The sequence below is a fragment of the Strix aluco genome, chromosome 2 (genome assembly GCF_031877795.1).
Source record: "Strix aluco isolate bStrAlu1 chromosome 2, bStrAlu1.hap1, whole genome shotgun sequence".
Lineage (NCBI taxonomy): Eukaryota > Metazoa > Chordata > Aves > Strigiformes > Strigidae > Strix > Strix aluco.
Window position 1 is genome coordinate 106,327,353 of NC_133932.1, and position 68,382 is coordinate 106,395,734.

The 68,382-nt window shown below is 42.5% G+C and overlaps 1 protein-coding gene across 2 annotated transcripts; it reads right to left on the minus strand.

The window, feature by feature from the left end:
- Positions 1-20,092: 20,092 nt before the first annotated feature.
- Positions 20,093-43,935, minus strand: RUBCNL (rubicon like autophagy enhancer). 2 transcript variants are annotated; one of them, XM_074815669.1, is made up of 16 exons: positions 43,815-43,935; positions 43,131-43,240; positions 40,877-40,985; positions 37,897-38,559; positions 33,433-33,518; positions 30,015-30,222; positions 29,037-29,141; positions 26,733-26,775; positions 26,259-26,391; positions 25,692-25,837; positions 24,823-24,887; positions 23,484-23,722; positions 22,639-22,700; positions 21,306-21,459; positions 21,091-21,181; positions 20,093-20,580 (listed from the first exon to the last, which is right to left on the minus strand). In XM_074815669.1, exons 2-16 carry the CDS (start codon positions 43,200-43,202, stop codon positions 20,468-20,470), a joined length of 2,289 nt encoding a protein of 762 aa, XP_074671770.1. In that variant the 5' UTR covers positions 43,203-43,240; positions 43,815-43,935; the 3' UTR covers positions 20,093-20,467. The 2 variants fall into 2 exon arrangements, with proteins under 2 accessions (XP_074671770.1, XP_074671771.1); XM_074815670.1 differs by lacking the exon at positions 43,815-43,935 and adding an exon at positions 43,368-43,629.
- Positions 43,936-68,382: the final 24,447 nt, after the last annotated feature.

Genomic DNA, 68,382 nt, shown 5'->3' on the forward strand with positions numbered 1-68,382 from the left:
AAATAATAATTATGCATGAAAGCAGAGAGGATACCATAGCCCAGTGCTGTGCAGTATAGGTGCAGTCTGTTCTCAAGCAGGTAAGCACTCAGTGTGCACATATGCCACTCTGTACCTCATGACCTGTGGCCAGGGATTGCTCCTTGAGCAGACAAATTTAGCAGAAAGTCCAATTCTGAACTGTGTCCACCTGGAAAAAGAGAATAGGTTATTTGGATTTGATGGATGGGAGTAGGAATGACTGAAGGATTTTGTGGCAAGGGGCAAGGTGGGCTGGGCTTTGAGATGCTAATATGGGCTTCAGGCATATCTTTGACACTGCTTAACCTGACTCCATCCACAGGGGAATCAAACTGTGTGTTTCTGGCTTTGTTTCATGATAAATCTGTGAGCCCTGGGTAATTGTTCTTAAGGATATTACTTTTTTGCATTTAAATGAAAAGGCTGAAAGATTTTTTTATGCAGCTGATCCATTTTTAATGTATCTTTTAGGCCTACTTTTTGATTCACCTTCCAGACCTGACCCCTTTAATGGATACCTTGGTCTACCTTAACTTGTTATTCAATAATTTACTCTTCTTTCCTATAGAAATATCTGCCGCTTATTTTGCATGACTTCACTAAAATGACATAAGACATTTCACAGTTTAGATATAAAAAATAACTTTCAAAGAGTCATGATTTAATCAGTGAAGCAAATGACATAGCACAGATACTTAAAAGAAGCAAAAAATAATCATTTACAATATTCAACTTCTTTACATTCATGGTTATTTGGAATTTAGGAAGAATCACAGGAAGGATCACAGAAGTCTTCATGGCTACCCTCCCAGGCTCCTGTCTGCTCTCATGGGTCTTCCTGTCCCTTATCCACAATATTCCCCCAGAAATGAGTAACCTGAGCTACAATTCCCAGTGGTCTCAGTCAGGCCCGCTCACTTAAGGTATCTAGATGTGATCTGCAGCAGCTAAACATCTGCAGTGACTGGGAAAATCTAAATTAGAGCCAGGCATGAGTAGCCACTAAAAACTAGAAAAGCTTTAGTGAACACGGGCTGACTATATTTTGCAAACACTTGCAGTTTAAGCAAATTCCTGACAGATATGTCCATTTTAGGGGACTGTGGACATTTCCCTGCTTCTTCTCTTTAGAAGCCTGGTATACCACGCCCACTGCCATGCTACTTGATACAGTGGTACCTGCATGGTTACATGGTCTCCGTAGTTCAGGCTCAGGGCTGTGTCTGCCTTGGCAAAGACTGTCCTTGGACAACTGAGAGTTGTAGATGCAGGCTGGAAGAGAGCTCTGGAGATCATCTAACCCAAACTCCCACTCTGAGCAGCACCAGTTTAGACCTTCAAATGTCTCCCTCAGGGCTCTTGAGCTAAGGAGCTAAATCAGTATTTTTCAAACTTTTCTAAAATGTGATCCTCCCCCTTCCTGCCTTTCTGACTCACCATCTGTATGCAGCCAACTATGTAAGACCTTCAAAAGTCAGATGAGTAACTTAAATGAAGGTGCTTCTAATAGTTAAACCTCTCTCTTGAAAACTTTCACTGCTCCTGTTGTGGTTTTGATCCATGATTTGAAAAACACTGCCCTTTCAAAAGCAGGAAATATTATCAGGTTGCTTTTCAGGTCTTGTTTAAATGCTGACCAAACAAAATATTTTTCTGATATCCTTTCATATGGTTTTAGCAAAAACATGCTTCAAGCAGACATTATAGAAATGGAGAGTTTAATGTCAAAAAGTTAGGATGGACACCAGGAACAAACCCAAGGCTTATAAAGGGAAGTTCCGGGCAGTCTTTACACCCAGCAGCTCTGCTTTGCAATTCTCAATCACAGTGTTTTAAGTGATACAGTAAGTGACTGGCAATTGTATCTCACACTGTATCTGCAGTGCTGTTTACAGTAGTTAGCTGTATCTATGTATGCAGTACTTGTACTAGCTAATCTTACAATACTGATTTCCCAGTTCTTCCAGCATAGTTTACTGATACTAGAAATACAGAATACTTATAACAGAACTATGACATGCTTTGTGATGGGCAGCCATTGTTTTTTCCACTCACTGTCCCCTTCCCTCCTCAGGTGTGTAATATTAAAACCTTACAAGTCCTGGTGCTCCTGAACAACCCCATCAGAGAAATCCCTAATGTCATTCACACACCAAATTCACTGAAGAAATTTACAGCTTCCTTCAATTTGCTATCACATCATCCATCTAGGTAAGATATTTTTTAACTGCAGCATTTATAACCACAAACAAGGATTTCTATCTTGACCTACATTATAATAATTCACTAATTTCCATTCTAGCCATACAATTAACCCAAACAAAAAAGACTTTCTCATAGTAGTAGAAAGCAGAGGTACTGAAAGTTAATTGTAATTCTTGCTAAAATATCCTGCCATATTTAATTTTTACTACATAAATGTATTAGTCAGCTGTGGCTCATTTTCAGTAAATGGACATTCTAGCTGAAACATCTTGAGAAAGAATGGTCTTGTGGCTTCCATTCTTAGGTCTACTGTCTGCTTTTGTGTAGCAGTAAAAATAGGTAGCATTTTAAAACTTAATCAATACATTAAAATTTGATTGTCCTGTGGAGATTCTGGAGTACAGAAGCAAAAGTCCCTTTTTAGAGTATTTTGGAATGCTAAGAACTAGCTTCATCCTCCTGGCTTTAGATATTTAATTGAGGCAGCCATCTCAACATCCCCACTGAGTGGAGAGAAAACCTCTAGAGGTCATCCCAGCTCATGTAAGAGCTGAACCACAGTTTTGGATCCTGAAAATAGCCTAAGCCATCATACTTTTCCATACTAGGTAGAAAACATAGAGGCCTACACACTGTGTAGCAGTTAGAAATGGTTGGAGCTGCAGGGTTGGACTAGATGACCTCCAGAGGTCTCCTTCAGCCTAAATTGTTCTGGCTCCATGATTGTCTGTCATTCGTGTTTCTAATTCATTATTCTGTTTTCTTTCATTGTAGGTTGTTTTTATTAGAAGATCTCCAGTACCTGCACATTGCCTATAATGATATTAGCTTTATTCCTAGTGTCATCAAGAACCACAGGTATATAAGCAACACAAAATGAAACCAGATCTGTACATCATAATGCTGTGCACCATACTTGAATATTAATTGTGTCACTGAATACGTCGGGAAGATTCACAGCACCCTCTCTCGCCCTTCTTAATCATGTCCTATGTGAGAAGTTCATTTAAACAAAAACAGTAAATGATAATTGCATACCTGAAATAGCTGTGGATAGAGTAGAGCCAACCACTATTTACAAGCATCTTGATGATAGCTGTAAGTCAAATATCCCCATGCAAAGCGTGATCATTCTCACATTTGGACCATATATGTGCACAGACACTTGATTTGTATGATAAGGAAAGAGAAAATGTATTTCTAAGCCATGTGTGGTTGTTTTCAAGCAATGTGCAATGTTGGTGAGATAGGAATTGAAACGTAACTGGTGGTCCTTAAAATTACAGAAAGCTCAAATATTTGAACATTGAAGAGAATCAGCTCTCTGCTTTGCTATCTGGGATTTTGAATCTTCCACTAAAATTCCTCAGAATAGAAAATAGCTTGATACATCCCTTTTCGTGAAATGAAAAGATGCAGAACTAACCTCAGAAGCTCACTCATCTGGCTGCCCTTTGCTTCTCCAGAAATAACCTAAAAGAAAGATACAGAGAAATCATAGAAGATATTAAAAAAATATTGGATGAGTAAGTAATACAGAAATACATCCTGTTCCCTTGCCCCCCCTGAGGAATATTGTGAGCAAGAATATGCATAGATGGCCCCTAATCAGTAATTGTACAAGTCTTAGGAGAGTGGAAGTTCACACTTGGTCCAGTCTTTCACACGAAATTAATGTTGATCAAAGGTTGCTCTTACACAATGTGGGGTATATAATGGTTTCCATGCAGGTATGCTCAATTCAGATTTTGAGTGTATCTGAGTGAATGTGAAACTACTTTTAAGTTTTAAGATTTATCAGGCATGCAAATGCTTTCTTGTATTTAAGGTTTCTAGGATTTTACACTGCTACGTGTCCTCCAGACAAAATGTGTGTTGCAGCTTCATGTTGTGGCTGTATGTCAAGCTAGTCTGTTCAGAAGGGAGATGGACCTGAAGCTTACAGCTGAGTCAAAAATGATACCAGCTCCATCTCTGGGAATTGCAGAATCATTTTCTTTCATCCCACTCCACTGTACAGTACATCTTTCTATTTTTGATGTGTGTGTCTCCTTCTTCCCCATGGGAGCCATGCAGACTGTGCATTAAGGCTAGGGTAATTACTTCTTTGCAACAGTGTGGGCTTCTGCTAAAATGGAGCTGAGGAAGTTAAGCACCTTCTCCAGCAATGAACCATAGTCATTTTGAGGCCATGTAATTTCTTTAATTTGCATTTGTGAGTGAAGAAGTTGAACTGCTTTGGGTGCGTATATAGTCTTAGAAGGATGATGCAAATTTTTTGACCCGGTTTCTTCCCCATTGTAGCTTTATTGTCTGTGCTGCAGTGGACCTTGGTATGGCAAAGGACTTTGGCTCATCTGATGCTACAGGAACATAGATTTGGAAGGCTTCCCTTTTACTTCCATGCCTGCTCATCATCATGCCATAGAAACTTCATTTCTCAGACTGAGGCTTGACTCCAGCACTTTGGAAAGTGATCTGGATTACAGCAGAGGAACTGCAAATGGGATCAAATAGTTACAAAATAAAAGATCTTATGTTATGTTATTCTGTTGGACAACCTGGGACTCAAACGGAATGATGGGGCCACTTGTTGTGTACTGTTGCCAAATCTTTTTTAAAGTGCTTTCAGCTCTGAATGGTCAGTTTCATATCAATGAATATATAGTTGAATCAAAATGAAGGGCATCCTCGGCCCTATGTAATATCAATGAAGTTATATGCTGAACCTGTGTTTCCTCCAGTGATACCTGGCAAGGGATCAGATTCTTCCCCACTGCTAGCAATATGTCATTCCTTTCAAAAAAAGGATAAATTTATTCCTGGACTACAAATTACATCTAGGACTGATTTGTCAAAATTGCAACATTTTTGCAAGCTATAGAAGGTCTTGTAAATACATTTTGTTTACTATATTTTTTAATAAGTTCCAGTTCCCAAATCTGAAGTGCCTGATGCTTTCCTATACATAAAAACCACCCAAACAAAAAACCCTTGCCTAAGTGTAGGAGTCTGGGCTGCGCTGGAGGGAAGTTAGTGCAGGCAGAAGATAGCAAGGACAAAGACAAGGCCAGCAAAATAAGGCTGGCAAAAACACACAAGATAGCAGATAAGTGAGAAACACCTGTGGTCAGCAAAATCACACAAGTCTGAGCAAAACAGGGTATGAGACAGGGGAGTTTTTGGCAAGTTTTGGGCTTTACATACTAATTGCAATTAACCAATGCAAATGCTTGTAGAGGCACGTGAACAGCGCGTGTAGATGACCTGTAGCCTATTAGAAGATAGATGAGTGCGTGTACGGAACTTAGTAGAATATAAATGTAACAAGGATTGGGAAATAAAGGTGGACAATCTGATCATCATATTGGTGTTGTGTCGTTCCTGTTCCCGCATGGAGAAGTAAGGACCCCGGCACCTAAGTGACTTGATGATGAAGACAGCCTGCAACAGAACTGGGATGAGAGCTCCAACTTCTGAGTTGGTACTCCTTAACCACCATACTGTTCAGTAAGTACTGTTGATGCTTTGTATTGTTTCCCATATTGTATCAGTGCAAGTGATACAATATACAAAAACAGTGAAACTCAACGGCTATTTTAAAAAACAAAACTCAGAAACCTAACCTTCTGATTTTACTATCATTCACTTAACAAGACAGATGCAGAATTATTAAGTGCAACAGATTTTTGCATCTTCTGATTAAATGACAAAAATCCAACATTTTTTTTCATGACTACACTTCAAGAGTTTTGTTCTGATCTCTGTAACAACTGCTGTACTTGTGACTATTCCAAGGCAAGCATTTTTTTTGTTCAAGAATTTTTATCACAGGTCTGTAACGGACTCCTGACCCTGATCCACCGAAGTCAGTGCCTGCAACGCCCCTGACTGTGGAACACCCACAGCTACAGCCTGGGCTGAACAGGGGAAAGGGACTGTTGCCTTATTTTTCTGGTATGAGACTTGCCCCAAACCTCATGTTTCCACAATGTTCAGCTGCAAGTGCCCTGGATTTGTTGTGTGTCTTAAGAGCCCTTTAATATTGTGTGACTTGAGGTTGGAAAGACTGGTAATGGCTTTTCATAGAAGTTGTATACACAACACTATAAAGGCAGTCAGGACGCAGAGACAGAAGAGGGAAATGCTAAAGGAGAGATGAAAAACTGATTACACAGGACTTCTTTGTACCAAGCACTCCTATGAACAGATGGACACCTCTGCTCCAGTGATGAGAACATAGAATTTGTCCCAAAATAACTATTGGATAAATTGCACCAGTAACATCAAGGGCAGGGCCCAACACATGGGCCTCCTGCTCCTATGAGCACTGGTCCACAAAGGCAGGCTCCTTCTGCTGACTTCTTGCTCTGGCCCCATGAATCTTGCATGCCTGATGACTGCTATGCACCTGTAGTAGTCCCCCTTTCCCTCACCATCATGCCCTCTGCTTTCCACCGCACATCACATTATTCCTATTGACTTGTGGCTGGTGAGCTCTGCTGCGATGTGGTTACATGAGTTGAAACCACCTCAGCCAAAGAAGGCATGATTTTCACCTCCTGATAAGTGCTTCAACCTCTGTGCAGTTGTGCTGACAGTTTCCCTTCTTCCCTCCTCAGCAATTTCATGTGAACTCAGTGTTGTCTTTGTGTGGGTCCCACAGAAGGGTGACTTATCCAAGTGTGTGCAGCAATGAGTCTTCAAGTGCCTTGGGGATCTGCAAGGAGAATTTTGGTGCCTGTGGACAAAGGCTAGGCTTCACTCTGTTAGCTCAATGCACCTGAATATCTGTTTTTTGTGGAGCTGAAGGATGAAAGTAACTTTGTGACTCTTTCTCCACTTGCTATACTAATTATAGTAAAAACTCAAACTGCTTTGTCTCTGCTGGGATTTTCACTGGAGCCAGTTAATTCAGCTGAATGTTCTCCCAGTGCAAGTATCCAGCTACAGGCTGGCAGAAATGGGGATAGACAGCAGTGTGGACTGGGAGCGAAGTTAGAGAAATTTAAATGCAGAAGCAGAAATGGATGTAGCAGAAAGAGAACTGAAAGAGGGAATTCAGAGGTTTAGTAGAACTCGTGGGCATTACATGAGAAAACATCTGAAGGAGTTTATGAAAATGATAATAAGAATTATTCAAACACAGAAAACAGGGAAATGTGTCGCTTGCATGAAGGTTGCCATTTGCTAAGTGTTAAACCTTCAGATACAGAGTGGAAAACTGATTTAGATGCCACAGCAGTTTCCATGCCTACCATAGAGCGGGTAGTCTGAACAACTATCCCATGATTTTGAGAGGAGCAGGAAGGGAAAAACTCCATGGTACAGAAGGAAAGGAGATTTTTTTTTTTTCTTTAAAGTTGTTTGGGGCTGATGTAGTCCAGAGAATTTGTGCATGCTGTAGAGCCCATGGCTGAAATTCAAAATCATTTCAAAGCATCACCAAATCCAGGAACTAACAAGATCTCCAGTAAACCTACCAGCAGCCTTTGGCTTTCTTTCACCTGTTCCTGGCTGCTCACAGTGAGAAAAATTAACTCTGGCACTACCTGAGTACAGTAGGTGCTTCTGCAAGGGGGTTACAGGCACAGATAAACATGAACACATAAGTCCTCCTGTTCTCTGGGCTTGGACCTGGCTGGGAGAGGAGGAGTTGTGAGCTGCAGTTACATTGTCTTCCATGCAAATTGATGATGATGATGATGATGATTACCTCAGGTGCAGTTCTGCTCCACTCTCTGGCTTCCAAGTGAGAGCTAGACTGTGCCAGGTTGCCATGGAGGAGGTGGTATGTGTCATTCCTGCCTGAATAGATAGGCCTTTAAGGAACAGTAGTCCTGTGTCTTCCAGAGAAAAAACATTTGCTAACAGTGAGCAGCTCTAGGGATATCTTTAAGCACTTTCTTCCATTATTTTAGGAATGGCTGTAAAACTTCCCAGGACTAATTAATAGAAGGTGTCTTCAGACTGAAAGAGCTCCAAACGGTTTCAGGATTTCTGGACCAGACTCACAGACTCTCCACCAGGCTCCAGGGGCAGAAGGCTGTACTCTCTGCTTTGCTAACTTGGCAGCAGCAGAGAGAGTTGGCACTCTGTGTGTCTTTCACAAAACATGAATAGTAAAAGGAGTTAAGGGAATACAGGAATAGAGGTGGGCAAGCTTGGAGAAACAAGAATGAGGAGCCAGAGCTTGAAGCAAACACATGGTGCAGCTGTGTTCTGCAGACACTACAACTGCTGGGGCATGTGGGCATTGCTTCCTTGGGATGAACGTTTGCTCGTCTCCAGCTTGGGGTGGGTCTGCAGACACATCTTTGGAGTAGAGAGCAGCACGAACGCAGCAATGCAACATCGATGAGGTTAGTACTCTGGGTTCTGCCCCTGGTTCTGGGCAGGTGTTGTGTTTAAGGTGAGGCTAAATTTGGTAAGAGATGAATCCCCTTGCATTCTAGCCGATCCTCAGAGATTAGAGGGGCTAGGGATGGCTGGATTTATCTCTTAATAGGTATGCCAATTATGGCCATAACTATAGGCCTGACACCAGATGCATGAACAGGCCATGAGCTGTAGATCCAGTTGCATTCAAGAGAAGCAGTCAGATTCACGAATAGTATGGTTTATTTTTTACGCCATTATATTATTTAACATTTACAGATTCTTTAAGATTGCCTGCAATAAATGCACAAACTGCAGGCTGGCTATACAGCACTTCACACAAAAAGAAAAACTATTGCAATCCCACACACTTAATTCCCGGGTAGTCACTTGGCGTAGCCGACGGCTCAAATCTTACCAAAAGGTAAAATCTTACCAAAAGGCGTCCTTTCTGGGGGGGGCAAGGAGCACAAACCAGTCAATCTGTCCCTCCGATTTGGTGTTGGATTATCGTCCTCCCAAGTTAGGTACAAACTTGGGGTAGTATTTATCATAGTATGTATGTGTGAGTGGGTGGGACTGTGGTCAAGCCATTATCTCTTGAATAACGACACAGCACATTCCTTGGTGCGAGGGGTGCACTGGGAGAAGAGGAAGAGTGAGAGACAAGGTGGCAGACTACAGCAAAACAGTTCTTGAGAGGAGATAAGTGAAAGAATGGGACCGCACGGCCTCCACCTCACTTCGCATTCCTCCTTGGCGACACAGCAAGCACAAATCACTGGATCTTCACAGAATCACAGAATCGTCCAGGCTGGAAAAGAGCCTGAAGATCATCCAGCCCAATCATCAACCCAACATTAACAGTTCCCAACTGCACCGTATCTCTCAGTGATAAGTCGACCCGACTCTTAAACACCTCCCGTCCTGTGTTTGTTCTGTGTCAAAGAAATGTGTGTTTTGCAGATTTTTCACTGTTTTGCTTTTCCCCACACTTCCAACACCTAACAGCAGGTTTTGCAGTTTATGTGGCTACAGCTACACTGAGGCGTGTTTGCACAGGATGGTGGTGTCCGTTAGGGCTGCACTGGCCACATACCTGCAGTGGTACTGAGGCAGCGCTCACGGTACCTTATCCTGCAGCGCAGACACCTAAATCGAGTTGTGTACAACCAGCCCCCTCTAGTGGTACTTTTCCCCTGAAGTTGTAATGCTTTGTGAAACGGGGCTGGATTTTTTTATTTTACACATATAGCGTGGTGTGACGATAGTGACATGATCCAGGTTTAAACTGTGACTCGCTTAAAGTCTCTCTTGCCCTGCAGAGCAAGGCATACAGAGCAAGTCACCTTCTGAAGTTTCTTTGACGGAGTGAAATGAAAATTATGATCAAACTGTTCAAACGTGAACAAAGCTGCTGCTGCTTGGGAATACACAGCTTTTCAGTTCAACCTCTGTGAAAGACTTCAAGCCTTATTTGCCTCCCTCTTCACCCAGGGCACTTCCAAACACACCTTTAAAGTGTAAAACTAAAGGAGATCCACCCCCTAGAACTATACCTGAGCATTTTATTAGCAATATTTATTACAGTGTAACTTAAGGCATCTGACCCACATGCTGGAGTATAGGCATCATATTTTACATGTGACAGCCTACATACAGAACTCATGCTTACACAGTTCCTCAAAGAGAGGACTGATAAAGCTTAAAATTACAGCTTGTGCTGGGGGCCTCAGTTTTGTCTTTCACTGACACGAGATGTTGAAATTGTGTACCCTGGAGGCAAAGGACAAACTTCGGTGAGGTTAGAAGAAAAATTACTTTGTTTTATCAAAAGATCATTAAAAATATAACTCTGACTTTCACATCATGTTTAGATAGCGCAGCAATGGCTTAATACTGGGTGATCAATGCACAGCACAGCATTCCTGCTTCTCAGATGTGGCCTGATTTGGAGACAAGAGGTTGCAATTCAGCCAAAGTTACACTCAGCATTTCTTGACGGTTTTGCATTGGGCTCCTTTAAACACGTGTGTGTGTGTGTGTGTGTGTGTGTGTGTGTGTGTGCGCATGTGTGTACAAGGAGGTGTGTGTGGACATACCTGTACAGGCAGGCAGGGTTAGAGGGGAAGGAACCTTTTTATTGCAAGTCCTTTCTCCAGTCAGATGGGAGGTGGCTTAAGGGTGCAGGCAGTACAGATGCTGTAGCGAGACACTCGGAGAGCTTTTCCCTTTGCCAAGGAGATGGTAGCTGTGAGCAACATCATACACCTGTTTGCACAGCCAGTGGGGAGGATTTGGGCCACAGATAATAACTGACAGGCATGTCCTCTCCCATTGCCTAAGGAGGAAAAGCCAGTGATTGAGACTGTGTACTGCAGGCCTTGGTTGCATGGCTACACCCGTGGCATTTTGTACCTGTAAAATACAGACAGGTTTCTAGGCCAACATGCAGGGCTGTGTGTTGGGCCAGCTGGAGCGTGCGGTGTGGTCGCCTGGTGCGCTCTGGAGCGTGTCCTCTGCCCAGGAAGCAACCACTTGCCGCAGCCCAGTTGTGCGTTAGGCAAGCACAGGAAAGATGTGTGTGCAGGGGGAGTGAAGGGGAGCTTACAACAGGAAAAACTGCAACGAGCTGTGCTTAACAGCAACTACTGTTGCCCCATCAGATTTACAAAACTCCAAGCAGACTTGCTCCTGCTGTTCCAAGTTTTTGCTTTTCACTCTTTCTCTACTCCTCATTTTGTCTTCTCACTGAGCTCAGCACACTTAGACACTTTCTCAGCTATTCCTGTCGCCTGCAAGGGCCTCATCTCCTATGCGATCTGCACTGAGCCATCTCTTGGAGTCCAGCTGAGCAAGCATCTCACACCTCTCACAGTGAAAGGAAAACTGAGGTTTCTGCTTTATTGATTGAGGCTCGGGGGAAGGGAGGTGGTGAACAGATACAAGTCACTGCTCTCCTCCATCTTCCTGCCTGTGAACTGTGCCAAATCCCTTTGGAGGTCAAAGCACATCTTTCTGACCAACGTGTGATTCATTCCTTTCTTGCCCTGCATCTTGGCTTAGGGCAAAGTCCTCAGGCAGTGCAGAGGGCAAAATTTAAGTGATGTCTTATTTTCCAGTGTCCATTTGCCTGTGGCTGAGAAACCCAGGACCAGGCATGACGACATACCTACTTGTGCCAGTACATAGTGACCATTAAATACCAGACTGGCCACTTGGAGTTTCTACAAGCAGCTTACAACCATCACAATAACTAGAAGCTCGAGCTTAGGTATGAATTTCACAATTTCCTGCAGACCCAGCGCACGAACCGTCACAGGGTGGGTCATGTGCCATGCCAGAGCCTCTTGCTCGAGTGGCACCCTGGCACCCTCGCCGCTCACCCTCAGCATGACCCTGGGACCCCTTTCTCACTTGGTGATTCCCAGGTGCCAACTGCTGTAGTACTGCATGTCAGAGTGCAAACGCAGGGATCACACACACACCCACCCTGAATTCTGATGCTTGTTTGGCAGAGAGGAGGGAGAGGACAAAGATTTTTTTGCAAAAAGCAGGAAATCCCTGGGTCAGCTTTTATTTCACTGCAGTAGAAAGAGAAATGATTCAGTGTCAGCAACTTTCCTCTTGTTCCTCCTTCCCCTGACTCAAGCGGAACTCTGGAGAGAAGTCCTGTGTAGCCACAAATTGTCTGTTCATGAAACAGGCTTTTGTACAACATCCTTGGTCAGCCAAGACGAGTTAGTGGCAAACAGTAAACACCAGCTGCGCCCCCCCCATCCCTGCATGAGCAGTGCTTGAAATGATCTATGACACAGCAGAGTGGCAGGAGCAGCAGGTATGTTTTCTGCCATCTGCTGTCAAATTTGGATGATAGGTTTTGTTTGAGAAGTCTGCCCTTAGGCACTGGCATGGTTTCAGCATTTGTTTTCCTGGTAAGACACAGTGCACATAAAAGACTGGAAGTACCTATGGACTTACTGATGTGGCAAACAGTGCCCTAAGGTCAGATACTACAGTACATGCGGTCACAGCCCACCTTTGAAGACAAAGAAGTGTCATTTTTTTCATGACACATAGTAAATAGCATTTCTAGATCGAGAGCAGATGTGTATCCCTGGATTATAAAATCTGAGGATTTACAATCAATCATTTTTTTTTATTTCTTTTACCATTTGGTAAGAGAAAAAAGCATGTGCTTGTGTTCTGTCCTCAACAGGATGTGGGAAGCAAAAGTGTGAGCTAGCTCAGTCTTACACCATCAGAAAGAGTTCACTTCCTGTAGCCTTGACTGGAATTCTGAATTCCTTGGACTGGGAAGTTATGTGGGTGGACAAGGGTCAATGAGAAACAGAGTCATAGTTAAGTTGTTGAAAGGTGTTTCAGACTTCACTGGCAGGTCAAGTTGGAAGAAAGGATGAGTGGTGAAAAGGTACCTGGCAGAGAGCAGTGGGGATATCAGAGAAAGTCTTTTAGTAATAGTGAAAGGCTAATTCATGTGATATGCACTGGAAAATCAGAGTTCTTGGGGTTGCTCCTCTGGAGGAGGGACAGGGATGGAGAGCAGGGGAGTACTTTGGCCTGAGATGAGTGCCCAGGAGAAACAGTGGCCGGAGGCAATAAGCTGCAGGCACCAAGGTGCACCTTCTTGGCAGGTAAAGTGTGAAGGAAAGAATGCTCAAGGCTCCAGACAACCACTGGTGACAGATGCTAGAGGAAGAGGGGAGGAAATGCTAGAGGGAAAATCTAGGAACCTGTGGAAGCTAGGAACTCTTGGGAAAGCAGGAGTGAACAATGTGTTTGCAGGAACTCAGAGAGGAAAGGATGGGGTAGGAAGGGTTGAAGAGTTTCCCTGCTGAAAGGAAATCTGGGATGACAAAAATGTGAGGAAAATTGCTGGAAAAATATGAGAGTAAAGTCATCATATTCCTTTGGTGACTACTCAGCACACTGCAGGGCCAAGACCATCATGGAGACAGTCCCTGGACCCAGCATCAGAGGCTGGACCCAGAACCAGTAGATGGGTTTTTTGTGGATTTCCCCATCTACTGGCAGGAGCAACTGGAAGGTTGACTTGGGGAAATGTCGTGGCCATTTCCAGCCAGCATCTGCTGGAGCAGCAGTTGTGCACATTTGCTCTGTAAAAGGGGAAGTGCATGTGTTAACTAGCCAGAAAGCATTTTGAAATAGGAAGCGTGTAGGATATGTTGGTGGTTATTTCTGCTTTCCCATCAGTCTGTCAAATACAGAAATACTGAGGATTGGGATCAGGGGAGTCCAGCCTGTCTAACTCTGGTACAAGCCTTGTGCCTGACCACTGGAACCTACTGAAGGAGCCCTGCTACAGCAAACACAGTGCTGCTATTCAACAAGGAGTGAGAACTAGGTGTCTTCAAAGGCATTTAGAGGGGAGTCTGGGGCAAACATATCCTCCATGTTAAGCAGAGTCTGAGAGGGAATGTTGATGAGTGGTGCTGTTAACATGTTGACTAATAAATTGATGAAACATAAGAGAATCAAATTTTTCTTCATTAGGGAGGACAGTGCCTCTTCACACTTCTGTGCATTTCATCTTTCCTGAGAAAGTCTGTCTCCATCACTGTTTTGTCTTTCAAGATTAAAGAAGAAAGATGCTCCTCTGCTCAGGATGCTGGTCTAGATCTGGAGTGTACTTCCATCTGTACCATCAACCTCCTCAGGGCTGTTTCAGCCTCACTCAACTGCATTTTGCTATCCACAAAACAACGCAAACGCTTTTCTCCAATTGCTCATCATCTCATCATATTTTCCTACTTCAGTGACTCCTCAGTCTTTTGTTACACTTCTGAGGAGCCCTGGCGCTCTGCCTCAGTCATAGACCCACAAACTTTTTCTAGCCTGACACAGCACAACATGCTGGCACAGGAAAATGCTGTGAGAGGAACGTTGCTATTGCAGCCAGATGTTACTAGGGTCTGAGTTAGCTCAGGAAATCCTCTGTTACAGGAGAAGCATGGATATATCCTCTGTGCTGTGCTGGCACATAAACTACTACTCACATTCTTTTGTCTCATCCATGAAATGTGTAGGAGGAGTAAAAACATACCCTATTCCAGTAAAACCATTCTTGCTTTGATTTAGTTTCACCTTCTGAGAACTCAGGGAGGTGGAACTTGATTTACAGTAACTGTTGGACCAAGATGAGAGCACAGTAAAATGGCTCCAAGTTCCAGGTGAGGCAAATAAATTCTCCTTTCCCACACCACACTCCTTGATGCGCAATAACAGCATTTCAGCAGAGTCACTGTCTTGCTTTGAAGTGACCACAACACCACGTTCTTTCTGCTTTATGCAAGGCACTGTGATTTCTTCCAGGGAATGCTTCTTGGTGTTGTCTCCTAAGGCAGCAGGCGGGTCTTTCTGGGGACCTGTCTGTGCTACTCTACAGCACTTTTCTTTTCTTAAGGCTGAAGACACCTCAATGAATTTGCTTTTTTTTTTTCTTTCTAGTATCTTCCGCAGTGTCATCCTTAGGTTATGGAATAGCAAAAGTATTTTATTATATTACCTCTTTTATCATAAGGAGCCCCTCTCAAAGAAATTCATCTGGGCTGTAAAGACATAAAAATGGGTTGGAAAGTGAATAAACAGACGTAGGAGAAGAGGGGCTGGTAACACTGGAGGTTTACCTCTCGGTTTCATTTTGCCTTTATGGACAACTGGAAAGGCCTTGACTAAAATAGTAGAGGAAGGAATCCAAGAGGAACTGCTGCTGCTGCTTGAGGAAGTAAGGCAAGTCAGATCATTTCAGAGAAGTGACACAGGGACAGTGGGAACAGCTGTCAAAAATGAGTCCAGCTCAGCTCCTGCAAATGTCCATTGTCCAAAGAGCTCTGGGTGCATCCAGATCCTGCATCATTCACAGCATCAGTGGTGGGGGACAAGACAGGCATTTGAATAAAATTATGTTTCCAGCTAAGAGCTGACACTGAAAGATGCTCCACAAGCATTCCTTCCTGTTCCCTGAGCTCTCTTGTATAGTGAGCATATATCCATCATTCAGGCAAAATTCCACATTTCCAAATCCCAGGGAGGGGCAGGCAGGAAACTAGAATCAAGCTGCTCAGACTAGGCCAATTCTGGGCCTGAGGAAGAGACCTCCAGGTAACAGAAAAATTGTTACTGAAAAGGACCATTGAATTAAGGCCTCCATAAGACTGCAATTTTTTACTCAGTTCCTCCTTAATCCCTATTTCAGCACTTTTTACGGGATCCAGGCCATTGGTGAACAAAGGCATGGAGTGCATGGAACTTGGCCCATTTTGCACCATCTGCCCTCAATACCAGAGACCCATCCTGGGCAAGTTTAACTTACTGATAAAAGATTTAACCTGCATTTTTAATCTAGTCAATTGTAAAATATCATCATCCTTTGTAGACATGATGGATGATTTATTTGGTGCAGAGCTTCTTTTACTGCTGTCAGTTTTGCTCAGCTCTCTCCACGCTCCACTGAAGTGTACGCTACCCAAGCCTTTCTTGTAAATCTATTCCCTACCTCTCCTTTCCCTCGTTTACTGGTTAGATTTCCCTTAGTACCTCCTGGCTTTACAATCTTCAGAAGACTTTTCAGTCTGTGGTCAGACAGATATGCAATGTGTGAACATGGCACTTACATGTACAGAATGGAAGGGTTGTGTAGCTTTGTTCAGAATTGTGAGGGAGGGCATATACTCTAGTACAACCTATATCTTAGAAGACTTCATGTGTTTTTCGCAGTATTCAGATTGCTGGCCTAGAAGAAAACTATATCATGCTGCAGTCACAGAGCAAATGTGAGGAAACAGTAGTAAATTTCCTTTAAAAAATTAAAAACATGGAAATGGGCCCATCAAGAGGTGAAACACTCCTGCTTAAGAAGTTTGTGTACTCTGTGTGCAAAACCAGACAAAAGTATAATTTCTCATAGAACATGTAAATATTTGCTTCTCTTAAAATGAATGGGTGTGACAAACATCCCCAGAATTATATGGACCCATAAAACTACTTAATTACTTGACATACTTGCTTACAGTTGCAACAAGACCTGTATTTGTGAGTCCATACTACGCCTGGCAATTAGTATTATTCTATTATTTACAGTAACAGCTGTATGATGTATCATGAAACATTCTGGCTGCAACGTGCTGTACAAAGTCTTCACAAAGCACTTCCACCTCCATACAACTCACAACTGAAGCTAAGAGGAAAAATACAACAAATCAGTATAAAGAAATACCTAGCAGAAAAGCAGATAAAATTGTTAGCAGCAAGAGTGAGATATCGGTATTGTGTTCCTTTGAAAATCTGCTCCTACAGAAAGTACACATAAAACTGTCTTGACCTGAATTCTGCCTGTGGGGTGAGGCAGGCTCACTAGGAAGTGAGGTTTCTCTGAGGAAACTAGGAACAGGTTTCTCTGCCTCTCATGTCCCCAAGAGTGCTCCTTCAGTGGAGTGGTCCTCAGAGGTGCTCCTGTTGCATCCACATGGCAACATGGAAACCCACTGTTAAGAATAAGCATCAGTACTCATTGCTCAGGCAAACAGAAAGGCGCAACAATTCCCCTTCTTTCCCTAGCTGAAGAATCATGTCTCTTGTCACTGTCCTCTCCGAAACATCTTCAGCTTTCTAGCTAGCAGGCAGCTTATTTTTAACTAGCTCAGCCCCTTGGTAAGACAGCCTAACCCTTCTATGTCTTCTCCTCTCAAAGAATTCAGAGCTTCCACATGTATGATTTTACTTCCTGCAAAGATGTTCACTGTAGCCATATAGCTTTTGTTTCTTAAAAAGTTCTTACCTTGGATCTGCCTTATCATCTGGTTAAGCTCAGAAATTATCAAACTCAGTATTTATCCATAGAGATATGCTCAGGAAGAGCATAGTATTGATCTAAGAAGCTTAGTGAGTCTCAACTTGTTTCAAAGAACACAGCTACACCCCAGAAGACACCTAGAGGGTTTGTAGCACAGAAGTCACTCCTTCCTGTCCAAGCCGCTTTAACACAAAATACAGAAAGATACTGTGTATACTTTCTGTTTTATCATGGTTGCTTTATGCTATCCCAGGATAGCAGATGATAAGAACAAACTCTCACCTCAGCAACACTGAGAACAGCTTGTGGCTACCAGTCTAGTCACCCACACCTTGCTTCTCACCAAAGAGGTTCAGGGTGATGTGATATCTTGTGCTGACACCAGCACAGAAGACCAAAGGTTTTGGTATGATCCTCCTCCAGACCTAACAGTCAAGAGTGCTCCCCCTCAAAAGCAGCCTGTTATTCCTTCTAACTTGTGATCAACCTGTTGGCACTTCACACCTTGGTCATCCTTACTTCAGCTTCAGCAGCAGAATGTGTTAACTAGTTTTACTTGGATTAGAGGCATGCTGACCCTCTTGGGTCTTCTGCTTTCTGTCAGCTAGTCAAACTCATCAAGGATGTTCTATTGCCGTGATATACATTGTGGTACATAACTAGTTAGGATAACCTGTATAGGCTCTATGGAGACCTGGACTGAGCTGAGTGGATGTAAAGTATGAACACTTGATGCATGAAACTTACTGACACTTCCCCTCCTGCATACCACTACTGTTTAATGAGACTTGAAGATATGTGAAAAGCACAGCCAGAAACAAGATCAGCTCTTCTAAATTCATGAATAATGAAAAAGGTGTATTCAGTTGCCCTGGAGGTTACCCCACAGAAGGATTTTCAAGTGAGCTCCTTCGTAAGCAGAAAATCCCTACAGCAAGGCCTTTCATGTGATTCAGTTAGTCGTGCACCCATCTTAAATGAAAATTTACTCTTGCATAACATTAAATACAATCAGCTGCATAAGCAGGCTCTTTCTCACCACGTCTTACCCTACGTCAGTATCCGTTGGTGATGTTGAGTAAGAGAAGATAATCTTGCTCCTGAGCAGTAAGTAGGTAAGCTGTTTTCAGTCACAGAAAAAATAGCTAAGTGGAATAGTTAGTGAGCATTAGCGTGGAGGTGAACTTACACAGACCCTGGTAACAGACAGCTGATTCTGTCCTTGCTACAAGCTGGAGCTAGCAGGTGAGGGGAGGAAGAACAAAGCACAAAATGAGAACAAATTCAAAATATTAAGAGCATCCCATTGGAGAGATCAGAACTTTGGTACATGCTTTCAAGTTCTGGGGTTTCTCTGTTGATTGGCACTTGGTATGTGCTACAAACAGAAAAATGGTTTTAGAGGTTCAAGCAGCTGCTCTAGGTTTCTGAAGGCAGAGCCTGCTTCCTCAAGCCAATTTCATCAGAAGTAACCAACCAGGCTGGGAAAGAAAGCTGCTTTCAACTTCCAGTACTTCACCTTTAGGCAAGAACTCAGTCTGCAAGCATGAGGGTGGATCTAAATAGGAACATCTCTCCTGCTCACTCACTGCCTCTCCTCACATTTCTAAGTGCTCTGGAAAGAAACTTTCAGAGCAGTGTACTGGAAGTAGGTGGCAAGGTGTTGGCAGTGGGGGGCTGCAGGGAGGCCTCTGTGTGAGGAGGCTGGGACTGCCCCACGCCAGACAGAACTACTTCCAGCCAGCTCCCAGGGACCCACTGCAGGACACAGCTGAGCACCTCAGCCAAGATGGTGGTACCTCTGAGAAGATTTATTTAAGGGCAAAACACCACACAGGCAGAGGAAGGGGTGGGCAGGAAGTTAGAAACAGCAGTACAAACACCAAGGTGAGTGAAGGAGGAGGCAGAAGAGGTGCTCCAGGCACCAGAGCAGAGATTCCCCTGAAGCCCGTGGAAAGCAGCCCACTGGAGCATGTGGATATTTCCTGAAGGAACAATGACTCCTGGACAGCCCATGCAGGAGCAGGATGCAGCCCACAGGAAGGACCCACACTGGAGCAGGGGAACAGTTTGAAGAGGAAGGAGCAGCAGAGAGGAACTGTTATGGACTGACTGCAACCCCCACTCCCCATCCCCCTGCACCCCTTGGGGCAGGGGAAAAGGTAGAAGACTGGGAATGAAGAAGTGAAGTTGAGCCAAGGCGAAAGGGTAGGTGAGGTAGGGGAAGTTGTTGTTTTAGTTTTTGTCTCTGTTTCTCACCACCCTACTCAATGTCTAATTGGCGATAAATTTAATTCTCCCCAATTTAAGTGTTTTGCCCATGACAGTAGCTGGTAAGCGATCTCCCTGTCTTTACCTTGACCTACAAGCTCTTCCATCTTATTTTCTCCCCCTGTCCTGTTGAGGAGGGGGAGTGAGAGAACAGCTGGGTGGGCATCTAGCAGCAGGCCAAGGTCCACCCACAAGCTGTTGCCTACATCTGTTTAAAAAAAAAAAACTTAAAATACAGTGCTTCACATTAAGCATTTGCCAGAACAGAATTTCAAAGATCAGCATCTGCCTAAAGCTTGCAGACAAGCTTTTTCTATTGTAGAGCTTTTGAGAGAATGATTTTGTACTTTACCACTTTCTCCTATTTCCAAAATCTGACACAGGTAAGGATTTCCAAACACTCATTTACTATCTATACGTTATTTGCAGAATTACAGAGAATAATAATCTTTATATGGAAAAATATTGAAAATCTTACATACAAGGACAAAACATAGCAACAAAAGGCTGCTCATAGAATTAACATCCAGTCGTTCTGTCACCAGTTACGATGAAATTCCTCTAGGGTGAGTTTTCAACGAAGATATTAAAGTCTTCTGATCCTTTTTTTGTTTTTCCTTTTTTTTTTTTTAACCCCCCATAAAGGAGACACGCATTAAAAATAGTAATGTCTAAAACAACATTATTTAATTCTTAGTCAGGCACCTGAAGATTTGGCTTTGAGCATCTTCTGAAATCAGCAGTCAGAGGAATCCAGTGTCACGGAGGCACCAATGATGGAGTTTCTAAAAACGTCCTCCGAGCTGCAATCCGCAGACATTTGGGGCAGCCTCCAGACTTGAAGCATGCTTTGTGGAAGCACGTTTTGCACTCTGTTTATACATACAAGTAATTTAACATTCAGGAAAAAACAAATTAAAAAAACGTATCAATAGCTGTGTTCCTTGAAGGATGTTCACCCAAGTATAAAAGTAAACAGAAGCAGCGCAAGGGCAGAACAACCACCCCTGCAATAACCGTGACTAAACATTCTGGTAAGATTCGCAGGACCGACAATGAATGTCAGCAAGACCTGCTATAGCAGCAGCATAGCACTGTCCCAGGTGCTCTCTCATGAGTAGACCTAAAAAATAGCCTCCCCCTGCAGACATAATTATGTTCAGGCAAGTCCCCAGTTTTGCTCTCCAAATTCACTGCAGCAAGACAGTTGCCACAGGCTGGTTTTCAAAGATACGTGGTTTTCAAATACACACGCAGGTTTTCAAATATATGTATTTTCAGAGAAGCAAGTTCTCAGTGTTTTCCTAAAATAAGCCTGAACGGTTTTACACACCAACATTACCCCCCAAGGAAGAAAGAAAAATATTTGGTCTGGAACATACCTGTGCACCTTTTGCATTTGGCAATCTGATGTGGAAAGAGCAGATCTGCGCTCTGACAGAATTCACAGATAAACCCCTTCGCCTGACAGAGCTGCAGGGACAGCAAAAGAGTTGATATACTTTTAATCCAAGAAAAAAATTATTAGGGAATGTCAGCAGGGATATTCCTCACACTAGCAGCTGCAAGGACATGAAGAGCCCTGGCTTTTCCTTACCTCACAACCATCCACATGGGAGGTGGAGCTCTTCAGAATATCTTTAAGAAGGGGAAGTAACTGCCCTCGTTTGATCTTCACCAGATCATCCAGTGAGAAGAGATGCAGCTCCTCTGTCAGATGGCTGGGGACTTGTTCAAATTCTTTCATTACACTTCAAAGAGAAAGAAAAACCAAGTTACAAAAAGTTGTTTTTCAAGCATATTTGAAGAATAGGTCCCTTTCACTTCTCTAGTCACCCAGGGATCATACAAGGCAAGTTCAAGCTAAATCCTACTTCCCCTCCCAATTTGAGATCACATTAACAAAAAACAGAGTGTTTGGGATTTAGAATAAAAGGTCTGTTTTAAATGTGCATTCCTTGGGCATTGGAGTTGCCATCAGTTCTTAAATAATGTGTAAAGGGCACTCTCCTACCTAAGCTAGGGTTATTTACCTTTTTTTTTTGTAAAGAGAACTTTGAGGGTTTTTATCCTGCATAGGTCACTATTAGGTGAAACTCTGCTTGTACTAAGCGATATTGAAAATATAACTATTACTTTTAAAATATCACTGAAGTAGAAGGTACAGTAAGGATCCTATATTCCTTATTTCTATAATGGTATCACAGGTGATTGTCCAGCAGAGACATTAAAATACATTTCTATTTAATTTTGGTGAACACATAATTGATGCATAAAAGAGGTTCATGTCAAAGAAAGAATGGAACCTACTTTTAAAGCTTATTTTGCTCATGTCTGTTTTTTAAAAGGTCAGCAATTCTGCAGTGAAGGTTTTATCATTCACGTGTCTACCTATTAGTTTTGCCCACAGTTTGGGAAAGTGAATACCAAAAATCTTTAATTTGCAGCAACAAGCAAGGTCACATTTCAGTATTTATCACTTTTGGTTACTACTTTCATCTGAATATGTTTGTAAAATAAACTGAATTGAACATTATGAGAGATTTCTGGAAGAAATCTTTAAACCTTCAAGGAACACATTTGTTATTTTTAATTTTTTTTTTAAAGACAAATAATCTCAGAGATTACATTAGTATCTTTGACCTTTTAAGAATGAGTGATAACCTTGGAGAGACAGAGTAGGAAAAAATACACACCTAACAAAAAAATCATTCAACATTTAAAACTTAATGTGTAAGTCTGTTACAAGAAACAGAAAGCCACCACATAAAACCTGTTCTTCACTCAACATTTTCACTGAAATAGAAGGAAGTTTTTTTATCAGAATTTTCTCTAATGATCATATTAACTTATTTAAAACTGCACTCAAATGTCTCTAGAAAAGAAGACTCTTAGGTACTTTTTAACAAGCTATTTTTCATGGTCCATACCTTTCACCAAACCTGCAGGTTTTCAAAAGCTTTTTTAAATGAAAAAGCTGTTCTTGCACCTCCTAAAAGATGGAAGGGGAAAAACAATTTTTAAATGAAAAACAATTGTATTTATATATTCGTGAGGAACACCATATTCGAGTCAGCAACCCCTGTCAGTACATCAAGCCACACCTAAAAATAGGAACTTCACACTCAGCACAGAATTAAACAAATGGGTTTTCTGATGCATGAAAGGCCAAGGAAGGCAAAGGCTACTTTTATTCACTGACAAGGGAAGCAATTCCTAATGCTCCAAATGGCTCCAGGTCAGCACACCAAGATGCCTGACCCAAACCTGTGTAAGAACAGGTAAGTGTCTCCTCAGCCAAGAAGGGAGCTGAGCCCATGGCAACTTGTAATCTTCAGTGGAGCACCCTTCCTCAAGCTGTAGGAGGTACAGCCCTTAGATGAGCCAAGGGTGTTTTCTCTAATGGCCCACACAATTAAGGAGTCATTCATAACTTCCAGAGCTCTCCAACAGCCAATTGCCAAGTGGAGGTAAATATTTATTGCAGGAGCCCAGCTCCCCTCCGTGAACTAAAATTGGAAACCAATAAGGAAGCACCTACCAAAGACAAAGGGGGAAATGAGATATCTAGCATAGGTTGGAGACTTCTCCCTCTTCCCTATTCATCTGAGGAGAGAGACAGTAAGTCCCAGAAGAGGTGGTGGGACAAGTCTAAGTGCAGAGAAACAAACTCTGCCTCCTTCCCACATACACACACAAAGGACAACCCGCCCTAAGAAGTTCTTCCCAAAAGTCTCAGACCCACAAATTCCCAATAGAAAAAGCCCACACTTACCCTCACTCTGTCCATTTCTTTACTTTTCGTGTAGAGGGCTTTGTTAATACATGACACATTGAAAATTGGCTGCTGCCATATGCTGTCCAATAGGTGTTTGGAGAAGTTGCATACATAGTATTTTTTGAAGTCCCACTTCGAAAGTATTCGGGCAGGAATTGAAGACTGAGCATAGCTGTGGCAGCAGTCACAGAAGTATTTCCCCAGGTAGTCACAATAGCGGAGTCTCCCAATATATTCTGCAGGTAGACAGCAATGAAATTGTGAATATTTCTAATACTTATGGGATGTACCTCTTGTCTGTATGCCTGTTCTAAGTAACTCAGATCTATTGGAGTGAGGGGCAAAGGATTTTTTTTTTTTTAAAGTAGGGGATTTTATTGTTGTGCTAAACACATGCACAAGGTCTGTACTTTGCATTAGAAGAGAAAGCTTTCCTCATTTCCACATCTGTCAAACTCAACTGATAATATTTATCACCATGAGACCTTAGGGAAACCATCGTTGCTTTACCCACAAGAGACACACAAGGTAAGACACACAACAAAATACCTCCACCAAATGGAAAGACAAACTGATCTCGGGGTCACATTTGTATAATACTTTTTCATATAAAGAGGTTTGTGGATTTTTCCAGCTATCTCAGCACCTCAGGTTTGCTCAAGTTAATGTGCCATCACAAATTGTTCAATACTTTACAGGCCATCACAAATGCTGCTCTTTCGTGAGCAGACACGGAACAAGTCTTGAAAGCCACTTCAAAGATTTCTTGGGTAAGGTCTGGTTGTCAGATCTGTAAATCATTATGCTTTCAAGCAGTTCTCACAAAGTATCACAAATAAAACACAAGCAGGATTTTGTGTATCAAAATGTAAAGAAAGAAAAAGTTTTAAAAAGACACGCCAGAAGATCAAAAATGCACATTCCAGAAGCTTGCATAAAGCTTCCATAAAGTCTCTAAAAAGAGACTTTTGAAAAATGTGTAAATTGGCACAGAAAAAGAATTACTGGAAGAAACCATTGGAAGATGTAAAACCAGCATTTTCCCGCCTGGAAGCTTGGTTTTTTTAATTGCTTTTTTTGTTTTGTTGTTGACTGCCATGAATTTTTACTGTATATAAGGACATCTGTCAAGTACTGTATTCTGTCTGCAGTGAGAAATTCCAGGCAGTGGTAAGATCTCACTGCCTGTTTTATTATTGCAGGCACATCCAATAATGAGATTTGCCTTCTAGCTCAGATAATTTTAAAACTGTGATACATCTATGTTGGTGAAGATTATAGCCTGATTACTAGTAATGGTTTTAATAAGGTTTTTTTCCCTTTTAGCAATACTTACTGCTTTCTATTGGGGTTCCACAACCAACACATGTAAAGTTTTGGGCAGCCACCACTGCATCTCTCCTGCATACAGAGGCAAATAGTTACACCTTTCAGCATCCAAAACCCAGTTTAGTTATCATTCTCCCAAAGCGCAAGAGAGCTACGCTGGCACCAGTGAAAATGTCCAAATTAGGACCTGACTCCTATTCCTCCACATGGGTTCCAGAAGGAGGCACAGATTATTATTTTAGTGGGAATCTCTAAGCTATTATGTGGAGAATATACCATCAATTACTGCTTCTAAATACGGCTTGTTGCAAGAGTTAAGTTCTTTTCCATTTCTTAAGGTGGCATCAATTTCAAGGGGGAGGTGGAAATCCACATCTGCAACTGAAAAAACAACTTACCTGCAGCACCACAGGGAATTAGCCAGTTTGCCTACTGTGTGCATTTAACAGCACTTTACACAGAGTAAGACAGTAGTTTCCCCAAACATTACATGTTCTCTTCTCCCTTTCTGAAAACGTTACTACCCATAAACATCAGCAGGGAAAATGGGAAATTCTTAAGAATATTCTCCAGGTAGTCTCACAAAATGAAATTTTTAGGAGTCCAGCTAACTGCGTTGTCACCGTAACACAAAACAGTATGGGTATTATCACATGTAAAAGTGCACGTCATGTTAATCAGGACGTGCCAAACAGAGGGAAAGAGATGCCATCTGCTTTCTAGCAAAGCTGGTGACAGACACTGCATAAGGCTGCATCATGCACTACCTCTAACTTTAGGTTCTGTGAAATCACCCAGGCTCTTTCCATCAACTTTAGGTTTTAGACAAATCCCCATGCTGTACTGAATGACAGTGCTCAGATCCCTTACACTTACTTGACCGAAGGGTGAATATTAAATATAATCTGTGATCTTGGTGGGGCCCAGCCAGAAGATCCTCTTAATTTGGATATGATCTTTATTTCTTCAGTCAGATTCAAACTGGACTCAAGCTCTCTTGGAATGTCTTCTTTCAGTACAGACTGTTGGGAAAGACAGAATCACGAAGATGAACAGCCCATCAGATGGACATATGTTAAATGCTATGAAACTTCTCCCTTTATACTCCAGGATTTTGAAGTTCAGTTTTCACGTGCATGTAGTCCCCCTCAGTTAAACTCCCTCAAATCAGTCCCAGAAGAAAGTACATCACCATTGTTCACAACTGCACATCTTAAATGTGCTGAAAGTTGCTAAAGAAGAAATCTTCTTCTAAAAATTTATCTAAAGTGAACTAATAAACTGTAAGTACTCATCTGTATTTATTTTCTCTCTCTTTTTTTTTTTTTTTTTTTTTTTTTAAAATGCAGCTTCCTCTTTTCCCTAACAGTGAAGCAGCTGCAGTGAGACAATGATTATTTGGGGAACCAAATAAAGAGCGCGCTGTTTTCGGCTCAGACTCACTCTCTGCTTAGATGAGCTCAGGCAACCAGACAGCTGAACTGCAGAGTCTGTCTGCAACCAGTGTTTTCTGAAAGCTCTGCACAACTCCTGGGCTGTCGCTTCAGCAGAATTGCTGCCTGGTTCATACGATGATCTGAAAGTTAAGCAATACAGACAGTGAAAAATAGCAGCATGTCATCAGCAACTCTGCTGCCTCTTCTGCATCCCTGAAAAGTTTTCCTCTATCCCTTGCTTTGATACACCCAGGCCCTTGCAGAGCCGCAGCCACCACCCTCCAGCAAGACTCCAGGACCAGAGAAATATTCTGCTAAGCCAAGTACCACAGACATTTGCTGTCAAGCAGCATTCCTTCCCTTTCCTTGGGAGGACCAAATTTACCACTCCCACAGCTTTCCCCGCCCTGGCCAGAAGAGTCACCAGAAAGCTGGTCCAGCAGAAAAGGTAGTGCCAACGGGCTAAGATACACAGCGTTACCTTTCATCTGGAGCGACAGACAGATTTTCAAGGTCTTCAAGTTCTGTGGTAAAAGAGAAAATTTTACCAAGCCATCTAAGAAACAAAGCTTCTGTTACTAAGCACTGTTTTAAACCTACCTTCTGTGTTACCACAGTGTTAGTTTCAAATACATTAATCTTTACAACACCCTTGCTGGATGTGGGAAATAACCTCAGACATGGTTGTGAACCAGGCATAAGGAGTCTTATCTCCTCTGCAGATCTCTGGCATCCACAGACAAAGAGTACTCCCTAACAGGTATGCATCATATCATCACCATCAGCCTCCCTTCAAAAGCAGGAGAATTGGTAAGGAGAGACTAAATGCCTGCTAGTCCAGGTCCAGCCAGAAGTCACTAGACATAAATAATAATATACAGAACCAACAGAGTGCACCTGAATTTTTTTGGACACTGACAGATATTTGGAGACACCGATCACAAACATGTCAGCTAACACCATAAACAAATTAGTAACGGGTGAGCTGAATGGAATTAAAGCACACACTTCTTCATTATGTTTATATAGACAAAATATGCTTATGCAGACAATGTGTTCACAGTGGTAACATTAGTTTTGGCCATGCATATTGTTTTCAAGACAAATGCTTCCCCATTCATACATGTCAAAATAAGTCTTGCTACTAGAAATGCAGTTTTGAAAGCTAGTTGTTTATTCTTAGATTAGGGAAAGAGGAGGTGAAAAAATAAGTGAATCTCTAAAACCAAAGGGAACAATAAAAAAGCCTTTGTTAACAGGAAAATGATGGAGGTTAAGAGGCTACTTTTAAGGGTTTCTACTTCTGTGTATGTGAAAACGAGAAGCTAACGAAAGAAACTCAGGATGTTCTGAAGAGAAGCAGAGCACTGGTGACTGTAAGTGGACAGACACATTCTGCTCTAGTCCTGAAGCAGAGGGAGGACTGCCTAAAAACTAATCAACCTCTTTAATTAGGAAATGATCATGTCCTAAATTCTCTCAAGCAATGCTTCTTCCCCCATCTCCAACAGAACCAATGCCAGCTGGCTCCAAGATGGACCCACTGCTGGCCAAGGCCAAGACCATCAGCGACAGTGGTAGCACCTCTGTGATAACGTATTTAAGAAGGGGGGAAAAAAACCTGCTGCACAACTGCAGGCAAGAGAGAGGAGTGAGAACATGTGAGAGAAGCAACTCTGCAGACACCAAGGTCAGTGAAGAAGGAGGGGCAGGAGGTGCTCCAGGCACCAGAGCAGAGATTCCCCTGCAGCCCCTGGTGCAGCCCATGGTGAGGCAGGCTGTGCCCCTGCAGCCCACGGAGGTTAACGGGGGAGCAGATCTCCACCTGCAGCCCGGGGAGGAGCCCACACTGGAGCAGGTGGATGCACCTGAAGGAGGCTGTGAGCCTGTGGGAAGCCCACGCTGGAGCAGGCTCCTGGCAGGAGCTGTGGACCCGTGGAGAGAGGAGCCCACGCTGGAGCAGGTTTGCTGGCAGGACTTGTGACCCTGTGGGGGACCCACGCTGGAGCAGCCTGTTCCTGAAGGACTGAACCCTGTGGGAGGGTCCCACATTGAAGCAGTTCGTGAAGAGCTGCAGCCCGTGGGAAGGACTCACTTTGGAGAAGTTCATGGAGGACTGTCTCCAGTAGGAGGGACCCCACACTGGAGCAGGGGAAGAGTGTGAGGAGTCCTCCCCCTGAGGCGGAAGGAGCAGGAGAGACAACCTATGATGAACTGACCGGAGCCCCCATCCTCTGCCCCTCAGTGCCACTGCGGGGAGGAAGTAGAGAAAATCAGGAGTGAAGTTGAGCCTGAGAAGAAAGGAGGGGTGGAGGGAAGGTGTTTTCAAGATTTGGTTTTATTTCTCAATACCCTTCTCTGATTTCATTGGCAATAGATTAAATTAATTTCCCCAAGTCAAGTCTGTTTTGTCCATGCCAGTAATTAGTGAATGATCTCTCCCTGTCCTTATCTCAACCCATGAGCCTTTCATTATATTTTCTCTCCCCTGTCCAGCTGAGAAGGGAAGTGATAGAGTGGCTTGGTGGGCACCTGGTGTGCAGCCAGGGTCACCCACCACACTCTCAAACCATCAAAGATACTCTTTTGTAAAAAGGAAGTCCTGCACCAGGTCTGGTATTTCTGCATGCATTCTAATAAGGAGTCATGCATACATTGTTCTTTCCATTTTCTCATTTTACTTCTCCTGCAATAACATCTAATAAGTCAACAGATTTTCCAAACGATGCAATAGATTCAGCTGAACAGTGGAGCTGTTTCTGCAGTTATAATTTTAAAGTCTTACCAATAATTACATATTCATCCTCTGAGTCACTGTGGCAACGAAATCTGGTAACCTCATGACGTGATGGTAGATGCACTGGGGAGCTGACAGGCAGCAGAGCACAGCCTGTCCAGAACAAAGACAACATCAGTTAAACTTTTCCAGCATTGATAGAGTAGCTGCAGTTATATTTATATTTTTTTTCGCTTACCAAAACTTTAGCACACAGCCTGTATTTACGGAGCAATTTATTTATTTTCATACACATGCACAGAAATTAAGTTCTTGTGAGTCTGTCATACAGCGGGTCCCTCAGTTTCTTAGGAAAAAGCTTCTAGAGACTAAACCAAAAGCTTTTATATTATTAATGGTCTCTCCCTTTCTCACATGCAAGCACACCATTCCTATTTCCCCAGAAGTTATGTCATTTACTTTAGACTTAAGCTCCATCACTAAGGTCCGTATTACTCAAGACACTAAAATCTACTTAAAAATGCATGTGCTGACTCACACATTATAGTTCCAGGACCATTTATTATCTTGCCTCAAACTATATGTGAATGAATAATCTGGGCAGTTTCACTCAAATCAATTGCGTGGCCTGATCTGCATACCGCAGAAGTAAGCACAGAAGGAAAGAGCCAAGCTTCAAATCCTGCAAAAAAGGATTTAAGCAGAGAGAAAACCAGCCAACTACAGGCACTCTCTATGGTGAGTTGTGCTTGGCATGTGGCACTTCAATCTTACTTTTTTTTAATGTAAAAAAAAAATAATAATAATAAATAAAACACAGATGTAAGCATTCAAAAGGAAGAATTGGACCCACAGGAAAAACACTTGTGGCATAATGATCCTCAGGGAAATACAGCTCTCGAGACTCAAAGAAGTTAACAGAGGATTTAGTTCCAAGCAATGCCCAAATTCATTTAGTATTTTCTTGCACAAAAATAAATGGCAATGGCTGTCAGACAAGGTTGCCATATAGACTAAGTAACTTGCCTTCATAACCACTGTCTGAAGAGGCAGCAGAAGAATCAGACTTCTTCACTCCAGGGTAAGAAGATAACTCCAAATCAGTGTGATAGCTGCCATCTGATCCGCTTGTTTCCTCCACACCCCAGGACTCTGCTTGTTGGCTTAGGATATTACATTTCATTTTTTCTAGCGATGCTATAATCATATCTGCAACGAAGAAGTGCGCGTTTTCCTGGACACAAGATTGGAACGCTCATTAGTACACAACATATTTGATATTTACTTAAGTGAAATATGTAATTTTTCCCCGTACTTTTTCAACTCAAGAAATGAAAAGGTAAGGCTATCTCACCTTTCACTTAAACAACAAAAAAAACACCCCAAGGGCAATTCAGAGACAACAGGCAAAAAGCAACTGCCCAGATAATTGTCTCATCCTTGATTAAAACATGCAATTTACTTTTATCTTACTCATCTATTAGATAAAAAGAAACTTGATTACATGCCTAATTCATGAATATGTATGCATTTTAGGGACATAGTCTTCTAGTTACACTACATTATTTAGTATGCAAGCGTGAATCCATGTAACCTATTTAATAGGATTTAATTTCAAGTCTGTGTGTACAAGCAGTTTCACACACATACTAACTTGGATGGGGCCAGAAGTGGCAAGTTTTGAAGGGACTGTAGATCTTCAGGTGGTGGGTAGTACAGAAGCTAGTAAAATGCTTTCATGTGTTAAGGCAGTGAAGTAGGGAATATGCAGTGAGATAGCTCACATGCTCAACCCAAGGCTGCAAGTGGGAACCTAGCTCCTCTGGGGCTCACACTGCCTTTAATAAAAGGCAGCCATTTCAAAACTTCGCAGTAGCATTTCCCTGACAGACAACCCCCCCCCATGGTGTCCCTTAACATCTTGCCTGCCTGGGTCACCTGTTCTCTGGGAAAAGTGAATTTGTAATGCCACCTCCAGCACCACTGAGACATCCAGACAAACCTGGGGCTCCCTGCCCCAACGTCACTGCTGTATCCCTTGCTTCCTGTGGTCTAACAGAGCATCCCACTAGCCCCCCACCTGCACTACTGGTGCTGGTCTGGGCACAGCTTCCCAGCCCAGGCTCAGCTCAAAAGTGGATGCACCATGGAGGTGCACTCAGGTGCATGGATGGAAACCCAGAGATGTTCAGACACTCTCCCCCTCTCCCCTCTCAGTTGCATGTGTTTGCATTGTACAAAGCTAAACCTCTGTCTAAAAAACCATGGCAGTATCTAAGGCTAAAGATCCTGAGTGCAGAATAACGAAAGCTTTATAAAAGTGGCTTATGCTCAGAAAACCATACCACTCAACGTCAGCATTCATGGCATCCCCTACAATCTGTATGGGTAGCATGAAGACAGACATCAGTGTTTAGAAATAGATAAAACTTAAGGAGCACAACAGACATGGCTGCTTTATTATTGTCTACAGCCAAATGCGTTTAGAAGAGATTAATCTCAACATTACAGAGAGCCCACAAGTCCCTGTGGGCATTTGAAGAGACTTTTATCTTTTCCCTAACACTGATTAACATCACAGTGCAGAGTTTCTCCAGAGACAGCTTTCAGTGAACTTCAGGACACACCATTAGCAAAGATAAGAATTAAACAGCCTTTTTCCTTTTAGGAGATAAAGACTGACATCTCCTATTCTGAAGATTCAAAAAGCCTGTGTGGCACTGGTTAACCCTAAGTTAGTGGCAGAACACAGCGTATCAGCAGGTCCTGCTGATAAAAGCAACTATGAGCATATCCGAGAGCTGTGTTGCAAAAAGATGGAACAGGATACAGGCACTCCTGTACTCAGCATGACTATCAGCTTTCAGCTCTGCCTCCTGATAGGTCCATCACCCTAGGAAGCAGCCCCGACTCAGCTGTGACACACCAACCTTCTCATTGCTCTTCCCTCCCACTCACATCAAGTGGAAAGTCCCACTAGATTATCTGGCCAATCTCCTTCCTGGCACACAACTACAACTCTCAGACTTGCTGACACTACATGTATACCTTAGTTTTCAGTCTCCTAAATTTCAAGGAGATTATTTCACAACCTAAAAGTGTTTTGGGTTTTATTTTTTTGTTTATTGTGTTTTGGTTTTTTTTTAAAGGAAGCCTCTTTCATAATGGACTAAGCTCTTGATATCTTTTAACACCTGTAATCACATCAGCCCCCAATCATTGACAAAGGAGAAGTAGCTGATGCAATCTTGCCTCACTTAACAGTTCTCAGACTATCATTTCTAATCCAGATCTACTCACTGGTCTCCCGGTGACTGAAAGCAAATTACTTTGGTTTTGGTTCCCACATTACAGATGGAGAAACATCATCTCCTTTCTGAAACACCTTTCATAAAAAGCAACATAAAAAGCTAGTTCACAAGTTTGTTGGGTTTTGGTGTGTGATCTATTGAGTGCTTTGGGGTTTGTTTGTTTGTTTGTTTTTGGGTTTTTTTGTTGTTGTTGTTTTGGGTTTTTTTGTTTTTTTTTTTTTTTAAACGCACCTTAGGGACACCAGGAGCTTCAAATCCAAGAATTTACCACTCCAGTAAAGCCAGTGAACCAGTGCTGTGCACAAGACGATTACCTCCTGGGCTTGGGACATGGGACCACATGCACATCCACAGTCCACCAAAAAATCTTTTGCAGGCACATTTTTAAAGCTCTTGTGTATTAAATCCTACTCATTGCAATAACTAATTATAACATTAACCCTTCTTTTCCAATTGTTAGAAAAGATTATCATTTAGGAGGATTATGTATGACAGCATTATCTTCTGATCTTTACCTCTGTTTATAAACTCAAATGGGCTGCCTACCTAGCAACACACCTAAGACCATTTGAGCCCCCTATGCAAATTAGAAACCATGAGAAACTGCTTAAATTACGCAAATGTTAGTTACTATGCTTGTTATTCATATTGTAATTCTTTTACAGCAATCTTGCATGCTCATCATAAGCACCCACAAAAAAACCCCCAACCTCTCCCTATCTCCTGATAGTAAAAGCATGAGGTAAATCCCCTCCATATGCATGTAGCTGCAACAAATTCTACATAACATATTCTACTGTAAAGTGACTATAAATAATCTTAAAGTTTGGTCTCAAGGAATGTGTGGGAAAATGATTAAATGATAAGTGGAAATGTATAGTGTTCTAAAATATGCCCATTATTTAAAAACAATCAAAATATTTAATGGATGGATTAAGAGTGCAAATAAATTAAGAAATAGGCATTTCACGTTTGTAGGTTCACCCACAGAGGGGAAGAAGAGGGAAAATACAGTATTTGTAAAGATTAGTCCATCTATCATAATGTTCTGTTATTAAGAAACACCTCTTGTCATTTGGTTTTGCCACTATAAAATGAAAAAAATATTATACCATAGCCTTTGTTGTGCTCACCTTCTCCACATCTTCTGGAAGCATGCAGATGTCCTGCAACGAACGATTCAAGGGTATAGCATTTATGTTCAAAGGAGAAGTAGAATCTGTGGGTGTAACAAGAACTTTTATTAATTTTTTTCTCTGCAGCAACCAGGATATGTGCAGGCTGATTTCCAGAAAGCAAAGCAAACTTTCCTTCCCAAAACGGAACACTGTTGGGGCTGGAGGTTGTGGTGGAAGTTAAGGAGAAGCAGAGAGAAGTGTAAGGAACACACTGGTGTTTGAACTACCGGGGCAACCTGAAGCACCAGTATCAAATACCAGGGAAACACAGTTTAAATGCCATGCAGTGACAGCACCACAGTACTCCCAACACTAGCCTTCTCTCAGCTATGCCCTGAGCTGCTGGGGACAACCACAGCCAGAACCTTGGGCTGGGATTACAGCGATGCTCTTCAGTTTGCAATATGGCCTGCTACGCTGCTCTCTGCTCATTCACAATAGTTGGAAGAAAAAGAAATCTCACTGCTGTCTGGGCGTGCAGGGAGACGCATCAGCCTTAAAAGATTCCCTGAATCACTCGCTACTGGTATTGTGCGACTACAGCAAGTTCGGAAAAAACTTTGCCGTTATGTTTCCATACCTTGAGGAAATCTCCCTCCTGTTTTCAAATGCAACCCCATAGTGCGTGGCAGTATGTACAGCTGGAGCAGACACACTAGCCACAGTACTCTGCTTCCCAGAACATCCATTTTGTTTTCCTGGCATTCACTGCTGAGTATGATGAGCATGTGAAACAAAATTAACCTCTTTTTCCCATTAAGAACTTTTCACTATGCAGCAAAGCATGCATCTGGTTTTCTATAGAAGTACCATCTATTGCTTTTTATATACAAATATATATATATAGTCACAATCTTCTTCCCCAGAGAATTGAAGGTGTGAGGTCACACCCTCATGTTCTGTTTTCAGCGCTCACCACTGCTACAAGAAGTCTGCAGGAAGGATGGTGAAGATTATATATAACGTCTATGGATGTACACACTTATGAAATATTAAAGGAAACGACTCCTGGTTTGTTTGTTGCTTTTTGTTTGGTGTTTCTTATTTTTTTTTAACTGACTGGCATTTGTTTATTACCTCTTCTTTGACCTTATAACCAAGCAATTTGTTTCACTATGGTGATGTTTACAGGATAAAACAGACCACATCTAAACACTACCACCATACAAGCCATTTAAAGCTGCTGTAGATAACACTGCTTAATCAAAGGCTTTTTGTAAAAACAAAAATAAAAAAAAAATGCCACTCCTAAATTTGTTTAAAAGTCACAGAAAGGATAAAGAGGGCCCACAAAATATGAGAATAATTCATGAAAATTTTTTCTCCAACCAAAGGTCACTAGACTCTGAGGCCTACTTTAGGTTATTTATATTGCCCGATTTATAGAATCCATGTTATGCTGCCCTGAGCATCGGTGACATCTGGCTGGAAAGTAAATACTGTGCTTGAGCATAGCAACACAGACATAGTGTTTTTGTACAGAATTATGAATACGTCCATTGTGTATACCATGGAGGAAAAATGGAAAGGCTGACAATCTGACTTTTCAAAACAGATTTAACCACCTAATTAGGTTACTTTCATGCCTATTTGATGATTCATCTTACTGGATAAGCAGCGTGTGGGGAGTACAGGTAAGTATTAAAGGCTCTATAGCTTGATAAAAGCCTACATTCTCATCAGTTAAGACAACAAATATTACTCCTGAACTAAAAATATTAAGCAGAAATAAGGAAATGGGAAAATTATTCCTTTATCTTTAAAACATAAGATGCAATTCATCTCAAATAAAATTTTGAAATCCAATGGGATCTTTCTCTTTTGCTTACCTCCTGCATTCCACTTGCATCTTTAAGTGAAAAGAATGTAAAGTGGGAAGAAGCACAAGGAAGAAGCACGAAGCCCGGTGCATGCAGCAATTGAACGCAACTCTGGCTCTGATGCAAAAAATAATCTGGTTGCCCTTCTGCTCCTGAGCACTGTTGCCTGGAGGCTGCTGGGGCTCAAGAGCCACAGAAGGAAGTAACCTTGATGCAGGCAGAGGTTAAAAGCAAGAACAAGCACTGTGAACTGCCAGTGGCACACCAGCCACAACAAAGCCCCCAGAAAACACCAAATTCAGTCACAGGCTCTTCATTAAAAATGACAGAGTCTTTCCAGAAGGTTGCATAAGGCCACCAGAGAATAGTCCTTAAAAGTCTGAACAAGGCCTAACAGGAGTCTCACAGAACCAGCAGAAAATCCCACTGAAAAAAAAAAAAAATTCTGACTTATGTAATTTTCTTAAGTCTTGTACATCCCTCACAAATTCTCCTGTGAGAAACAGAAGTGAGAAACCACTACCTCTGAGATAGCAATGGAAAGGATAGCAAGTCAGGAGATGCTCTTGCGTAATTCCTGCCTTCAAATTAGGCATTTTATTTCTTTTACAGTTCACCATTTGCTTTTCCCATCCTCACAGTCCTGCACAATGCAGGGGAGAATGTGACCTCACTCCTTCAACCCCAGGCTACCCAGTGGCAAGTTAAACGGCTGGAAGCAACAAGGAACAATGAAATACAGAAATTTTCACTTTGTACAGAACAGACCGAAGTCTAATGCAGACAGCCCACCACACTGCGCAATGTCTAACAGGATCCTGGCTCCTGTGAGCAGTATTTGTTAGTAAAATCAAGGACGCTACTTCTCCAGTCACCTGGCTGCTGCATTCCTCCATTTGCTTTCTGGAAAGCCAGCAGCGTTACTGACCCAACACAAGCTTGTGACATCTCCTACTCGTGCCAGAAGATTGAGTCACACACAATTTATTTGTTCTTACACACGTGCCTCGCGGTCGCCACTGACAGAGTGCCTGGGCCATGTTTTCCAGACACGGCTACCCAAACCTGCACAACTGGCCCCAGCCAGCTCCAACCACCGGGTGCGGTTTCCTTCTCCCTGGCAGGCACCTCTCAAATGCACCGGGCCAACAAAACACCCAGCAGAAGGAAACAACCATAATTGCCACCATTACTGTTGACGACAGCCTACCCCAGATGACAAAAGTTATTATTATTAAGAGCCCCCAGTCCTGCAATGGCACGTGCCTATTTGAGATCTTCCTGCCAACTTGAGTCCTTGGAGAAGCTCTGAGTAAATAGCTATGAAGGATCAGAGCTTGGAAGTGGAGCTCAATGAAGCGTCACCACTAGGACTACTATTGACCACAGGGAGAAGAAAAAAAAAAAACAAAACCAAAAACAAACACAGAAACAAAACCAAAACCAAACCAAACCAACCAGTCAGCCTTTGTCATTTTTATTTATAATACAAAGGCAGGCTGAGAGGTCCCTGCTGTTTGCCTCCTTTCCAGTAGAAAATCAGGCCTCAGTTGCACGATTTTTCCAAGGCTCCATATCTAGTAAGAATAAGCCCTTAGATACCGCTAACACTCTTTATAAATAAAATAAAAATGCTTCCTCTCGCTGTACCAAAGGCTGTTCATATCAACGTTAGGTATTAAACACAAGGGGATTGTTCTGCTGTGCTAGCAGAGGGGCAGGGGCTCTGGCTTGCTGCCCAGGAAGGCCAGCACGCCTCATGGAGGTGCACACAGCCCCGAGGCCAGGCCAGCCACTCTACCAGTCTTGGGGACACTGCTCTGAACGTCCCCACTGAACAGGTCCTTGCCTGCAGGTCTGCACGCCCTGAGCCCCCTGCCATGGCAGGAATGCCCTGCTCAGGAAGCACCCTCTCTTCTGCTAACAGCCCTCAGTCTACACCTCTTCACAGACAACATGTGGGATATCCATACCGTCAGAAACTGGTGAGGGGTAAAAAGATCCTGATCTGCATCGGATGGGACTATGTGGCTCTGAGATGGCAGGTGCACTTGAAAAGGGGAAGAGGAAAAACAGTCCTGCTCTGACAAAAGCCAAAATTTAGTCATAACGAGCATGGATGTTAATGCCCTGCCTCCAAAACCCCAGAATCAAAGGACTCCCTCTCCTCCAGCTCACATAAAACACAAGATGTCCCAGGGAGCCCGCACACACCGATGAATCACTACCAAATGCCCAGATCCAAGCTATCTGCTTTTGCAAGAAGGGTAATGGTGAAGACAAGACCTAGGTAGTAGAAGCCTCATCCAGTGGATGTTCTACGTTGATCACAGTTCCACTATTTCTACATTTAACTAAAGGTTGCGTATTACAGAAGAATTTCTGCATCACGAGACAGATGACTACTGCAATGAGTGTCTCCCGTTTCAACAAGTCCAACCCTCTGGTTCTCCATTTTTAAGCTTTCTTTCTCCCCTCTCTCCTATTTTGAATGACAGCATTTGTCTAATTTGCAATCACCATAAACAAGGCCCATTTTAATTACAGCTGGCTTTTCTAGCACAGAAATCTTAAAACAAAAATGGACCTGTAAAGTTACCTGTTGGATTGAGTGGTTCTGACTGGGAAAGTCCACCAGGAGAACTGCTGTCACTGTTGCTGACAGTCGTAGGCTCCAAAGCATCATGGTATTTCAACAGATCTACTGGCTTATCAACAGTTGAATCGGATAGAAACCTTGGGAAAGCCAAGTCTCGTTCAGGGGAGGTATAACGCTCTTTTCCAGAATGCACAACAGCCGATGTCACCGTGCCTCCTGTTAACGTCACCTGGGTAAAGCAGTCCCGCTTCAGAGGGGATGTGTCCGAAAGAGTGAAACCATTTAAGGAGCAAGCAGCAGAAGCCCCGTCAGAGTAACGGGGACAGAAAAAAGTATCCAGCGAAGGTTCAGAGGAATCACAGCATGTGTTGTCCCAACACGCCCGGTGCCTTGTAAACCTAATGTCTGTTTGTGTACAGGCAGAGTTGTGATGTGCAGAATCACTGTCGTCATGGCTATCCCCATCACTGCTTTCTTCCCACTGTTCCACATCACTGTCCAGATGCTCAGCTCCCTGCATTGTGGTCTGCTCCAGTGCCAAAGAGGGCTTCAAACCAGATGCATTTAAAACAGACATGAGAATGTCTTTGATAGCTTCAGCACTGTCTGGGTATGATCCAAAACTTCCAGCATGTCCAATCACCGCTGGCCTTGAGTATTCATCTGTTCAGAAAATGGAAGAAACCAAGAGGTTAGGAAACAATCAGGGAAAAAAAATAAATTTACAACATGAATAAAATGCACACTATTTTTAACATGGGTGAGAAGAAAGGTAAGAACTGAATTCACACACAGCTCTGCTGCCTCTTCCTGACAGAAAGCTCTTGCTTTCTGCAGTCAGGAAGCAATTCTGTCGTTGATAAGGCTAGGTAAGAAACCAACAGTAAAGTATGCTGCTAGCCAAACACAATTAGTTAGGACTTCAATGGTGACTGTCAGCATGCTCGAAAACATCATTGTTCTACGAAACTGGATGAGGTATTGGTACAGGTACTGGTTCTATTGACAATAAAAGAGAGGTCACATTATAGCAAGACATATGGAGCATCAATACAGCAGGAAGAAAAAAAAATACACACTTAGTAAAAAAAAGGTCATCAGCTTACATGTTTCAGTTCAGTCAGACACTCCTCCTCACATGGAAAAGGCTAAGTAACCTTTAGTCCATTATTCATAAGGGTGGCAACATTTATGTGAACTCATAAAGAAAATTAGCTGTCATAGTAAGCTCTATCAATGCCTCTGAAGGAATCAGTACTGACTGCCACAGTCCTACGTGATCTACTGCAAAACTGGAGTTCAACAGAAAATGGGAAAACTACTTTTAGTGGCAAACACGGCAACATCAGTGTGATGTAAAAGAGCTCACTGCAAACAGTAGCTATTCAAGAATAAATTGAAGTCTTATACCTTGAACAAAAAGCCTCACCAGAACCACCATCATCCAAGCAATGGAGAGATTAGACACAAAGTCTATGTTCAAGAAGAACCTATTGACCGCATCACAACAATGAAGTTAACAACTGTCTCCTTTGGGGAAGATAAGTCAGTTGTAAAATTCTAAGAATAGCTACAATCAAGAAGATTCATTTCCAGGGCAAAGAACTCTTAGTTAGGACCACAAGGAATGTTAAACACTGAAAAAAGCAGCAAGTTTTTCAGACTGCAAACTTTGCCCAAAGGTTGCTCTCCTTGAACATATATCAATGGAAAACAGTAAACCTCTCCATGAGTCACTCACCTGGAAGCCAACATGCACTCAGACTGCATGATAAGAAAGTTTTCTAATGAAGGGATCAAAACCAAAACAAAAGCCCCCATGTACTTTTGAAAAGTAAATCTATATAAATAACAGTCCTCATCAAGAGAAAGCTGAAAAAATTAAGAACATCGTGTATAAGCTATACTGCAAGAGCTGCTAGTAATGCTGTCCTAGTAAAGCCAGGTCAACGTTAGCTGAAGAGTTCATCAGTGATTGGGACCAGCCACCTGTCACTTACCAGGGCAAAGCTCTTGCAGAAATAGCAGCAAAATCGCACATCTTACTGGCTGCACTTGCAAAGAAACACCTTGCCAACGTAGCCAGCCATGGCAGTGTAAGGGCAGGAATGGGAAAATAAAAGCTAGCTGACTTTCAAAGAAACATATTTGAATTTTTTCAGGAAAAGCAAGCAATTTTGGTAACTATTGACATTTCAGTTGCACATGAATACTTTAATCTGGGCTAAAACCAGCATCTTTTCTGTGCAAGACAAAACATTTAGTCTTACTGTCTTCAACTCTTCTGTTCTGCTCTCCTATTGCAAAGCCCATCCCGACAGCCTTTCCATCCCCTCTCATCCTTTCTCATCTCCACTACTCCAGCATCATGGTGCATCTCTAGCACTAATCATATAACTATGCTGACTTACTCTGCTAAATACTTGTTCTTAGTGGATTGTAAGAGAAAAAAAGAACAAGTTTTAAAAATTTAACTCATGCTTCTGCTCTGCCAAGCTTAAAAAAAACCCACAACAACAAGAAACAACCCCAAACAAACCAAAGCCCACATTTTAAGCTACTACCAGAAACAGGTTTGTTCCAATTAAAAAAAAAAATAAATCTCAAATTCAGTTTTGCAACTGATACTCATGTGAGTAGTTACTGTAATCTGTTAAACTCTGAGAAACTATTTCTTGAATGAACAAGGAATTAACCTGTCAAGAATCATCTGAACAGTTCAAGTATTTTACTCTTGAGCACTCAAAATGCCATCATAACTAAAATGGCCAAACTGCCATTTAAAAGGGGAAAGAACCCCATACTTTCAAATTGTATAATATACTTTGATGCTGTCCCATCTCCAAAGCCAATAAGCAAGGTTCCCTCTCCAACCAGACTATACTTGTTTAGTACACACAAACATTGATAGGCTTTTGCTAGCACTACAAGCACCAGCAAAGCTCCCCAGAGGGAGGCATTTTAGGACAAAGTGGCATACCTGAGAGGACGGAGATTTGAGGTGTTGGAGCAAGGCAGCTAATCCTCGCTGAGGGATTTGAAGAATATGCTGACTCGGTGAAAGCCACCTTTAGGCTTTCGTGGTTTAACTAGAACAAGAACACACAGGCAGACAATTTGGTTATAAGACAACAATACTCTGGTAATGATACCCCCAGTCTCACAGTCATCCCAGCAGGAAGAACACCGTGCTAAGGCCTGCTGACAGTCACCTAACCACTGCCTATACTTCTGGTTGCCTGAAAATCTCCCCAGAAGCATGCACCATCTGAAGAGCACTGGCAACTCAATGCTGCATCTCGCATTGCACTCCAGAAGACAGGTGACCAAAATTCTCCACAGTAGGAGAATTAAACATGTGCATAAGGCATAGACAAAATGCTGAATCAGATATCTATGTACCTGTCAAAACAACAGCAATGAAGTAAAAAATAATTCAAGGAACCACCAATCTACAGCTGGAAGCACGGACCTGTTTAGATGTATACAATCTATGAACTAAACCTGAGGCCCCGACTCCACAAGCACCTGATGCACGTGCTACTCAATCTCCCAGCTGTATTGACAGGGAGCAAGCGTGGTCACATAATCACAACTGCCTAATTTGACAGAGCATAGCACATGTGGTTCACGTCAGCAACGTGACTGCCCAGCACAAAGTGAGAAGCGACACAGATAGATAATACTCGACCTGGCATACAGCCTGCCAGTATAAACTGACGACAATTTTGAATGCATTTGAGCTGACTGAGCAGGTTTATACCAGATCAGCATTTCACTTTGTGCAGTCATGACGCTTCCGATTCGGTATTTCTAATCCTAAAGCTGGATTTACCATATTGTCAAACCAGCGTAAGCTGAATCAGGGCAGACAGTTTAGCACAGATACTGAGGGGCTAATTCCAACAAGGCAGTAAGATACACTCAGACAGCAAAGCAACAGATCTTCCCTCACAAGCTCACAAATTCCACACATCTGTCTCCCCCTCCCTCTACACTGTATGTCATGGATGTGGGGAGCACATCACAGAAACCTGGGAAAACAAAGGGGTGCCCTGCCCCGAGGGGTGCATCATTAAAAAACACTTAACCAAGGTGTACCTCCTGCCTTCTCCCCGCTCACAGACATCAGCAAGATGTCTCCACACAGCAGCATCTCCAGGATGCCTCTTGCCCTTGCCTGCACCCTGTGATCCCATACAAAAGAGAAGGACGTTAAAAGGTATGCTGTCCTCTGCCACCCTGTGTTGACCTCCATATTCCCTATGTGGTCCCATGGGAGAGTGAGATGACTCAGAGAACAGATCTAGTCCAGATACCCTTTAGACTCACGGAAAGCAGAAGAAATTAAAACCCACAAAGAATTTCCCTTTTAACTGAAGAACAACATTTCAGGCTAAAAATAGTATGCTGAATTTCAAATATTTAGTGTTTGATTATGCCAGTGCTTAGAAAAATACCCTTTTCAGTATCTGATAGTGCTTTTTTTTTTTTCCCCTCTGCACTAACTTAGAAAAATGGTCACGTAGGCAGGCTAATACATATAAATACCATATTGTCATTATTACTGGATAAATTAGTTCTTACAGGAACTTATTTATTTAGTAATTCCTTTTATTAAAAAAAATGTTTTTAGTATCAGCAGTTAACAGACTCTACCTCTTAGGATGCAAGTATCACAACTGCCTTACACCAGGGTGAATGCAAGTACTTTATCAGTAAGTGTAAACATTAAGAGTTCTCAGATTTTAATTTTTTAAACAATCCTCCCATCTCTTAGATCATATCAGAAGCAACCAGCATTCTGAGAATTCAGATAAAAGATTTCCATTTGCTTTCAAGATGTTACAATTTCAACTATACCACCCGTTGGGAAAGAGCTCCTTCAGTATTTAACTACCAATCTAAAAACAAACCAACAAATAATAAAAAAAAGCAATTAAAGAGCACTTAGGGGTAAATATGGCAACAGAAGCATATGAAAAGTACCACAACATGCTGCCATAACCAATAAAAACCACTGACAGCTTGACATCTCTCATAGCAGAAATGAGTCAGCCTTCCCCCCCCCCCCCCAATATTGGGACTGCATTTCCAAAATTAACTCCGTAATGAAACCGCCAGAATTTAAAACTATTTACCACAACCACTGACAACTAAAAACTATTTTCTGAAAAAAGTCCCCCAGTTAACGAAAACACCGAGCCAAAATTTAGACACCCTCCTTGCCTTACCTTTTCAGAGCAGGGATGCTTGAAGACTTGTGTCTGGCTGTAGCTGGCTACAGCTACTGCGTGGAGAGACATGATGGGAAAACATTCATTTTTTTGTTGTTGGTAAGTACCTGGAAGCAGAAAGGAAAGAATTACAATCGCCGCAACGTTAACCGCGACTCTCCATGTGTTTTGCAGACTCTACATTTAATGTTCTGAACTGTTTTCGGTCTTGACTTCGCACGTTCGTGAGCTTACCGAAAAGCAGAGCTCAGCAACAATGGAAATCTGTGTTAGAGCCTAATTTAGATTTAAAAAATAAACCAGCGCAACGGGAATGCCTACAGCAGACATAAGAGGGATGTATTGATCTGTTGCACCCCGCAGTTTGCCGTAAAAGCAGGAAGAGACGGAGCGGACTCGGCGGCACCGAAGCCAACGAAGCCCCGGTGCCGCGGCTCCGCAGCAGAGGGGCTGCTCTCCCGCCGGCGCCAGGCAGGGCAAGGCACTGGCGATGACTAAAACCCGGCTCTGCCCTCCCGGCACGGCGCTGGAAAGCCGCGTAGCCCTCCAGACGGCAGCGCTCAGCCTGCCGGGCAGCTTTGCAAAGCGCTTAATCCGCAGAGAGGCACCGAAACATCCCAGCGCGTCCCGCAAGGCGCCCGCCCGCCCGGGCCCGGCTCCGGCGCCGGCTCCCATCCCCACCTGCAGCCGCGGCGCCGGGCCCCTCCGGTCGGCCAGCAACGCTCCTGCCCGCCAGGACACAACACGGCTCCCGCCTTCGCTGCGGCAGCACCGACCGCCCGCGCTCCCGCTGCGGAGGAGCGGAGCACCGCCCCGGGGCGGGGCCTGACGGAAAGGCGGGGCCTGACGGGGGCGGGGCCGCCCGGCGGCGCGGGGCGCGGGGCGGGTCCGTGAGGCGGGGTGTAGGCACCCCGCTCTCTGGTAACTGAAGGGCGGCCCTCGGTGCCGCAGCACGACTTGGAGAAAACAGAACCCAACAAAACCAACCCAAACAAACCCAAACAACAACAAAAAACACCTGTGAGGAGCGGCTCCGGACTCGGGAGAAAAGGAGGCTGAGGGGCGACCTCATTGCTCTCTGCAGCTTCCTGAGGAGGGGACCTGGAGAGGGAGGTGCTGAGCTCTTCTGCCTGGGATCCAGTGACAGGACACGTGAAAAAGGTTCAGAGCTGTGCCAGGGGAGGCTTAGACTGTACATTAGGCAACATTTCTTTACCGAGGGGCTGGTCAAACACTGGAACGGCTTCCTAGAGACGTGGTCGATCCCCAAGCCTGTCTGTGTTTAAGAGGCATTTGGACAATGCACTTAACGAAAAGCTTTAACTTTTGATCAGCCCTGGTTAGGCAGTTGGGCTAGCTTGTTGCTGTAGGTCCCTTCCAACTGAACTTATTCTATTCAAAAACCAAACGAAGATAAGTCAATTGGGAGTGAATGGAGGGTGTTTACTCAGTTGGGGTGGGGTGGGGATGCTGAGGCCTGCGGGCAACAAGTACAGACAGACCTTGGGCATCAGCTGTATTTCAGAATTTGCAACCAGCTGGTGTATTAGAAATGACAAAGATCCATTCTTGCTTAGCTTTAGAAAGGGATTGAGCCATCTGCCAGGCTGTTCTCTGAGTCAGCTGCCTTAGCGGGCGCAAAGCTAGGAAACTGCCGTTCTCTAGTAGCCAGTTTGGGCTAAAAATAAAATGAAGGAATGCTGAGCTGTAGTCATGGAGCTAAAAAATTGCTGATTGTCCATAAAACTCAAAAAATATGTGCAGGAACTTAGGAAATTGCAAACCATGAGGAAGTAGAAAGGAAGTAGAATCCAGATGGTACCATGCAGAATTAAGTGGAAGCAGTAAACAGAATGCAAAACAGAGCTGCAGTTGAAAATGTGGCTTTGAGATGCCCTGGAGTAATTGCCTCCCTTTTTAAGCACAGATGATGACTTGGCCAGTAAGTAGGGCAGTGGATTTGGGCTGTGGAAACTTAAGGGTAGCCGCTGGCCAAGCTGCACATTTGTCTGAACTTGATCTGGATGTTATCCTATGGTGTGTGTTTCAAATCCCCAGCTATAAAATGGTAATTTCACATGGCTGTGTGTAAAAATAAATTCTACTTTTGAGAAACATCTTCAGGTGGGGAAGAACAAATAGTAAGGTCAGAAAGGCTATAGATTTATTCATAGTTCTGCTGGATTTCTTACTAAAGTCTGGCAAAAATCAGCTGGGGAATTTGTGTTTCATTCCCATAAAGTTTTCCAAAATTCTTATGTGAAAAGCAGTATACAAGTGCAAAATACTAAATATGTCTGAAAGCAATACTGCACAAGAAGAGTGTGGTAGCATTTCAAAGATTTTCATATCCATTTGTTGCTTTTTTTTTCTCTCTATGCTGCTCTCTTTATGTGTATATGTATTGTCAGGAACCCTTGTATTGTGTCAGACCCTTTGCCTGGGATATGATTAAAAGCCTCTCTACTTTTTGCAGATGTCACCAACAGAAATATTAGAAAACTGGACAGATGCAGAATCACAAGGAAAAATAGGAAGGAAAAGCCCACCTATTTGTAAAGTTAACAAGGTGGAAACTCAACAAGACCAGAGTGTACCAAACTGGCATCTTGCCCTAGTACCAGAATGACCTACATTGGTTTAGGGAGAGGGGAAAAAAGAAGCTATTTTGTCTAGTGTATATGCAAAAATGAAAAGCATCAGCAAAACCCTGCCTAAAACCTTGCAGCTGAATGTCAAAAACCAGAAGAATGAGGTTGGGAGCAGAGATGGTGGATTAAGAGCTCACATCAGTGGGCTTCTGTAGAGAAATCTTTCTACTTTCCACATCTCGGGCATGGAAGTAAATGGATTATAAACTTCAGCAGTAGCCAAGATATATACCACAGTGAAATCTTTGAGCTACAAAAGGGTACACTGGGGAGAACTGAAAGCAGATATCTCTGGTGTCTCTAATATAGTTTATTTAAACACATTCAAGGCATTTTTCCTGACAGGGGCCCAAGATAGTGCTAACTCTGTAATGTTTACACCAAATTGTGTGAAAGAAACAGGCTCACTTTTTAAATCAGGGAAAGGAGTATTTTTAATCACACAACTGAAATAGCTCAACTTTGGCAGTTATTTGGAGGACTTCTACAGAGAAGCCCCAAAGGCTTTTTTTTTTTTTTTTTTAAGTTGTAAGGCTAATGTTGCAGAATGACTGGATTCTACCTTTTGTAAAAAATCATTATTCCTAATTCTCCAGTAAAGAACTACCTGGAATAGGCTTAAAGTTAAAAATATCAGCAATATGCTAAAAAAAGGAACTATAAAAAGAATTGCATGTAAAACCAAAATAATTACAAGAATAGGATAACTATCCCAAGCCAAACATACATCCAGGAAATTGGTGGTCAGCTGACCCTCTAAAGAATTCAAGACATGCTGATTTACAGGCATCCAGTCAAAACACAAAACACGTCTGAGGCTGCTGTTACCCTGGCAGAGGCTGACAGCACGCGAAGGTGTCCTCAGCTTTCCACCCGGCTGCTGGGTGACCAGCCACGCTGCTCCTGAGCGAGCTACCATACCCTCGGCTTGCTGGTGGCACATCTCCATCAGATCAATGCACGTCCTGCTTTGTTCTGGTGGATATTTCTTTACAAATATGTAGTAAATGCTAATACAGCAACATTTCTGTGACATCATTTCATCCTAGTAGTTTGACAGCTTTATGAGTGGCTCAGCCACCCAAATTGGAACAGCAAGGAGACTGAAGGCACCTTAGGCATTCCTGCTCAGGAACTCTGATGCTGTGCATTACTGGTACTATGCAAGTGCCATAATTAACACACATTCATGTTTTAGATTAGATTAAGTCCTTTTTAAAGACCCTGTAGTGAGTGAAATGATTGTCGTTAGAAGACAGAATCAAGTGCGTGCCCACACATCCTTTTAACCAGTAGAAATCATGGAGCGGAGAAAAGGACAGAGCGGAACTGATCTCAGGAGCAGTAGAGCTGGGCTCAGGAGGTCAAGGAAAGAAAAATGAAAAGACCTTGCAGTTTTCTATTAAAATCAGGCTATAAAGGCTTTCCAGTATTGTCCATTTCAAGGCAGATGGGAAAACTTGACATCTTGGGAAAAGGTTAATCCTTGTAGCTATGAGCTGAACATCAGAAAGTTGAAAAAACATCACTTTGGGATGTTTTTAATAGTAAACTCTCTACCAATACAACCTGCTGAGGCAAGGATTATACAGTGTCTTTAAAGTCAGTAAAATACCATATGTACATGCATATTTCAGTAACTTCTGGTTTTAACCTGTTGCGTAGCTCAGGATGCAACTATTCCTTATGAGTACAACTTAAAAAACCCCAGTAATTTAGAAACATGATTTGCATAGCAATTTCTGAAGTGAAGCATGGCTGGGGGGTGGGGGGGGGGCAGGGTTTATGGATTAAGTAGAAAAAGTGAGAAGGGTGAATCACACAGGAGGTTAAAGACACAGGAAATGGAGACATTTAAGAACTCACTCTCGACTGAGTTAAGTCCTCTTTATGTGAGGTAAAGGGTTGAGCTCACACACAGCTTGCCCATGACAGTGGAGTTTCTTGGCACAAATGTGTGACAGAGAGAGAACACATACTGTTAACGTGGACCAAACTTCTCCATATCCCATCTGGGTAGATACATCATATATTTTCCCAGATGGCAAAACTGGCTAAAGAAGTTCTTGTCCTAGTTGCCACCTATCTTGTCTCATAGCTATGTGTTCCCACATCTACTCTGCAGTTTATTGCTCCTTTAGTTGCCAGTGCCACTGTAATTCAGACTATACATTAAACAGAAAAAATTAAAGAGGTGTTATAGCTTATTATCAAAATTTCGTTATTTGGCAACCCGGCGTACAGCACAGCTGCACAAGACTGATACAGATGAGAAAGTGTGTGTGTATGTAAGAAGAAGAAGCAGATGGGTGCAAAATGTGGGGCTGGTTGCTTGTTAAACCAGCTTTGTCACAAAAGAAAATGGATCAAGGAGCTACAGCTGTATCACTAGACTAGTCACTTGTAGAAAGATGGGTTTTCCATCTTCGTTTTGCCCATCACAGATGCCAAATAACTTACTACTAGGAAAGAATTTGTTCTTCCAACAAAACTTCAGTAGCAAATCAAATTATTTCACCTGCATTAAATAATGCAGGAAACACACAGGATAAAAATGCTGAGAACGCTAGTTGCAAATAGAGAAAGTAAAAGATAAGCAGGATTACTCACTGCAAGTCATTAAAGTAGGTGAGGCTGAGAGACATAGCTTCTTTTCCTCCAGTCTTTGCTGGGACATTCGGGAAAAATATGTGAGTCAAATGAAAATGTAAAGTTGGTGCACCAAATATACATTAAGGTCTCTCCTTCATTTAAACAGAACAAAAGGGCTCTTTTCTATTCAAGTGTTCAGCACCCAACTGACAAGTGATAAATATTTTAATCCCAGAATCACAAGTCTGACTTCTGACGTCTGAACTGTGTAACTGCTGCACTGGATTGCTGCATGATGAGGAAGTGATGCTTCATCTTTTCTAGCGAGAAACAATTCCCAGGCAACGTGATGGAAGAACTGAGTATCTTCACAGGATGTCTTGCCCTGCAAAATGTTATAGTGGCTGCTGAGAGAGGTCCTCTTGTCAGAGGCAGACCTTCGAAAGCTTCCGTATCATAATGCTGGAGAGCATTCTGTAGTGTCTTCTCATGCCATTTCCTAAGCCTACAAGACCGCTGCTTAAAAGATCAATTTCTAAGATAAGTCCTGGTGACATCTGCTGTTTGTTATAAGAAAAAATAAAATATATGAAAGCATGAAAATAATGAAAAAAAAAATTACTGCTCAATGATTGAGCAGCAGAATTGAGAAAAGTGACATCGGATTGCAAAATGTAGAATCATAGACTCATAGAACACCAGGTTGGAAAGGTCCTCCAGGATCGTCTGGTCCAACCTTTCTTGGCAAAAGAGAAACTTTGAGAAAATATTTTCAGCTGCTTCAAGATACTTGCTGTTGCCTCTGTCATCAAGATTCTAGGTTATTGTCCACATGGAAAAGTGCACAAAACCTGTACCAGTTGAACAAAACAGTTCTTTTTTCCTCCAAGCATTTTGTCTTCACAGTAGATGGTAATTACAGTCAGTACATTTCATTACGGTTAACAATGTTGATGGAAATGCAGATGTTCGCAGTTCAGCATCTTTGAAACAGATGACTAGTCATTCGTTTACTTCTGCCTTCCATTTTTAAACAGGAGTTCTGCTATTTAGACATCCACCGTCCTTTCAACTGTAACATGAACCAATCCATGTGCTGAGGTTGTTTTATTAACTTCTGCTTTTCAGTATTTGCAACACTAAATTGTTTAACTAAACAAATCTTGAAAAAACAGTTGAACATTGTCCCCAGGACAGTCTTGCATTTGTTTAACTAGACTGACATATGAAGTGCTGTGGTGTTTGTATTGCAGGCAGAGCCAAAAGTCTCATTTTTGGGATAGTGTTCATGCACACAGAGTCCCCGGGAAATCGTGAGGAGTGTATGGAGGCACAGCTATCCACCCAGGAAAACCCAGTCAGAGCAATCCAGCTGAAAGCTTCTTCCTGGATAAGTTTTCTTGTTGTGATGAAACAGTCTTATTCATATAATAGACATATTCTGCTCACACATTATTCTGGTGATAGAGAACATAGAAATGTCAAGATGCTCTTTCACAGAGGAAAACTTTTGGATTGTCAAGTGCTTAAAAGAGGCAATGCCTACAGTGAGGGGTAATATCCTTTATTAGACCAGATGATGCAGTAGTGAAGAACAGGCTGGCTTTCATGAAGACAAGAAGCCCTTCATCTTATCGAGGGTGGTGGCCCAGTTCATGGAGCCTGAATTCCATCCAAGGCCACAGTTCCACAAGATGAGAAACTGGGTCCTAGAGCACAAAGCACTGGATCAAAACCACTGCAGTTACTTGACACAAAGTGGTACAAACTGGTAAAGCCAACTGAAGTGTAATGCATATTTATTTTGCAGACAATTTTGTCCAAGCAGATTTTGCAGTGGATCAGATATCATCTGCCAGCACCCAGGGACCACAACACTAGCATAAACACCATCTCCTATGCTCTAACATGACAGAAGTGGTATTGTGTGCTCACACTTCATATGGATTAAATTTATACTCTTAGGTCATGGTGTTGCACAAATCTGGTACCAATGAATGAGCAAACACAGTCTAAACCAAAAGTGCTTGTTTTAAATTACCTGGTATTTATGAAGGGTTTTCCATTGTAAACACAGGTAAAATGTGTACACACACACACACTGAAATCCTATGATACTTCTCAGTGAAGTGCTGGTTTAAAAAAAAATGTCAGTAATATGCTGAAACTTTGTAGTTCTAACTCAAAATGGAAAGACAGCCTTGTGACCATGATTGGCTTTTTAGTAAGGATGGAGAAAGCCTGTCTTTGGCATGAAACAAAAGAAACACATTTAGTGAAATTCGTGTCTGGTATTGATACTTTCCTACATGGGAAAAATTATCAGAACATCCAAACTGGCCTGTTAGTACAAATATAGAGGGGAAAATGCAGTAGAATAGTATTATTAGCGTTGTTATGAAGCTAAATTCCTCCCACATAGACACGTTCATGTGATCTAGGCTAATGAATGTACCCCTGTCTGCCCTGAATGACAATAAAATGCTGCTGGAGGAGAAAAAGAATTACAATCCAGAATTATCAAGGAATTCAGAATTCCTGCATTTGAGGTTTTTCAGCCTTACTTCCACTCCAGTCTGTATTTTTGCCAGTGGGAGAAAGGTAGAATTTGCTAGCTCCCGCCACAGTGAAAAACTTCTCCACCCATGTGGTTTCAATCACAGGGATTCATTAATAATTGGCCATTGATTTATTATTGTCACATAATCACGTGATGATCAGTGTGCTACACATGTGGGATCACTATCAGCAATACAACAGATAACCCAGAATGTTAACAAACAGTTACAAATGCCTCAACACCCTTCTATGAATAATCCCTGAAATTTCAACCCCCTCCCATATGCACAGAGTTACAGGCACCTGTAACTCAAGTACCCCATGCCGATGGGGTGATGTCTCACGTTGTCAGGCCAGGTTTCTCTTCCCTCACCATGAACTTGTATGCTTTGTTTAGACTTCTTTTGAAGCTCCATTTTTTTTTTTTTTTTTCCTCCACAGAAGTCTCTTGGTAATTTCCTGGTTACTGTTTAATCCAGCTGATGCCCATCTCTTAAACAAACCTCATTATTGTTATTTTCCTCGTTAGTGTGACCGGTTTTGGGGCAAACACCCTTGCAGGCAGTTTTGGGGAGTCTGTTCACTCACAGTTTTCCCACTTGCATCCTGTCACATCAGTGGCTGTTACCCACTCCTGACACTGACCCCATCTCCCAGATGAGGAGCCACACGTTTCACCGAACACCTCCATCCCCGCCAGTCATCCGCAGCCAGTCTGGTGCTCATGCACATCTAGGATGCGATTTGGTTCCTCCTAAGGGGAAACAGCTAAAAGAGATCAGAAACCTGCACAGTAGACATCTAAATTAGGGTTCCAGCTTCAGCCTTTAAAGAATGAATACTTTGTTTAAAACATTTTACTAAATGGGAAAGTAGAAATGAGGCTGGCCTGACTTGTCATGCATGGATAAAGCTAATTGCAAGAAGCATGTGAGCTGCAGGCTTTATGCTGTCTCTCCCTTACCAAGATACATCATGAGAACTTCCCTTCCTGAAGTCACTTATATGATAACCTAACTTCACCAAATTTAGTTACAGCTCTGATTTCCTCCCACTTTCCTTTGTGTGGCCCAAGGACTTCTGTAACAGCTATGTGAGGGATTTGGGTTTGGCCTTGAAGTGTCCTGCACATGGTTGACTCTGTGCCAGAGGTTTCTAAGCCAGCACTTGTTCGCACGCTATTGTGGCTCCCTTCATTTCCTTGCAACACATACAGTGTCAGACCCTAGTTTCACATTTGGTGGTAGCGCCGCCTAAGCTGCTTTACTAGCTCGATTCTTGCCTCCTCGTTCATGACTTGTTCCCATCGCCTCCCTGAACCACCCTTGCAGCAGCTTGCATAGCTAGGTGGTGAAACAAGTGGTGGAACGGGGACAGTTTGGTATGATTCAGAAAAAAGAGGTTGTTTTCCAGCCAGATCAGTTTACCATGAGGCTGCATGCACACACACCTGATTTGGCTCGTGAGAATCTGCAAGGGGATGGGACTTCCATAAGGCACTATTGCCATTCAAAATAATGTCTGTGTAACCATGTCCTCCGAGGCCATAAATGAACTTAAATGAATGAGAAAATCTTGCTAGGGAGATCTCTTAGGTGCTGCACACCTGTTATTGAAGCTCCAGCTGTGCCTGCAGGATGAACTGCATGGTATTTTTCAACTCCTGAACATTTGGAAGGGTCACTGGAGAGGTCTGGCCGTGCACGGCTCTTGAGCTTCTCAGTCCCCCTGCTTTCATGAGGAGCTGAGGTTTTGCAATACTTCAAGGATGGTGACTATCTTCTCAGGGCTCAGATACTGAAGTAAATCCTGGGAGCACACAGCCACTGGGTAGCATGCTGCACACCCGGTTCACGTGTTCTGGAAAGAGACCGTGTAGTGGTATATAGCAAATGACCTTTGCAGCAGCCACATACTTGACTGCACAACTCAGTGCCTGAGCATTTATTGTTAACTGCTTCTTCCAAGACATAGTTTATAATTGTTGCCCCAGTATTTACTCTTGTTTAACCCCATTAAATCCATTGGAGTTCTGAGCTGTATCTCAAAATCATCACATGCCCTGTAAAAGGTAGATCACTTTTTTTTATGTATCACTGACACTTTCTCTTAAACTCAGAGCTAAATATCAGCAGATAAATATTTAGCAGCAGCAGCCTTCTGCTTTCCTCCCTTAAATATTGATACCATTTTGTTGTTAATTTGAGCAGGTCAGAGTGATTTTCTGTAAGTATTATTTTCTTTCAAAAATGCCCTCTGTTGAAAGAAAAACATTTCCATGAAATCTCAGCAATTTTGCTAACAAATTAGTTGCCTTTTTTTTATTGAAGGAAAAAGAATGACGAGGAATGTCAAAAACTCAATTTAATAGTATTGAGATAGCATAAGGTACTACTGTACATAGTGCCACATCAAATTATTTTATTTTTCTTTTACTGCATAAATGAGAATATCAGCTGTTTCTAATATCATTGCATGAAGCTACATTACTTTTCCAAGATATTAAAACCAGCTGGTTTTCAGACCATGTCTGTAGCTGAAAAATTTTGCTGAAATATTAGATGGATACAGTTGAACTGAAAAAAATTTCCTACTGTGCATGCAGTTTATACCAGTGAAACCAAATCCTAGCACACACCACTTATTTCAGACCCTAAAAATTACAGAATCGTTTACATACTGATCTGGAAGAAACTAAAGAATTAAGAAATAAGGTTTCAGACTAGCCCACCCTACTGTGTATTTTCACTCTGTGTGTTAAACAGTTTGAGTCTTGCTAGATATCACTGCAATATCTCCTACCACTCTCCATGGCTGCTTCAAGGTAGCTTTCTGGGCAGCTTTTCAAAACCACCAGCAGAAACCTGTGCTAACAGGACTTCAGCTGGCAAAATCCTTCAGTCCAGATAAAATCTACAGTGCCTGTAAGATGTAGGGCAACCGGTTATGAGAAAGGCAGTTTCTTTCACAACACAGAAAAGAGAATCCAGGTGTCTACTTAGTTATTTGTCAATTAGACACCAATTTGTAAATCCACAGTAGGCGGTGGGTGGCAGAAGTTGGAAGAGTAAAATACCGGGTGTGCCCAGATGAGTTTGGGTTTGAAGTTGTTTCCAAGTACAGACTTGTCAGTGAGCTTCACTGTGTGCACACAAGTACAGAGTTTATCCTGCCTCTGGAGTCTGCTGGAAACAGAATTTAAATAGATCCAAACTCCCATTAATAAGAGCTATGCAAATAGCCAAAAGCCAAACCAAATCAGCACTTCATTTCACAGTGTCCACCAGAAGCCAGGCTGATGAGTTTCTTCTAACAGGGGCTGGGGGAACACATGCAAATAAAAATGGATAAGGAGCAGCTGAAAGCTCTTCAGGGGGAAACTTCATTCAAAATATGTGTCTTGCAGCCTGGTTCTCCCCTTAGTTACACTAACTTAACACATGTGTGGGTTGACTGAGAAAGCTAGACCTGTAGGGGTTGTAGTACTGCAAAGCAACACCACTAAATGGGGGAGAAAACTTTGTGAAGGAGGGCTTGAGGTTGTGTTATTTTCAGAGCATTTAACATTTAAAGTGTGCGAATTATGTTGGAGCTTGGGCTACTGGCGGGATTTCGTAGAATCACAGAATGGTTGGGGTCAGAAGTGACCTTTAAAGATCATCTAGTCTGACTCTCCTGTACTGAGCAGGGACATCTTTCACTAGACCAGGTTGCTCAAAGACCTGTCCAACTTGACCTTGAACACTTCCAGTGATGGGGCATCCACAACTTCTCTGGCCAACCTGTGCCAGTGTCTCATCACCCTCATCGTAAAAAATTATTTCCTTATATCCAACGTAAACCTACCCTCTTTCAGTTTAAAACCGTTGCCCCTTGTCCTGTCACTATAGGCCCAGGTGAAAAGTCTCTCCCTCTCTTTCTTATAAGCCCCCTATATATATTGAAGGGCTGCAACAAGGTCTCCCAGGAACCTCCTCTTCTCCAGGCTGAACAACCCCATCTCTCTCAGCCTTTCCTCATAGAAGGGCTGTTCCAGCCCTCTGACCATTTTCATGTCCCTCCTCTGACCTGCTCTAACAGGTCCAAGTCTTTCTTGTGCTGAGGGCCTCAGAACTGGACACAGAACTCCAGGTGGGGTCTCATGAGAACAGAGTAGAGGGGAAGAATCATCTCCCTCGACCTGCTGGTCATGCTGCTTTTCATGCAGCCCAGGATTCGGTTGGCTTTCTGGGCTCATGTCCAATTTTTCATCCACCAGCACCTCCAAGTCCATCTCCTCAGGGCTGCTCTCAGTCCATCCATCCCCCAGTCTGTATTGATACTGAGGATTGCCCCGACCCACATGCAGGACCTTCAACTTGGCCTTGTTGAACCTTAGGAGGTTTGCAGAGGCCCACTCCTTGCCCCGACCTTTGTCTTCCACTGAGTTTAGTGAAGTTTTCACATAATTCTCAAAAATCAGTTCATAATGAACTGACAAGATAAGGGAAGCTATTTACTGAGGAGGGAGGAGACACCACCTCTCTATGCAGGGTGTGGTTATTTTTGAAACTTAATAGTGTATTCTCTAAAATGAGATGTTAGCAGCTACTAAGAAGTTCCAACTTTTGGAAGAGGCAAGGTTGAAGGGAGGGGCAAGTTTCCTGGACCATTAGGACAACTGGCATTAGCTGAAGAGAAAACAGGCAACCTTTTGCATTTGCAGTCTTTTATCAGTTCTTAGAAATACACTACAATACGTAGGTATTTAATATATTAACCACAAGTGGGCTTGTGTCAATAACTGAAACCTTGAATTTACAAATTCACAGCTAATTGACACTTAGGTAGGACTATTGAACAAGTCGTATTTTCATTTGACTGCCCATCTGAACAGCTGAAAAAACAAGAGCAACAGTCATACCTTTTTTGTTGAAATCATAAATGTTAATAATTCAGGTTTGCTTTGCTTTCCCCCCTGCCCCAGGAATTTGAGAAAATTATACCTTGCAGTTTCAGGGAAGCAAAGAGCTAGGCTTTCTGAAAGAGGCCGTGTTCTCAGGTACAATTCTTATTGAGAAGGCTGTGGGTTTGGTGGGTATGGTTCCTTCCTCTTTGTGAGAGGTCTCACACACTGCACTTAGCTTGAAGTGGAGGGCCTTCAGCACCAGGGTCTAGGTTGCTCTGACCTGTGTGTGCTCAGTCTCCTTCTAAATGAAGATGTAATGTGAAACAAAAATTCCTTGAAAACCCCAAAACACAAGTTGAGTCTGTAGCTTAGCTGTCAGGCCATTCACACTAGGGAGGGGATATTGGGAGCCAGCCCTTGCTTTGAACCATATGCAAGTAAAGTACTTTTGCTAAGAAATCCTCTGTCACGGATGCATTGGCCTCTGTTGCATTAATGACTGAACAGAGCAGAGACAACAGACATCCTGGATTACCTCAGGGGGTATTAGTCTGACAATGAAGGATCCAACATTCAGCAATAAATTTGGTGAAATCCAGTGATAGGACCCATCTGGACATATCCTACTATTCTGTTTTCTTTATAATGCTGACCTGTTAGTACAGCTATCTCTCCTCATTCATCTTTCCCTCTATCTCTCATTCCAGTTTTGTTTTGCTTTGTTTTGTTTTTGTTTTTTTTTTTGTTTTTTTTTTTCCTGATTATGTCTGTAGTGCTTTTTAACTGATCTGATGGGAAGGCATCCCACACTTTTTTCAAAGGAAAATTAGTGATCTAGTTGGAATGCAAAGATCTTGATACTCATAAATGAGCCTACAGCTCATTCACTTAACTGTGAAGAGAGAAGCTACTGGGTTTTTTATAACTTCTTTGAAGTCCATTGAAGTCCTTGAAGCTGGATGAAGCCCTGGCAGATGGCTGTGTTGCTTGAAGAGACAGGCATTGTGGTGGTGTCAAAAACATGGGAGGATTTCATAGGTCACCAAACATCCCTGAAGTACAATTCAGAAACCACAGATACCGCCGTATGATAGAAAAATCATCAGTAGGCAGGAGCTATGAAAGTGAGAAGTAGTGAATTTTCAGTATGCAGGGGTTATTCCAGATGGAAAACGGATATCCTTTCTTGCAATCTCACAGGCATCGAGCCAATGTATGTTTCTGCTCTGAATGAAATCAGTGGAATTTTTTTCTCTATTTGAATACCACAAATAAATGCAGGGTTTGTTCTTTTGCTTCAGGCATACAGTGTTTGTTATTTCCTTTTTTGCCTATTTTTTTCTATTCATTTTCTACTTCCTATCTAAATGGTTTATATTTGTTTTCTTTCTTCCCTTTGCTTGACATTTTGATTCCTCTTTATAAAAGTTAATGTCATATGGGAGCATACAAAAGAGTCGCTCTGAATTTATGGGATCTGAGCCCTGGGTTATGAATCTTGCAGTACTGAATGAAATGAGTATTCTGCAGAGCGCTGCCAAGGCTGGCCTCATGGGGTGGTTTGGTAACCCCGCTCTTGGCCAAGGCCTCCTGCTATTTTGGTACTTCTGCAGTGGTGAACCAGCCACAGCAGACTAATATTTCAGGGAATGAAGCTGACGTATACTGAGATAAAAGAAACCAACCTCTTGACTGCCTTATGTCTGCAAATGTCACTCCTCGTTCCAACCTCATACCCTGTGGAAAAACCCCACTCTTGTGGCTCTGTGGCAGCTACCTCAGGCCACCTCGAGACCTGCTAGCTTCTCTGATCTTCTCTGCACCCCCATCAGTTGCCACTGATGGCCAAAGACAGAAAGGCTCATAGGCTCCATGGGAACAAAAGCCATCGTGCAATACTGAATGGTTTGCATTATCAGCTGAGATCCTGAATGAAGCAGGTCACTGGGAATAATTAAGAACATAATAAAATGAGTGCAGAGTCCCCCCATCAATGCTCAACATTGCTTAGCAGCAGTGAGATACGTGTTAATAGCTGACAAAGAATGTGCTAGATTTAAGAAGTTGATAATTAAGATGCTCTGGGCATTTATAGCAGTGAATTAGTCTTTGAATGTTAAAATGAACTAGATAGCTATTTAAAACAGGATTTCCAATTACTGCTTTCCCAGAAGAAGGGTAATGAGTTCTCCAAAAGGCTTGCTGTTTTATTTTTGACAAGACTCACTTTGTACAGGTCAATTGACTTAGTTGAACTAATCAATCTGTGCAATAAAATGCACTGGGATCCTGAGAATAGAAAGTATGCCAGTGTTTCTGATTTTATTTAAGAAAAGTACTAACTTAATCAGCACATAAAGGGAGTGTTGTGCAACACTTTACCCCATAGTTGCAGATAAGTTGATTGTAGCTGCAGAATGCCTGATGTCCATGGGATTAGTGTGAGATTATTAGACTGTTCATGTAATAAAAACATAAAACCAAATTTTACAAAAGCACTGTCAAAGCATCACAGAGATTTTCCTTAGAGTTTTTGTGTCTTGAGGAGGGGATCACATTTGTTTTTGTAGAGCTAGCGTGTAGCTCCCAGTGCAATCTAATTTTTTTTAGTGTTAGAAAGAAAAACAATTTCTAGCTCCTGAAAAAACAGGTAATTAATGATGAAAGTACAATTGCTATATGTCATAGAATGTCTCCACTTTTGCTACAGTCTCCCAGTTTAACAGGCTGGCTGAAATAACTTCAGTCTGTTGTTGGAAGGTGGGGGATGGAGCAGTAGTATAATATTCAGTACAACCAAAAGCTGTTCCAGGGCCATCTCTAAACTAAACTGATATCCTCAGACTCAGCTGGGGGACACTTGTGAGATTCTGGGAGGGGAGGGAAGGAAAAGAGGGAGATGACCATGGTAGCATCAGATGAGACATATTTAAGCCATCTCAGAACAGTTGCTTTTTATTTCTCGCTGTGTCCACTTGCTTTGGTGAGCGCGTGGCTGGAAATGCATGGCTGTGAGATCTGGCCCCATGTCCTGTCTGTGCACAGACTTCCCAGAATTGGAGTTTCGAGGTTGAGAAAGAGGACACATCTATGGAGGAATCCTCATACAGACGTCTTTGTTTATACGTTATAAATAACAACAAATGCTTTTAGCTCCAGCAGCACATGCAGAGTCTGCAAATACTGCTTTCTGGTACTTCACAGTATTTTATTTGTTGTACTACATTTCATACCTTATATTTTAGGAGGACAACTTTTGTTTTGATCAAAAATACTGGTCTCTGCTTTTTCAAAAATGGAGATTGAATATTCATTTTTCCTGGAGCGGCTACTGGAATTAAGGTTCTGGTTGTACTTGTGTTGGTATTACATAGCCATCAGTGGCTGGCGAGCACACGGGTGAACCCGTGTTGGGTGGAATGCTGGAGGCTGCAGTTCTGTGTTAGGTTTATGCCACAGTTAGTTACAGAAGAATCAGAGACAGTGCAGTGACCAGTGCCATTGAAAAAAAACAGCTCACATTGCTCTCAGGTGCTTACGGTGTCACTGCATGTGTTAGAAATGAGTAGATTTGCATTGTGTTTGATTTGCGGAAACAGACTCTACAACTCAGAGTTATAAAGCAGGTATGTTTACTCTGGTGCCAGGGTGCAAGGGGATTTCTCCACAAAGCTTGCACACCAACAGCACATTTTACCAAAAACTTATAGAGTGTGGATATACATATTCATTGAATTACATAACACAAACATACATATGCATGAGTAAGGCTGGGTTAGTTCAAAAGGCTGGTGTCAGCAGTTTATGTTATCTTTGCACCTGCGCATTGCCTCCTGGTGGGTGTCTTCGGGGGTCTTTTGGAGGAAGGCTCGTAGTCTTTCTCACCTTGTACTTTTCCTCGGAGCATGCGCAGATTGTCTTAGCCAATTTCTTGAACAAGAGTGGTTTCAGCCAGTTTACTCATTCTATCTTATCTAAAAGTACCAGGGTATCAATTTCTACTGTCCATGTATGGCTATCCATTACAAAGACTAAACTAGTTAGAGCACATCTGCTTTCCAAGGACAAGAAACATATTTTTGTCGAACATAGTAGTTCTTGGTAAGTTTCCACAGAAAACTGTTTTGTTTTGATGAACACAGTAGTCCTTGGTAAGCTTCCACAGAACAGTCAGGGCAAGCAGGATTATTAAGCAATATTCAGAAATCATTGTAAATTGCTATAAGTAAGTTGCAAAGCAGGTGATCATTTCCTTGTATCATGTTTTCCTTGCATCCTGTTAAAACACCCTGGGATGCCCACAACCGGCGTGTAACCACCACCTTCCCCGCGTTGGAGGGCTGGAGGAGGAAACCGAAAAGCTTTAGTAAGTCCCTGAAGACACACGCTGCCAGCGGGTACTCGCGCTGAAGACCACGCCGTCCTGATTCCGCCCCGGCAGGCTCTAGGCGGGGCCGCTGTAAGCCGGGTTTGGCTGGCGGCGGGAGAGCGCCCAGCAGAGGGAGGCAAAGCCGCACCGCGCCCGTCGCCGCTCCCCCGGCTGCGCGGGAAGGCGGTGCCCCCAGTGAAGAGCTTCAGCCCCTCAAAGCTCTCCCAGTAAAGGTCTGTCTCCGTCAGCTCCAGCGTTTTGAGGCATGGTCCTTCCCTCTCAAAGGTAACCCGGGTGAAGGGAAGTTTGCGGAAGGGCCGGGGTTGGTGATGCTCCGTCGCGTTCTGCAAACCAGCCTGCCCTCAAAATGTAGGGCTTCAGCTCAGCCTCCTCCTGAGGTGGGCCAAGACCCTCAGGTCTGCTTAAACCATTGTGGAGACCTTTTCTGACCGATGAGGAAGAGGGATATGTTTGCCTAACCTCAGTTTTGCCAGTCAGTACTGTACTTAGCTACATTGTCTCGTGCCAGTTTAGCTTATTTGATTATACACAAAGATCTGCATGAAGCTACCCATCTTCAGAAGTTTTGAATCCGAGTACTGCCATCTGCAAGATGAGAAAAGGGAGACTCATAATACCTGTGCTTTTTAAAGGCCAGCTAATAGCCTTTTTCCACTTTAGAGAAGAAGAGGAGGTACGAAGACAAGATCTAATATGGTCTGATACTGCAAGGGTGAATATACAAAAGGCCATAAGTAAGCAGAGGAATAATGAACCGTTGTGCTGATATTACTGGCAGGTAGAAAAAAAATGAGGTCATCTCTTACCTCTCCTGCCCTGGCACAACTTGCTAGTATCATTGCCTGTTCTTAGTTAAAGCTTCCATTCCCATATAAAACTGGAATGTTTGCAGAAAATGTTACTCCCTCCGAATTTAGACTGTTTATTGTATCAAAATGTGTAGGAAATTTTGTTTCACAAGTATGTTAAACTACCTCATGATGTCAGCCTTATCAATACTGAATTTCAGGGGGAAAAAAGTTCAAGCAGAATTCAGATGGAGTAAAGGAGAACATTAATAGGCAAATAGCAGGTAAATACTTTTTTGAGCTGACAATGGCGTAATAAAAATATCTTGTCAAATAAGGACAGTATTTCCCTGTCTTATGGGGAGTTATAAGGACAAACTCCACAAGCAGCATTCAGATCTTTCAAATCTGGTGCCTGCATTAAGCTCAAAGCTTAAAAATAATGCGCCTGGTCCCAGCAGGGAGATCCAGAACTCCTTATTCAGACTTATAGCCTCCCTTTTACTGTTAATGGAGGATAACAGGCACCTCTGAAGCAATATCTAGAATGCTTGTGTGTGTAGAGGACCAAAAGAAAAAAAATAGCTGTTAGGAAACACTCATCACATACCCTTTCTGCAATGTAAGAATCTAAGTCTCAGTGTCCCTTTGAGGAAGGTTTTCCCATTTTAAAAAAAAGAGTGAGATAAATAGAGAGAGATGCAGGTAGTGGCTGAGGATGTTGCCTGACTAGTCAAAGAGTAAACATCCATTTCAACAAGTGCCCTTCCTGCTTAAATGCAGTGCCCAGGGTTATCTGCTAATGTTCATGTTAATGCTGTTGTCCGGCTCAACAGGGTAAAGCAGGCAAGCTCAGCCTCAGCTGAAAAAAGGCAGGGAAAGTTTGACTTCAGGTCAGTAATAATTTAAGGACTGCTTACACACAATGTCTCAGCCCCTTGCTTGTGTTGGATGGGTCTGTGGTTAAAATAGCCCACCCTCCTCAAGGTAGCCACAAGTTCCAGTAGAAATACAGCTTAAGCATCTGCCCCAGGCTAGTGTCATTTAACTTCTTCAGGGTAAGCCACACCTTAAGTCAAAATAGTTAAAATCAGTATAAAAACTGCATGTGGAGCAGGCTGTGCTGCAGATCCAGCTTAGAAATTTGCTTTGGGTCAGACTCAGGTGCAAAGGCAGTGGCTACAGTGAAGTTTTCAGGCAAATCAGAAAATGGCCATCCTTTAGTTAATCTTTGTTGCCTTGTTCATATGAACAGAGTTAGCTGAGTTCAATAAAGTATATAACAAGCTCAGTTATGTTGTGACTGGTAAAAAAAGGCACTTCTTCACATGTTCTGTGGGAAATAAATCCATTGATTCTTAGATTCTGGAAGATAGACAGGGATAAAGACCAGTAAGTTTATCCCTGTCTGTCTCACCTATGAAAAATTATTCCCTGTTTTGCGTTTTGATTATTTCATCCAGTCTTTGTTGAATATAAGAAATGCAAGCTATTTCTCTTGCAAGGTAGTGCATAATCCAGTATGTTTTGCTGTTCTTATTTAATGTAAATTTTTAACTCTTTAGTTTCCCTTCATTGACTCAAGCTGCACCTGTTCCCACCAGTGAGAAATCCAAAACCATCCTGCGCTTCCATGGGATGGTGTGTGCGTGCATATAGTACATTTATTTACATGTCCATGTGTCTTTCTAGTGACTAACCTTTGGATGGTTCAGCTGACATCCATGGAAATTCTGAGTTGTGTGAGAAATCTAACTTGAAGTAGATTTGGCCTGGTGTTCACAGCTGAAGCTGAGCAGTGAGAAGTCTCTGACTGCATAGGAGCTGGGGAGAACAGGAGTGGCAGATCCATGCAATGCACTGAAGTTTATGAGCTTGACTGAGCGTGCTCTCCACAGTGTTGTACCAAGAAGCCCAAGCTCATTTCTCACAGAGCTTGTTCCTCAGTCCAACATAGTTTATCAGCTCGGCTTTACACAGAGCTATTGATGTAGTAGATGGATGGTGTGCATCTAAATGAGTAAAACTGATTGTACCTGAGTTGTCAATGCATGCAATCAAGTGCAGTTAATGCTTGAACCAGGTAAGTTACTCAGGGGTGCACAACAGCTGAGGACTTCTAGTATTAAGACTAACGGCTAAATATGCACTTCAGTTCAAACTTGTTTTCATATGCAAGCTTTCATCTCCACCCGCACCTTCTGCACCACATGCTATTCAGCCAATGCAATCAGTGGGCCCCAGACCATTTCCTTCCAGCTGTGACCTAAATGAACTGTTCTCTTTTTTCAGTAGTCAAGCAGGTCCTGCCTCTCCCTTCTCTGCCTGTCTGTGTCCCAACATATGGGATCAATCCTATTTTAGTACTTCTGAGCATGGTATTACATAGAAGAGGTCTAGGTGAGAGCTGCTCCTTCTCCTTCTCCTTCTCCTTCTCCTTCTCCTTCTCCTTCTCCTTCTCCTTCTCCTTCTCCTTCTCCTTCTCCTTCTCCTTCTCCTTCTCCTTCTCCTTGACATTTCCATAGGCTGCCTCAGAGACAGCGAAAAGTCTTAATAGCACCTCTGGGCCTGATGCTCAAGCATGGGGTCATACCTCCTTTATAGATCCACCAAAATAGAAACCACCAATGCCAAATAGCCATGAGTCTTCCAGTAGGGTCTCCTTCAAAAACGCTGAGTCTTTTTCAAAATATGGTCTTGATTTAGGTACATAATTCTGCTTATTGAACTTAATTTCAGACATGGGAATGTTGATGAGGTAACTTTGTCCTTGCTGTCTTTACATGGGGAAAGGTATTGCTTTGCTTCCCATAAGATAAAGGTCAGCATAAATATTTAAAGATGACACAGCCCATGGTGCATTATCTCACAAATTCAGCAGACATGCAATGGTGTGTCCATGTTTCACTGGATATAAATTCATACTGCTGCCTGACCAAGCGGTGTACAGTTCAGTATTAATGACCAAGGAGCCCCGTACACATTGGAATATCCAGGTCATACTACAGGAACCTGATGGAAGAATGGGACTCTATTTCAATGAAACAGTTATTCAGTCACAATTTCCCTTCCCAACACTATGTCTCTCTGCCTCCTCCATTGAGCAATGCAACAGCTTGTGTGGCTGGACTGCAGAATGGATTACTGACATGATTTAAGCTAAAGAATAATAATAAAAAAAAAAGGTTTATTTTTAAACCGAGATCATTGACCTGACCTTGTTTGAAGCACAGGCCCCAAAGCAGCTGCCTCAGCACAACTGAGGGGAGCATGAGCTGCAGCGTGTGGGTGGGAGGGAAGAGGTGGAAACAGAGAGAGGAGCAACATTTTTAATCAGTTTCCCACTGGCAGAGATGGCTTTTGAGACCAAGACTCTCAGCTTCTGGAGATCAACTGTCTGCTCTGCACTGCCTCCTCTAAACTCTTCCCCCACAACCTTGATTATTGTCTCTTTGAGGAGACTTGCTGAATGGTGCAGTGCTACCAGAACAAGCCCTTGCTTTCCTTTCTGGAAAAGGAGTATTTTGAAGAGGGAGGCGAGAGAAAGGTGACCTGAGCTGCTGCATTCCTGTTATTCTCAGCTGTTGCAGTGCCCTTGACGGGGGCTGCAGGGGGGGCAGGGATGCGGCAGCTCGCTGCAGCTGATCACAAGTTATCGGAGAGCTGAGATTGTAACTTGTGCACTGGTGACACTGGAGGGAGGAGAAGAAGCCCTGTCTGTTCCTTGCTTCCTGTTCTGTGCTTGACACAATTGATTTTAAAAACTGGACAGGACCAGGAAACCTTGTGTTCACTTTCCTTAACTTCAGGAAAAGCAACTCTGCTGTAATTGCACCACATGTTATCCCTCAGCCTAGCCTTTTCAGAGCACTACAAGATGCTCTCACAACATAGAAGGGAAATGACTGAACAGGGAATTACAAATAAAGAGAGGATCAAGCTATGTGTGCTAAGTCCTGAATGCTGATGCCAAACACATTTTTCCTTAGATGGATCTCATCTGATTTTGCTGCCTGCAGGCACAGCTCTGAGGGTGAAATTAAGATATTAGGCAAAGTCTAGAATGCAACAATAAACTTTTTGTTCATGTTAGTGAGAATCATATGGTTAAGCCACTCTCCAAAGTCACCCTCAGTAATTAAGAAACATACTTCATAATGGAGAGTTAATGGATTAAAGTAATGCCTTATTGCACAGTGGTTTGACTGTGCATGGCAGCTTTCATCCTAAAACACTTCAAAATCCCTGGGCTCAGGCTTGTGGCTATTGCAGTCAGTGCTGAAATTATGACTGACTGTCCGTCAGCCTTGCAGAGAGACCTCATGCTGCCCAGCATCGCTGAAGGGACCTCCCTTCAGGGATCCTTCTGCTCCCAGCTCCACCAGACCTCGTTCCTGAATGAAGAGTGGTACTTACATACCAGTCCTTGTTCCACAGGCAACTTACCTGTTTTGCATTCATCTGCATAAACAGCCCTTGAAGTAAGGATTAAACCAGTTTTCTTCCCTGCTGGGTGAGTCCCTTAGTCCTTGGACTACAGCTACGCTGATTCTTGTATGCCCTCTGTTGCTGTCCCCTTCAAGGTTTTAGTCTTTGCTGCAAAGTAGGACAGTTTCACAGGGCAAAGCAGAGTCTTCCCACCAAGTGTGGTGGGGCCGTGTGGACCTGAACCCTCTGGCTCTGCTCCTGTTGGAAGGAGATTGGGCTCCAAATTCAGGACTGTGGTTTCTTCTCCAAGGTCCAGGCTCCTATAGACAAGGCATCGAAGCGCTGAACATCAGAGCACCCAAGAGCTGTTGTGGATCTCGCTCCAGGTTAGTAGGGGCTTTGGCATCCTCATCTTCTGTCTTCTCTGAATTAATCCCCAAAGCACACAGTGACACAGGAGTCTGTTTCATCTGATAAAGAATTGAGCTGATTTCTACTTGAACCTGTAGTTCCAAAAAATCTGCATCATAATTGAGCCTTTCTACAAATAAAAAAAGTCAGAGCACAAAGCAAATCAATTTTTTTTAGGCTAAGAAATCTGGATGTTCCAACCTTATCTGCCATTGAGCGAGTCTGTAAGAGGAAGATTTAATGTGCCACTGTCTTAAAAGAGGCAAACACTGTTATTGTTCTATATTTATTATTCTGTCTATATTTAACATTCATGTATAAATTAGTTTTATAAAGCTCTGGATTAATAAGAAGTTTGGAATTCTGCAATATTCACAGAAGCCCTCAATCCCTTCTGAAAATGAGCATAAATTAAAATTAATAGCTCATTTATTCACAGTATTAGCTACATGTTTTGAATGAAACTTAATGCGGGGACAATGGAACTATAAACTAGACAGCTACACAGAACGCTCCCTGGTCTTTCTTTCATTTTGAAAGTTAGATCCCAGGCCCATGTGCCTCCATCCATGTTTCTGAAGCAGAACAGAAGTGCTTGGAAGGCCCAGCCTAGGACTGTTGACCAAGGGCTTGCCCTGTTGAGGAGGATGTGACACTGACAAGAAAAAATCTATAATTTATTAATGTGCAAGCACCGGCTATAGTTTCAAATGCAATTTACTACCTGGTCTGAAAGACTTCTGTGCAGCAGTTTATTGTCACTCATTAAACTTCAAAAGCTTTGATAGATCAACAAGCCCCTCTGCAGTGATATGACCCCAGTAAAAGCCAGAATATATTAATAATGGAGTTTAGTAATGCAGAAATGGAATAGCCAAGTTTCATTCTGATTTACTAGTCTTCCAGTAAAGTTTTTAATCAGTTAATTTATACATTATCAATTGATTCCTTTGAAGTCTCACTAGATACAAATGCATGTGGACATACAATATGTCCTTGTCTACCAGTTTAACGAATTGTCATTCTGAAATCCTAGTTTTAAAATGTCTCTTACTTTCCTTGTAGAAGAAATAGGATTCTCACAAAGGATTTGCAAGCAGCTCTACAGATTTTTGTGTTATCTCTCTTTCACCTTTTCTTTCACAATGAATTCAAGAAATATCACACATCCAGGGAACAGGGTAATTATAAACTTAACCAGATCACTTTGGCTGTTTGCTGCTGCTGTCATTCATGAAAAATAGTACTTTGATGCATGGACAGTGCCACTGAATTCAATGAAGCTAGTGATTTTGAGCAACAAGATACTCCAGGGGAGTGTGGCAGACTTTACCCAGGGATTGTCTCCGCTTCAGGACAGAGAGAGTGTCTAGCTAGACAGCACATACAGTCTCCATCTCAACTGGCAATTCCAGGCACGGCTGTAATACATATTAATAATAATTTTGTTGAAAGGTCTTATTGTAATCTTTGATTTGCTTTGGCCCAGCCACATGAAAGGACATCCAAGTAAGAACAAAGAGTACAGACGATGGCTAGGGACAGAATCAGCTAGTTAGGAGCATCTGGGGCCGAGAGCTGAGGGCCCCTGTAAACCAGTCTGGCATCTGATCTGCATGGCTCATTTGAAAAAGACTGTTAAAAACTGCAGAGAGAAGAGCTGAAAGAATTTTAAAGAACTGAAAAAAAATACCTGAAATAAGGCAAACAGAAGACTTCTTTTTTTTAGCATCTCAAAAATAAAACTAAGAGATGAGAGCACTGCACTGCATAAGTACCTTGATTGAGAGAAAATGCAGGCCTCTTTAGGGGAGCAAGGCTTAACAGAAACAAATGTCTGTAATTTAACTCATTTAAACCAACAAGTAAAGTCTAAAAATGAGGCAGGGATTTTTATGTGAGGGTCTCTTGCTATTGCAACAGGACGCGAAGAAAAGAGATGGATGACTCTTCGCTGGGGTCTTCAAGTGAAGTCTAAAGTGAGAATTGTTTGTCTTTTGTGACACCTAAAACACTTTCCAGGATTTCAACCATAAAGTTTAAAATGGATTCAAACAAGGGGTCTTTTATGTTGTGTGTTTTAGTGTGTTTCATGCACTAACCCACAGATCTGTGAGTTATTTTACAGTGGAAGCTCTTTCTTGTTTTGCCCACAAAGACCTTTCCAGAAATAAGGGTCTTCCTGACTGAAGTTTCACTGAAATGGAAAGTTTCCATGAAAATGTTAGGCAAATTGACATTTTTTTTTTAAATTCAAAACCAAAACCTTCATTGGAATGTTCCCAACAAGCTCTAATGAAATAATCCTATCTCAACATCTTGTATTTTCAGTCAGGAAGCACAGTGAAGCAGATTTTATTGTAATTTATGTTTTGTGTGTTTTTCTACTACCATAAACTATTATTTGTGTACTAAATGACATCTCGATGTACCACATTGGGTCTGTGAGTTATATTCAACAGCTTGACTTTTCTAACTTGCTCGACTTAAGTTTGAAGTTCCTGCTAATCCTCCAGTGCGTGAGGGTGGAATGTCACCTGAA

What these genes read in the sequence shown, in the direction of transcription:
- RUBCNL (XM_074815669.1), bottom strand. Translation starts at nt 43,202, where the DNA reads ATGTCTCTCCACGCAGTAGCTGTAGCCAGCTACAGCCAGACACAAGTC. An exon ending in AAGAAATGGACAGAGTGAGG is followed by an intron (nt 22,701 to 23,483) that starts GTAAGTGTGGGC and finishes TCCATCTTTTAG; the next exon opens with GAGGTGCAAGAACAGCTTTT. An exon ending in ACCTGCAGGTTTGGTGAAAG is followed by an intron (nt 21,460 to 22,638) that starts GTATGGACCATG and finishes TTCTCTTTGAAG; the next exon opens with TGTAATGAAAGAATTTGAAC.